The sequence below is a fragment of the Carcharhinus amblyrhynchos genome, chromosome 22 (genome assembly GCF_965287045.1).
Source record: "Carcharhinus amblyrhynchos chromosome 22, sCarAmb.v2.hapA, whole genome shotgun sequence".
In the NCBI taxonomy this organism is placed as follows: domain Eukaryota; kingdom Metazoa; phylum Chordata; class Chondrichthyes; order Carcharhiniformes; family Carcharhinidae; genus Carcharhinus; species Carcharhinus amblyrhynchos.
In genome coordinates this window covers 35,127,071-35,199,159 of record NC_137345.1, presented here as the reverse complement: position 1 = coordinate 35,199,159, position 72,089 = coordinate 35,127,071, and the positions used below count along the sequence as shown (strand labels likewise).

General features: G+C 45.0%; 1 protein-coding gene across 2 annotated transcripts; it reads left to right on the top strand.

Moving 5' to 3' along the window:
• Positions 1–16,582: 16,582 nt before the first annotated feature.
• LOC145356848 (potassium voltage-gated channel subfamily A member 2-like) lies at positions 16,583–70,080 on the top strand. Of its 2 annotated transcripts, none has more exons than XM_080209781.1 (3): positions 16,583–16,651; positions 30,618–30,883; positions 67,734–70,080. In XM_080209781.1, exon 3 carries the CDS (start codon positions 68,245–68,247, stop codon positions 69,739–69,741), a length of 1,497 nt encoding a protein of 498 aa, XP_080065907.1. In that variant the 5' UTR covers positions 16,583–16,651; positions 30,618–30,883; positions 67,734–68,244; the 3' UTR covers positions 69,742–70,080. The 2 variants fall into 2 exon arrangements, with proteins under 2 accessions (XP_080065907.1, XP_080065906.1); XM_080209780.1 differs by lacking the exon at positions 16,583–16,651 and adding an exon at positions 30,301–30,457.
• Positions 70,081–72,089: the final 2,009 nt, after the last annotated feature.

Sequence of the window (72,089 nt, the reverse complement as noted above, 5' to 3'; positions counted from 1 at the left end):
CATCCTCCCAAAATAAAAGAGATGGACAGTGCGATAGATGGGCAAAGTGCGGTGCCATCATTCTCACTAATCAACCTGACGCCCATCTTCATATCTTGCCAAACTTGGTGGGGGAGGGGGCTGCACTACAGGCCATCAGCTGATAGAACCCCCATATAACCAGCAGAACAACTCCTATATAACCAGCAGAACAACTTCCATATAACCAGCAGAACAACTCCCATATAACCAGCAGAACAACTCCCATATAACCAGCAGAACAACTCCCATATAACCAGCAGAATAACTCCCATATAACCAGCAGAACAACTCCCATATAACCAGCAGAATAACTCCCATATAACCAGCAGAACAACTCCCATATAACCAGCAGAACAACTCCCATGTAACCAGCAGAACAACTCCCATGTAACCAGCAGAACAACTCCCATATAACCAGCAGAACAACTCCCATATAACCAGCAGAACAACTTCCATATAACCAGCAGAACAACTCCCATATAACCAGCAGAACAACCCCCATATAACCAGCAGAACAACTCCCATATAACCAGCAGAACAACTCCCATATAACCAGCAGAACAACTCCCATATAACCAGCAGAACAACTCCCATATAACCAGCAGAACAACTCCCATGTAACCAGCAGAATAACTCCCATATAACCAGCAGAACAACTCCCATATAACCAGCAGAACAACTTCCATATAACCAGCAGAACAACTCCCATATAACCAGCAGAACAAATCCCATATAACCAGCAGAACAACTCCCATATAACCAGCAGAACAACTTCCATATAACCAGCAGAACAACTCCCATGTAACCAGCAGAATAACTCCCATATAACCAGCAGAACAATGTCCATATAACCAGCAGAACAACTCCCATATAACCAGCAGAACAACTTCCATATAATCAGCAGAACTACTCCCATATAACCAGCAGAACAACTCCCATATAACCAGCAGAACAACTCCCATATAACCAGCAGAACAACTCCCATATAATCAGCAGAACTACTCCCATATAACCAGCAGAACAACTCCCATATAACCAGCAGAGCAGCTCCAGGATAGTGGGCAGGCTGAGCTTTCTGAGATTCCATCCACTCTGCACCAACACATGCTGAGGTTTAAGTATAACAAAAACAGAAAATGCTGGAAAATCTCAACAAGTCTGACAGCAAGTACAGATGCTGTGTTTTTATTTCAGGTTCCAGCCTCCACAGTATTTTGCTTTTAATCCAGGTTTAAGTATATCTCCATGATACAACCGGAAGTGGCCAGTTGTCATGTCTTTGTGGTGATTACTGATCTAAACAATCACTCCCCTTGAAGGACAATTACAGCAGATACATGGGAACACCACCACCTGCACGTTCCTCTCTAAGCCACTCACCATCCTGGTTTGGAAAGATATTGGATGCTCCTTCAGCATCGCTGGGTCGATGTCCTGAAACTCCCTCCCTAACAGCATTGTGGGTGTACCTACACCTCAGGGACTGCAGCGGTTCAAGCTCACCTACTCAAGCCAGGAATAAAGACTCTACAATCTAGGTTTATATTCTCTGGGGTTTAGAAGTTTACAGGATGCTTTGATGAATAATTTTGAGATATAAATATAATTGAGAAGGAAGATTGGGATAAACTGCTTCCAATGGTTAGGAGTCTAAAATTCCGAGCTAAACCATTATTTCGCAATAAATTTCAGAAACTTCTGAATCTAATCTGTGGGAGCAGTTTGGAAAGTCTCATTTGCAAATGGCAATAGATTCTGAATCCAATGATAATTTTAAAATGGATTTTCAGATTTTTGTTTAAGGGATTAAGGGGTATGGAGTAAGGTTCCAAATCAGACATGCGCATGTTTTATTGTACCATTTAGGTGCCATTTAGAGCAACACCACGACAACACAGGATGTACCATTTAGGTGGATTGGCCATGCTAAATTGCCCCTTAGAGTCCCAAGATGTGTAGGTTAGGGGGATTAGTGGGGTAAATACGTGGAATTACAGGCATAGGACCTGAGTAAAATGTTCTGTTGGAGGGTTGATGCAGACTCGAAGGGTTGAATGGCCTCCTGCAGAGTAGGGATTCTTTGATTCTATGTTCTCATTGATTAGTGGTACAGGCCTGAGGCAGTGAATGGTCTCCTGTTCCTATATTTTGTTAGAGATATTGGGCTAAATGCTGGCCTTATCTTCAATCCTGAAACCCTGAATTTTTAAAATAATTTACAGTAGAGATTGCTGGGAATTCTCCCCCACTCCATGTTGACAGGGCCCCTACAATGTCTGACCCATTTCCCACACTTTTGATCTCACTCTTTTCCCCTCCCTTCCAGAACTACGAGAAGATTCCCCTTGGCCTCAATTTCCACCCCACCATCCTCCACATTGAGAGGATCACCCTCCACCATTCCTGCCACCTCCAAAACGATGCCGCTATTAAACCCTTTCAACAATCCCATGGGGCTGTAACTTCCATAACGTCCTGGTCCACTCCGCTACCACCCCTAACACCTCAACTCCTTCCCAATCCAGTGGTAGGAGGGGTAATACCTGTCCTTTTCCCCTCTTCCCCCCTCAACCTCCATTGCCCCAAGTGAGGCAGTGATTCATTGTACATCTTTCACTTTAGTCTACTCTATTCCCTCTTCTCTACCGGGGAGACCAAATGCTATTGGGTGACTGTTTTGTGAAACATCTTCACTCAGTCCACATGACTCCAACATTCCGGTTCTTGCTATTTCAATTCACCATCTTGCCCTTGTGCACAGATTTCTGTTATCAGCCTGCTACACAATTCCAGTGAAACCCAACTCAAACTGCAGTTATAGCACCTCATCTTCCAGTGACGGATTTTGTAGCCTTTGGGATTTAGCATCAATTTTAACAACTTTTTACTTTTTTACGCTATCCATAAGCCAATGTTCAGAATGAATCGAGCAGACCCAAGTCCATATCCTTGCTAACTCCAAAAAACAAATTCAAATTGAATCCAATTCATGGTGCCCACAAGTGAGACAAACTCGATCCAAGCTGACAAGAAAAGGTATTGCTTCCCGTCTTGGGCTTGAGCTGAAGCTTAATCTTAGCCCAAAGGCCGAGAAGCCGTGGGTTTAATAACTTCAGGCCATGAACTCTGACCCCAGTTTGATTCTGTTTTCTACCATATGCCGGTCGGAATCTAGTTTATCTTGTTTTTGGCTTTTGTACAGAGCTGTCCATTCACACACCGTCTGGATAAATAATTCTTTACAGCAACCATTCCACACCTCCTGCCTTTTGTTCCATGTTATTTAATCGCTCCTACTCTTGACCCCCCATCCCAGAGTTTCTCTTTTGTTCTTCCAACCCCTTCCCCTTTCCAATGTTATAAAACACATCACATTTCTCGCTTCCTTCAATATTAAAGAAGATTCATATTTAACTCTGTTATTCTCTCTGCAGATGCTGCCAGATGATTTCCAACACTTTTGGTTTTTATTTCCTCACCATTTGTTGTCTTCACTCTCAGGCTATGTGAAGGGAACTGGTCATTCTCTCATGCCAGCCTGGCAGAGGGTCCTCATTCCTTCACCTTGCTGCCTGTTCATTAAACTGGGGACGAGAAATGGTTCGCTTACCTCAGTGATAACTCTATCTGAGCTGGTAGAGATGGTTATGAGAATCCATGTTAGAAATGCTACCTCTATTTTCCTGCTGCCCTATCCTTTTCCACTCGCACCACCATTATTCACACCATTATTACAAAACTCATCTCTAAACTGTTCAGCTCATCCCACTGCACTGGATCCTAAACTTCCTAGCCCTCAGACTGCAATCAACACCTTCTCCGTGATTATCCTCAATACCGATGCCACACAAGGCTGTGTCCACAGTCCCCCACGATACTCCTTATATACCTATGACTGCGTGGCCAAATTCCCTTCCAACTCCATTTTCAAGTTTGCTGATGACACCACCATAGTGGATCAGATCTCAAACAGTGATGAGACGGAGTACGGGAATGAGAGAGAGAATCTAGTGAACGGGTGTGACAACAATAATCTCTCCCTCAATGTCAACAAAATAGAGGATATAGTCATCGACTTCAGGAAGCCCACTTAAAGGACGTGCTCCTGTCTATATCAATGGGGATGAAATGGAAATGGTCGAAAGCTTCAAGTTTTTAGGTGTCTAGATCACCAAAAACCTGGCCCGGTCCCTTTACACCAATACTATAGTTAAGAAAGCCCAGCAACAACTCTATTTTCTCAGGAGGCTAAGGAAATTCAGCATATTCTCTACAACTCTCACCAACTTTTACAGGTCCACCACAGAAAGAATTCTCCCTGGTTGTACACAGCTTTGGATAGCTCCTGCTCTGACCAAGACCGCAAGAAACTACAAAGGGTTATGAACGAAACCCAGTCCATCACTCAAACCAGCCTCCAATCTTCTGACTCTGTGTACACTTCTTGCTGCCTCGGAAAAGCAGCTAGCATAACCAAGGACCTCATACACCCAGGATATTCTCTCTTCCACTTTCCTCCGCCGGGAAAACATATAAGATCAGGTACCAGCCGACTCAAGAACAGCTTCTTCTCTGCTGTAATCAGACTTTTGAATAGACCTACCATGCATTAAGTTGATTTTTTCTACGCTCTAACTATGATTGTAACACTACATTCTGCACTCTCTCGTTTCATTCTCTATGAACGGTTTGCTTTGTCTGTGTAGTGTGCAAGAAACAATACTTTTCATACTAATACATGTGACAATAATAAATCAAATCAAATCACACAAAGTGTGGGCTGAAGAGTCAGAGCAGATCGCGATGATTTTTGCAAGTGAAGGCCATGGTTGGCGGTGTGGGCCCTCAAAAGGGTGAATGTTCTTGAGGCTACCACACAGAGGATGATCCTGCCCTTAGTCTGTGTAAAGCACCCCTCCCCCACTTTCACCACTGCGGATAGGAGGGGGTGATGTGGGGGCCAAGCATGTTTTCAATCCCGCTGGGCTTCAGGGAGTCAGCTGGCAACAAGGCTCTCACAGCAGCTCCAGGTTGAAATGGCACAGCAGGAGAATGTTGCTGGAGGACAACCTGTGTGTCCATCATGAACCCTGTACCACATTTCACTGTCAAAAGCTGTAGGCAGTGGATGTTGGGATGATCCATTATCTAACCTGTATCTTCAGAGGATAGGAGTGCCCCATGCCTGCTCAAGTGAGTGCCCACTCAGACTGGCAGAGTCACTTGTAGGTAGTCCAAAGTTCCTGAGGCTGAGGCCCAGGGAATGGCCTGGCCTAGTGAGAACAGTCAGTATGTTAAGATCCACTTTCAGAAACTCCATAAATAAACACAAAAAGGGTTTATTAATTAAAATGATACAGCAACTTCATGGCTATAGATAGCTCCCAAAATGTCTCTGACTAAGAGGATTCCACCCCTTGTGATGAATCCCCATTGGTCACCCAGGTCTTACTCTACTATCCTTTTAAAGGGACAATCACCACATCCCTCCTCCTTTAACTCCTTTGTACAATCTTCAGAAACTAATTTACTTAGTCCTAAATTCTAATGATAGACATCAGTTGGGGAATAGGATTAGTAAGTTTGTTGATAACAGATTGATTGGATGGTTAACAGTTTTCAACTACAAGATGATATAGATGGGGTGGTCTAATAGACAGATAAGTGGCAGATGGAATTTAACCCTGAAAATTGTGAAGTGAAACATGTTGGAAGGAGTAATTTTACAGGCAAGTATTCAATGAATGGCATAACACTCGGAAATTCTGTGGAACAAAGGGACTTTGGCATGTTTGTCCATAGATCGCTGAAGGCAGAAAGGCATGTTAATAGGGTGATGAAAAAGGCATTTGGGACACTTGCCTCTATCAATCCAAGCAAAGATTATAAAAGCAGGGAAGTCATGTTAGAGTGAGCTTTTGTGAGCCCACAACTGGAGTACTGTGTTCAGATCTGATCGCCACATTATTGGAAGGGTGTGATTGCTCTGGAGGGGATGCAGAGAAGATTGATCAGGATGCTGTCTGGGATGAAACATTTAAGTTATGAAAAGAGGTTGGATAGACTTGGGTTGTTTCTGTTGGTGCAGAGAAGACTGATCAAGGTGTACAAGATTCTGAGGGGCATGAACAGAGTGGATAAGGAGCAGCTGTTCCCCCAAGTTGAAGGGTCAGTCACATGGGGAAATAGGTTCAAGGTGAGGGGCAGGAGGCTTAGGGGGGATTTGAGGAAACACTTTTTTACAAAGAGGGTGGTGATGGTCTGGAATGTGCTCCCTGGAGGGTGGTGGAGGCGGGTTGCCTCACACCCTTTAAAAAGTATCTGGATAAGCACCTGGCACATCATAATATTCAGGGCTAAGGGCCAAGTGTTGGTAAATGAGGCTAGGTGGGAGGTCAGATGTTCCTCACATGTCAGTGCTGACCTGATAGGCTGAAGGGCCTCTTTAGCACTGTGTTACTGTGTGATTCTGAGTTTTTGAGGGGTTTTTCTGTAATTCTCTAGTCTGAGATTATCATCACTAACAGGAACTGCAATAACGGGTACCTCTTCTGGGCACGGCTACTTCATTACTATTTGCTTCCATGGAGCCATCAGTCATATGGATAACAGATTGATCAGTACTTTAATGTTTATGGGTTTGAAAGCATTTCTGACTGACTGCTGGAGTCTCTCTCTACCCCTCCAGTGGTCCACATGTTTATGAATGATCTATCCCTCTATGTATACTTGGTACAGTCTCAGAGGCGATAATTCTGGGATTAGACTGGAAAATACTGGAATTTTATATTATGAAGTTAATTTTTTTTATTGCTACAGTGGTAATTACTAATTGTTGAGATCTTGAGGCTTGTGTGTTCAAACAAAACATTTTTATTAGTAGGCTTCAACTATGTATGGTCCCAAACATGGTCTTACATGGCGCTTCCATGCAGGCTTGCTGCTTACCAAGTTCTGTCCCAGGATGTTCTCCCACCATGTGACTACATACATCACTCTGTGGATGATGCCACTCTCCAGTCTCACGTTGACTCTTGCTCTGTCAATCATCATACATTATAACACATTTTGCCGGGGCGGGGTGGGGGTCTTTCAGGTGTATAACGCGTGTAGGCATCACAGTGCAGCCCTGGCCAGAATTTTACCATCCTGCCAGCGACAGGAGTCGGAGCGGGCAAGATGCAGAAAGTCCATTGACCTCAGGCGGGACTTTAGGAAGAGCGATGCCTTAAATTCCCACCCATTATGTCTTGACAGTCCTTTCCCAACTTGGTGTGTCACGTGTAGAGAAATGGTCCCTGGTTTCTGTTACTAGATCGTGCCAAAGGCGGACTTACAATGAAACACACCATGCCTGGGCACAGGGCCCCAACAGTGTGGGTGACCCATGCTGGCTGGTGTCTGTGGGAATTAATTCCAGTTCACTTAGTGACAACATTCAGGATAGAGGCAGAGAGAGCTGATCTGTGTGACTGGGGCCTTTCCCCGTCAGGCTGCGCAGAGTCTGAGTGCCATCAGCTTTTTACAGTCTGATCTCCTGGTCCAGGTAAACCTTTCAGCCCACATCACTGAATATACTGAAGCTGGATATTTTCAAAGGGCTGTTTCTGGGAACCTGTTGCTTCAATTCCCTGTAGCGTTTGGAATGTAGCAATAAACATGTTTGTAAAAAACGCTCAGAAGTAAAGCTTTTTTTGGGCATTGTGATACACAAGCTGATTAAATGAGACACATGTTTTCCATGTTAGTGTAACATTATGGAGTTTTGAGTATTTTCAAGTTGGATCCCTGGAATTATTGCCTTTGAGACCAGGCTGCTTTCACACCAAGTATATTTGAAGAGATGGATCACTGATTACTGGATTTCCTGGAAATAGCTTGCTCTTTCTGACAGTTATCCTATCCACATTTCCTTTTATTATTCAATGTGCCCATTATCCAACCACCTTTTAACTCAGTGCATTTTAACTGATTGGTTTACTGTAGTTTTCAGTTTTAATCAGAGTTAAACTGCTTCTCTGGATTTATTTGGGCGAGAGTTATTGACAAATCTTCCCCAGCAATCAGATTGGAGATGCCATTTGTTTCGGTCGGGTCCAGAATTAACTGTGTCCAACGCGTGAACAATGATTTGTTTCATGCGCTTCACAAATTTAGTGACAAGAAGGGAAGTATGGTTTGGCTGGGCCAGTGCATGTAACAGCCCCTCAAAGCTGCTGTGTTGTAGGAGCATCGAGTTAACCCAGACTGGATCTGTTTCTTTTTTGCCTAAAGCTGTTTTGACAAATTGTACTTCTGTTGTTGACAGTAGGTAGCACCACATTGCACACAACATTGATTTTAATGATTTTAAAATACACTCTGAAAAGACTCAGAAACAAATGTGTCCAATCGTAAAATAAAGGATTCCGTTTTATAAATTAGTTCAGATTGGGAACTACCCAGGAATTCGTAACTACAGACCTCTCTAACTGAATATTCAGTATTCTCTGCTGTGAATTACACAGAGTCCAGCATGAACTGGGGATACAATACACTGCAGACACACCAACAGCACCAATCGCAGTGTGAATTGTACAGAGCCTGGCATGAACTGGGATACAGTACACTGCAGATACACCTACAGCACCAATCGCAGTGTGAATTATATAGCACCTGGCATGAACTGGGGGTACAATACACTGCAGATACACCTACAGCACCAATCGCAGTGTGAATTATATAGCACCTGGCATGAACTGGGGGTACAATACACTGCAGATATATCAACAGCACTAATCACAGCATGAATTATGCAGCACCTGGCATGAACTGGGAGCACCATACACTGCAGATACATCTACAGCACCAATCGCAGTGTGAATTATATAGCACCTGGCATGAACTGGGGGTACAATACACTGCAGGTACATCTACAGCACCAATCACAGTGTTATGAGCATTGAAGCTTCCAGCCCTCGCCAATAGATCAGTGCAGAGCATTCCAATGAAATAGTGCAAGCTGCAATGTATGTTTAGCATATTAGCATACATATCATTGTCAGGAAATGGGCCCCTTCAGTGTATATTGATACTGGTGATCATCATAGTGAATGGCACCATTACTCACACGTAATTTGAAATATCCACTCAAACAAAAGCATTTTTGCCAATCCTTGTTTTACAGATGGTGTTATATTTTAGAATAGCAATTGCAGCTGTAAAATGGAAAAACTGCATTAAAATGCCAGTTTCAAAGCATTACCATGAATATATAACAGATGTAACAATGTTTTATTCCATTGGCTTGTAGCCTTGAATAACATCTGATATAAACTGAATCTTACAGCACAGGAGGTCATTCGGTCCACTGTGCCTGCATTGCCTCTTTGAAAGAAGAGGCAATCCATACTTTCCCTCTAAATCTGGAAATATTTCCGAGACTATATTTTGTGAGCGGATATTGATTGAACAATGAAAAATCTGTCTCTCTCACTTCAGATTCTGACTCACTTCTGTCTTCCATTTCTGTCTCTCCACCGTTTTATTCCTTTCCAACTTTCAGATTCACTATTTGTTTCTGCATTTAATGGTTTAATTTAAAATAAGGTGACAAACAGTATTTAAAAAGGCTGATAGAGTGATAAAGGTTTACAGCATGGAAACAGGCTCTTCAGCCCAACTTGTCCATGCCACTTAGTTTTAACCACAAAGCTAGTCCCAATTGCCTGTATTTGGCCCTTATCCCTCTATACCCATCTTACCCATGTAACTGTCTAAATGCTTTATAAAAGACAAGATTGTACCTACCTCTACTACTGCCTCTGGCAGCTCATTCCAGATACTCATCACCCTCTGTGTGAAAAAAATTGCCCCTCTGGGCCCTTTTGTATCTCTCTCCTCTCACCTTAAACTTATGCCCTCTAGTTTTACACTTCCCTGCCTTTGATAAAAGATATTGACTATCTAACTGACTATCCACCTTCAACAAGATGTCCCAATTCCTATATTCAATGTTCTGACCCTGTACAATTGCAACAAAACTTCCCTGTTTTTAAACAACCCTTTTGCAATGAAGGCCAAAATGCCATTTGCCTTCTTAACTACTTGTTTGACCTGCCTGCTAGCTTTTTGTGATTTGTGGTGGAGGAGGCACAGATCACTTTAACAGTCATGGCCAAGTCCAAGAATCACACCAACCACAATCAATCCAGCAAGTGGCACTGAACAGGGATCAAAATGCCCAAGTCATATTGCTTTGAGCCCCTGAAAGGAGCTGATCCCAAATTCCTGAAAAACATGCGGTTTGCCAAAAAAAGAGGCAGGAAGGTTGGAAACAAAAAATAAAGTGGCTGTCACTAAAAAAAGGACTAGCAGTCTTACAATTTCACGTTTACTGTCTTTGCAGGTGACAGCCATGTGATACCTTGTATTCCAAATTGTTTATTTTGAATAAAATTGAAGTTGGGATTTCAAAAAAAAACTTACATCCCTCTATACTTCATTCACCTGCAGTCTCTATTAGAGACAAAACATCTTTAGTTTAAAAAGGCATCTTGTGTTGGGACCTGCTTGGTGGGCTGTTGCTATGCTGTACTGTTCTTTGTTCTTTGATTCATAGCTGACCAAGCATGCTGAATTCCTTCTTCACCATTTTGTCCACCTGTGACTCAACTTTCAATGAACTTTCAACCTGCACCCCTTGATCTCTTTGTTCTATAACTCTCCCCAGTGCCCTACCATTAACTGAGTAAGTCCTTTTGATCTACCAAAATGCATCACCTCGCATTTATCCAAATTAAACTCCATCTGCCATTCATCGGCCCACTGACCCAATTGATCAAGATCCCGTTGCAATCCTAGATAATCTTCTTCACTGTCCACAATGCCACCAATCTTGGTGTCATCTGCAAACTTTCTAACCATGCCTCCTAAATTCTCATCCAAATTTAAGTGGTCGATGATGGGTGAAGGTTTGGACCCCATCTCCCTCTTGCTGTTTCCAATGCTCTGTGTCCACATTGTTGTGAGCTGTGAAACAAAAAATAAAAAAAAGTACAGCACAGGAAAAAGTCCTTTGGCTCAACAAGCCTGTGCAGACACATGATGCCTTTCTACACTAAAGACCTTTTGCCTCTAATAATTCTACATTCCTCTATTCCCAGCCTATTCATGTATCTGTCAAGATACCTCTTAAACATTGCTATTGTATCTGCTTCTACCACCTCCTCTGGCAGTACATTCCAGGCACTTACTCCCTCTGTATAAAAGAAATTGCCACTCACATCTCCTTTAAACTTTTCTCCTTTTACCTTATACCTATGTCCCCTCGTGATTGACATTTCTGGGAAAAAGACTCTGACTATCCATTCTATCCATGTCACTCATAATTTTGTAAACATCTATCAGGTGGCCCTTCAGCCTCCGATGTTCAAGTGAAAACAAACCAAGTTTGTCCAATCTCTCCTTATAGCTAATGCCCTCCAAACGAGGCAACAGAAGCCTTTTTTGTACCCTCTCCAAAGCCTCCACTTGGAGGGGATACTGTGAACTATTCTTGTCAGTGAGTGCATGTGTCAAGCCTGTGTGTTCTCTGTGCTTTGAGATATTAATACTGCAGTAATGCTCATCTCTCTGGTATTCTGATCAATGAATACACACAGATAATATCTCTGAAACAATTTGATCTGAAGATATAATCATGGTTATCTGTAGAAGGTTATCTGTGTGCAATTTGCCTGTGAAATGTGCTACATAGCTAGGGTGATAATGGGTTAAATATAAGCTAAGTAGTTAAGCTGAATTTGGACAGTGGTATAAATTCGTGGACGAACAATTTCAATTTTGCTTCAATATTGTGTGATCCCTGGGGTTACGAGTGGGAGGAGGGGATAAGGGGAATGTGCTGTCACAAGAACACAAGAAATAGAAGCAGGAATGGCCACTAGGCCCTTCAAGCCTGCCCCGCCATTCAATACATTTATGGCTGACCTATGCCTGCCTCAGCTCCTTTTCTTTGCCATTTCCCCCTTGCCCTCAATTTCCCGATCTATCAAATATTTATCCACCTCCACTTTGAATACTTCTAATGATCCAGCCTCCACCACTCTTTGGGGCAGAGAATTCCAGAGATTCACCAGCCTCTGTGAGAAGAAATTTCTACACACCTCAATTTTAAATGACTGGCCCTTTATCTTGTAGCTGTGTCCCCTTGTTCAAGACTCTCCCACTAATGAAAACATCTCATCATCTACTCTGCCAAACTCCCTCAGGATTTTATATGTTTGAATAAGGTCACCCCTCACTCTTCGAAACTCCAAGGAATACAGGCTGAGACTATTTAGTCTCTCTTGATAGGACAACCCTCTCATCTCAGGAATTACCCTGGTGAATCTCCTTTGGACTGCCTCCAATGTTACTACACTCTTTTTTGGGTAAAGGGACCAAAACTGTATGCAGTATTCCAGGTGAGGCCTCATCAACACCCTGTACAATTGCAATAAAACCTCTTTGTTTTTAAATCCAACCCCTTTGCAATAAAGGTCAAAATGCCGTTTGCCTTCTTAACTACTTGGACTTGTCTGCTAATTTTTTGTGATTCATGCATTAGAATGCCTAAATCCCTCTGTACTTCACTCACCTGCAGTCTCTCTCCCATTTAAATAATAATCTGCCTTTTCATATAATCCCTACCATGCAGAAAGAGGCCATTCAGCTCATCGGATCTGCACCAACAACAATCCCACCCAGGTCCTACCCCTGTAACCCCGCATACCCACCTTGCTAACCTCCCTGACACTAAGGGGGAATTGAGTATGGCCAATCAACCTAACCCACACATCTTTGGGAGGAAACTGGAGCACCTGGGGGAAACCCATGCAGACACGGGGAGAACATGCAAACCCCACACAGACACCCATGGCCAGAATCAAACCTGGGTCCCTGCCGTTGTGAGGCAGCAGTGCTAACCACGGTGCCAACATGCCGCCCTTTTGATTTTGATTCCTTCTTTCAAAGTGCAGCGGCTTACACTTCCCCACATTAAGCTTCAGTTGCCAGGTTTTCGCCCAATCATTCAATCTATTGCAGAATCGCAATTACATTATATTCTGACTGCCATCAGCTGTTCAAATGTTACAAACTCAGCACCAAAATAAAATTTAGGAGGCTGGTTAAAACAGGAAGCTTTTATTCAATTTCATAGCAAACTCCAGAAACTGTCCCTGAGACTGTAAAAAAAGCTAAAAGTAATCTCCATGTTGTTCACATTTTGAAAAATCACATTTGAAAAATATGATTTTTAGTTGTTCAACCTATATAGTTTATTTTCGGTAATATATTTTTATGTGTTTCTCTGACGACAGGGTGGATAATTGCTGCATGGTAATACTTTAAATTCCAGCCACACTCTGCAAGACATTTGCACAAAACCAGCCACTAGTTCAGTGCCTCATTAGCTGGGTGTTCCAGATGGATCTATTTAAACCACCTATTCCATCCATTTCTCTCTCTCTCCTTTCCTCTCTTGTTCTATTATTCCTACTCTCTGCCTTTCATTGTTTCATTTTTATGATTTAAAAGTTTAATTTAGAAATGTGACACAGAGGAATGTAACGCGTTGTTATTTTAAGACAGAGGGTGGGTGGAGAATTGGATCCCATTTTCCTCTTGCTCCTTCCAGCTCTGTGTGTCCACATGTTGTTGACCGGTGGAGGGAAATCACCTGTTTGACTGGGACCTGTGTCAGCCGGCCCCTGTGTATAGTCTATGAGCGTCAGCAGGCTGTGATCTTAATGCTGCAGTAATATTCATCTATCTGATACCCTGATCAATGAATACCCCTCAGATAACATTCCCAAAATGATTTTCCCAGAATATCTTCTCGAGGCTGTTTGTGGGAACCTGTCATGTGCATTTTCTCTGCTCAGATTGCTACATAATAACGGCAAGTTTGGTGAGATGTATGATGGAACGGTGCTTTGGGAGGATGTGGTGGGACGGTGTGGGTTTGAGGTGTGGCGAGGGGGTGCGGGGTTTGGGGGTGTGTTGGGACTGTGAGGGGTTTGGGGTGTGTGTGGTGGGATGGTGCAGGGTTTGGGGGTATGGTGCAGTGTTTGTGGGGGGTGTGTTGGGACGGTGTGGGGTTTAGGGAGACAGTGCGGGGTTTAGGGATGTGGGTTCAGGATATCTGTTAGCTACGTCCATCTCTCTCCCACTTCCAATCTTTTTAAATGAACATTTTAGTAGACAAACGTCAAAAGTAAAATGTGATATATTAATTTACTAGAGGAAAATGAGGTAAAGGATGAAACCAATTGCCATTGGGATCCTTGCAACTCTGCGGGGGGAGATAGCGGAGGGGAAAAGTTTGCAGAGGGTTGAAGATCGTGGGCTGTGGAGATCGCAGGGTGGGGAGATTGTGGGGGGAGATCGCGGGGGGAAAATAGCAGGGGGGAAATTGCGGGGGGAATCGCAGGGGGATGATCGTGGGGAGGAGATCACGGGGGTGTTCAGGGGGGCAGGCTGCGAGGGGGGAGATCGTGGGGGGGTGGAGATCGCGGAAGGGGCGGACATCACTGGGGAGGGAAGGGAAATTGCAGGGGGGGCGCGGCGGGGTGGAGATCGTGGGTGGGGAGGGGTGGAGATTGCAGGGGGGATGGAGATTGTGGGGAGAGGAGATTGGGTGGGGGATATCACGCAGGGCGAGATCGCAGGGGGGGAATCGGGGGGTGGGGGGGGAGATCGGGGGGCGGGGGGAGATCACGGGGCGCTGGCAGCCTGGGTGATTGGGGTCTGTTCCGAATAGTGAGTTCTGTGTAGAGCCTGTGGCTGTTGTCAGCTTGTTAGAATGCAGTACTGCAGTAATATCTCTCTCTGTCTGATCTCCTGGGTAAGGTATCGATCTCAGACAACAATCACTGTATAACTCTAAACTGAAAATCTAAGTTACAGTGAGTTGCAAATTCTATAGACACATAAAATGTTTATTTCCCATGAAATAAACTCCATCCCATCCCATGGTACAACTGACTAATGAAAAGAAACAGTCACCCTTGTGGGGGGGAGAGGTGGGTGGGAGGGGCTGGAAATGAGGGTGAATGCGAGGCCGTACAACATGCAAGTCCACCACTTGGTCATGTGATAAAGCTTCTTCTCTTTCCAGTATTTCTATTCAGCATGTTGTTCACTGACCATCCATAGAATCCCTGCAGTGCAGAAAGGGGCCATTCAGCCCATCGAATCTGCACTAACTCTTTGAAAGAGCATCCCACCCAGACCCTTCCCTCTGCACCATCCCCCTAACCCCACACACTTACCATGGTCAATCCACCTAACCTGCACATTTTTTTGGTTCTTGCTGCTTTTCCAGTCATATGACCAATTCAGCAATCTTGTTCTGCCACGTAATGTCAGTTCCTTTCTCTGCCGGATTGCTAATTCTGCTGTCAATTTCAATATTTTTTTACCTCAAGTTAATTTCTCCTTGCCAACTTCCTTTAAATGTATCACTTGTTTGAGGTATTGGCTGTTCAAGACTGTGCAGTAATCTTTTCCCCCATGCAAGTTGTTCGTATACTGTTGGCCTTCCCTTGCAGATGGATTTTATGACAAATGTTTCAACGCAGAGACAGTGTTCCAAGCTGTTTTTCTTACTGTTAAAGCTGCAGCATCGCTTTCTACTGCCAGACATTCTTTTATAAATCTTTTGAACTGTTTTTAGCTGCAGCAATTCTTTGTCTTTTTATTCAAGTCCCTCATTTTATTAATGGCTGAGAATTTCTCTGCTTAAGATCACCAGTGTAGAGATTATTGCCAAGGAACCCCACATGTTTTCTCCCAACCCTGCACATCCAGAGCCCATCACACAGCTTCAGCCTCCCTGATCTTCCCATGTTTTGGGAAACCTTGCTGCAGCTCACATCATCCATTCCCTTTACTTAAATTACTGTTTTCTGTCCTTTTTTTAAGAAGAAGTTCCTTATTTTTAAACTTAAATTATACCCCCTTGAAATAATTATTAATAAGGGCTAGTCAGCATGGTTTTTTTCAGAGGGAGGTCATGCCTAACAAACTTGTTAGAATTTTTCAAAAATATGATCGAGTGTGTGGATGAAGAAAGTTCAGTTAATATAGATTTTTGCAAAGCTTTTGACAAGATCCCACAAGGGAAATGGATGGAGAAATTTAAAGCACATGGAATTCAGGGAAACTTGGCGAGACGGATCAGAAATTGGCTAAGTAACAGGACAGAAAGGGGAGTTGTTAGAGGGCTGTTTGAGTGACTGGAGGCCGGTGTCCAGTGGCATCACCACAGGATCAGCACTGGGGCCCTTATTGTTTGTTACGTACATAAATGATGTAAATGAAAATGTGGGGGGAATGACAAGCAGGTTTCTGGTTACACGTAACCTCATGGTCCTGATTTCTGTCCAGACAGGAGGGAGGAGGCTGGGAAAATCCGAGCAAGGCTCTGCCTTCAGCCTGGCCAAGGGGAGTATTCAAGCAGCAGACTGTGAAGGGAGCTCTTTACCCTGACTCTCTGCCCCTCTTCCATGGTCACACGTTCAAATTTGGGTGTTCCTGGAGGTGAAGCACGCTCTGTCTACTTTGAGGCCTTCCACAGCCATTGCCAGAATCGGAAGTTTGTCAGGTACTTGGGAAATGACATTTTAGCTTTAAGGATCTTTACATTTTTAGTTTTGTATCAAAGTGGGGTAGAAGTGCCCCTTTTACATGGGGCATTCCATTGGTTAAAAGCTCAACAAAATGGGTATAAATGGGGCAATTATTGATACTGGGGTTGGGTTGTAAATGGGGGAGTGAAACATTTGGGATGTATGTTTGTTAATGTGCTTCTCTGCATCAACTGAGTCACAGAATCATTGGAAGTTTAGGGCACAAAAAGAGGCCACTTAGCCCATCATGTCTGCACCGACTGAAAAGCTATTCCCACTTTCTGACATTTAGTCTGTAGCAAGCACTTGAAGTCCGCATCCAGACACCTATTAAATGAGTTGAGGGTTCCTATCCCTACTACCCTTTCAGGCAGTGAATCCAGACCCAGCCTCTGGGTGAAAATGTTATTCCTCATTTCCCCTGTAACATTTCTACCTCAAATCTTTTTAAATCTATGCCCCTAGTCACTGACCTCTCTGGAAAGTCAACAGGGCCTTCCCATCCTCTCTATCCAAGTCCCTCACAATTTTGTACATCCCAATCAAATCTCCCCTCAGCCTCCTCTCTTCCAAGGAGAACAACTTCAGCCTATGAAATCTGTCCTCATAGCTACAATTTTCCAATCCTGGCAAAATCCATGTCAATCTCCTCTAAATCCTCTCTAATGCAGTAACATCCTTTATGTAATGAGGTGACCAGAACTGCTCTCAGTACTGTAGCCTAACTTCTGTTTTATACCATCCTAGCATTACCTCTCCGCGTTCGTATTCGATGCCTGGACTAACAAAGGAAAGGATTCCATCTGGCTTCTCAACCACCTTATCAACCTGCCCTGCTACCTTCAGGGAACTGTGTACAACCACTCCAAGGTTGCTCACTTCTTCTCCATCTCTCAGTATTGTCCCATCTACTGGCCTTGTTTCACCTCCCTAAGTGCATCACTTCATACTTCTCTGGGTTGAATTCCATTTGCAAAGTGCTCATTTAAAAACTACTGATTACTGTGGGGGGGGCAGATTTATGGGACTCCGAGTTCTCCTTCAGCCAATGTCAGCCTTCCAATCGCGGAAGGCTAGGCCACAGCCTCACTGTTGATTCTGCCTGGGAGCTAGGCCTGCAAGGGAGGGAGAAAGAGGGAGGGTGAGAGATTGCTGCAAGAGGAGATTGCTGAGGGGCTGATTCCATACATTGAGGAGCGGAGGCAGCAACCAGCAAGATTCACATCTGCGAAAAGAGAAACAAGACAGTTCAAATTGATAGCTGGTTGCTTTGTGCACTTTGTTGCTCAGATGAACAGAGACCCAACTGCCCCACTGTGTGGCAGGACTGCGCTGGCATTTCTAAAGGGATCAGAGACACTTCCCAGGCTGGAGTTGCAGCCTGAACCCAGGTGAAGAGCCTCCGTTATAGGAGCTGTTCTGCACTCCTGCCATTGACCACAAGGTGGTGGTGAAGGCCACAAGCAGGTTTGAATCCGATTTCCCTTTGGAATTCTGTGGATTTTGGCTAAATCTCCGTGGCTCCTGCCCACCGCCAAGGCTGCCCCCGCACGGCTGGTATAATTCCGTCCTTTGTAGTGAGAGCAAACATTGAAAGGGAGCAGTGAGGAAACAGCCAGACCGTACTGAGTGCACAATGTGAGTGGGAGAGGGAATGATATTCCACCAGGGGCCTGAGTAGATGCACAGTGATAACATTAACAGCTATTAGCCCAAATCTTCCAGGTAGCATTAAACTCTCATTTCACATCCTGATTATCCAGAAAAATACCCACTGACCCTCCTCTGACCTTGTAGAAGAATGTGACCTTGTAGGAGAAGTCAGCGTGAGGACCTTCTGGACATATTACATCTGGACCATTTGCATCACGATAATCCAGAACAAAATTCTGCAGATAATAAAATGGATTGTGCCAAACTCTTTACCTTCATCCCCAACTAATTACCTACAGGCTGTGGGTGGCACCGTGGTTAGTGATGCTGCCTCACTGTACTAGGGACCCGGGTTTGATTTCCAGCTTGGGTCACTGTCTGTGCGGAGTCTGCACATTCTTCCGTGTCTGCATGGGTTTCCTCCAGGTACTCTGGTTTCCTCCCACAGTCCAAAAGACGTGCTGGTTAGGTAAATTGGCAATGCTAAATTTTCACTCAGTGTACCCGAACTGAGTCGCCGGAGTGTGCGACTAGAGGAATTTCACAATAACTTAATTGCCGTGTTAACGTAATCCTACTTAAGACTAATAAATAAATAAACTTTCTCCTCATTGATGTGACGGGTATCTGACACAGTTCAGCAACATTGGGTTTGCTTGCTGTCTGCTGCACAACCTCACCCTTCAGGACTTCAACAGTTAAACATATTCAATTGGACACCCAGTCTAGATTTACATTTAAAATAACTTCCTTCCCACCCCCACATCCCACCATTTGGACTCTGAATCCTATATCACAGCCAGTATTATTCTTAGTAAGGTTTATTTAAAACTTAATCAGCAAGCAAGTGAATGTTAGATCTTCAACCATATCCCCTCATTTATCCCTGGTTTTGTATTTATGTTTGAGTCAGTAAGTTGTCAACCCTGGTATGTGACTTTGACTACATTCTAAATTTCATCATTGCTGAACTTTACAGTTGGAAAAGGTCGCTACTTCTAATTAATAACACATACAGTCACACACACTCGGTCATACACACACACACACACGCAGTCACACACACAGACACACACAGGCACAAAGACTCATAGGTAGACACACAGACACTGACACACACATGCCGGCACATACAGGCACATAGACGTGCAGGCAGAAACACACACCTAAATCTAATTTTTAAAATACAGCCTCCATAACTTGAACTAAATAATGGCTTCGCTGCAGATGTTACTAATCAGCTACAAAAATAACAGAAAATTATAAAAATACTGAACTGAAGGATTGACATGCAGCAGCCCTCCTTCTCTACACTGTTCATCGCACCTCCCTCCCCAACCCCTCCATCCTCCCACCCAAATATTTGCTACTGCGGGGAAGAGAGTGCGAAGGGGAAATGGCACAGAAAAGGAGTTGAGGCCTGTATAGATCAGCCATGATTGTATTGAAGGACGGGGCAGGCTTGAAGGGCCTGGTGGCCATTCCAGCTTCTACTTCTTATGTTCTTGTGTGATGTGCCACCGCATCCCCTTCCCCTCATGTCACTCGCTGCCACACCCACATACTTCCATCAGTATACACTCATTGTTAAGTCACTGATGTCCATGTTGGCTCAGCAACGGTTTTTTAACCAATGATCTCCTGAATGGTGAATTGGACACCAGGTCAAGATCTCCCGGGCGTCCATACTTGCCAGCAAGATATGAAGGTGGTGGACATTGATGCTGATATTGATGAAAGACTTCCCATTGCCATTTGCCAGAGATTTAATGTGAAATGCATTCAGTGCAGATAATTACGCTCCTGTCAGCTCTCACTTATCTGTCATGGACACAACATTGAGTAGAATTTAGAACTGAAGAAACCACAACTGTGTGTTCAGCTGCCTCAGCCCTGAGCTCTGGAATACCCTCCCTGGGGTCTTCCTATCTCTTCAACTCCGTCTCTCCTCCTCATTTAAGATGCCCGTTACCTTTTTCATTAAGCAATTGGTCACTTTCAAGTATTTATGTATGTAGATTCTCAGTGTGGAATTGTGTTTGACGTAGATTGAAGGTAATTGTCAGAAGATTCAGTGGCGACATAAAGATAAATGTTTTTTACACAGCGAGTTGTGATCTGAAAAATGACAGGTCCAGATTCAGCAATGACTTTCAAAAGGGACTGAGATAAAATACCTGAAAGGGAAACTTCATTCTGAGTTGTAACATTCTACAATTTAACAGTAATACAATATGAAAAAAAGGAAAGGGGGAGGCCATTTGTCTCCTGCAGCATGCTCTGCCATTCAATAAGACCATGTCTGATCTGATCACTATTAAGACTCCACTTTCCTCCCCACCATTGCCCCTCCCCACTTCACCCCATAGCCATTAACCCTAACCCTAACACCCCCCACCTCAGAATCTATGGGTGGGATTTTATGGTCTCTCTCATCACAAAACCGTAAAGTCCCACTCGAGGTCAAAGGACCTTCCCATTGTCAGCTCCTTGCCCGCTCAAATTCCCATGGCGAGTGGGGAGGTAGAATTCTGGTCTATGTGTCAAAAGGATCATCTTTCAAGAGTTAAAATTGAGAGACTGGAAGATGACCGCAAAGCTGATGAGAGTTGGAATTGTGATGGGTTTTATGCTGTTGAAAAAGGGAGGGGATGGAGAAAAATAGGAGGTCAGGGATAGGTCAGAGGTCAGGTGAGTTTACATGACAAAGATGTCATGGACACAAGACAAAGTGAGTGTGATGATAGTATTAAAGACTGAAGCAGGTGTTAATAGTGGCAGAAATTCCACTCATGTTTCAGAAAACACTTTCATTCTGCTGTTTTGCTTTCAGACATGGCTGACCTTTATGAAAGAGCATGCAGACTTTGGTAATTCATCTTCCATGTGGGTAACAGCCAGTGCAGGCAAGCCTCATAAACAATGTAGGCCGATTAGTCTCATAGGTGCACTCAGAAATTGTACAGCTTTTAACACTGTATCCAAGACACGTGGAACCAGATGAGAGGGTGGCACAGTGATTAGCACTGCTGCCTCACAGAGCCAGGAACCTGGGTTCAATTCCCATCTTGGGTGACTTTCTGTATGAAAATTGCAAATTCTTCCCTTGTTGGTGTGGGTTTCCTCCGGGTACTCCAGTTTACTCCCATACCCCAAAGACGTGCAGGTCAGGTGGATTAGCAATGGTAATTTGCGCAAGGCTATGGGGATAGGATGGGTGTGTGGATATGGGTAAGATGCTCTGTCGGAGAGTCAGTGCAAACTTAATGGCTGAATGGCCTCTTTCTGCATGGTACAGATTCTATTCTGTGGTTCTATGGAGACTGGGGGGACCAATGCAAAAACAAAGGTAGAAAAAGTTGTCTACTTTCATGAGAAGCCAGACAAGCTCAGATTCGAAATGACCAAGAACACACACTAAGCACAATAAGAGTAAAATCCCTGAAATGCTTAACCAAGCTACATGGTCAGCTGATGGGGATAAGCAGAATGTTGATAGACAAAGTGAAAACACATTTATCATGGTGAACATCGAAGAACACAAAGGCACAGTGGCTCTGACAGAGTCTTTGCCACCATTTAAATTGTATACCCAGAAATACTGTGACAATACAAATGATCTGTAACAGTACCAGTGTAGGTGCAAACACTCTTCCATTTTGCACATCTAAATGTACGCATCCACGGATGTAATACCAATGAAGCTTCACGCTGCCACTGCCAAACACACTGAGCACAATGGCTCAGAGATTCCAGCCCTGAGATCCATTACACTCCAAAAACTCACCCGGGTCACCCCAGAAATCTATGGCCTTAATCTAATAATCCCACTCACTGAGAGAATCATCGTGGGTGGGATGGATAATTTGATGGACAAGCTAAAGGTCCTTTGAGTTGGTTGGGAATTTCTGGTGTGGGGGCAGGTGAGGCCGAGAACATTGCCCAGTGGATCCAGTGGGCAGAGACCTCCTGGTTTGCAGGGACATCTCCATATCGTCAAGACAGTGGTGAGGTTCACAGCCCTCAGGGGCACCATTGGAAAGCCTTACACTGGGAGAAGATCACCTAACTCTACATCAGCGGCTGACAGGCTATGCTGTACAGTTAGAACCAAATATATACCCAATCTGAACTTGCAAACTCCACCTCCTGTTCTGCAGAAGCAAGGTGGAGTTAGTATTTGGAAAACAAATGTGGACAACTCTCCGCAGTCACCACTTGTTGATCCTCCCAGGAGTATGAGATATATTAATCAAAAAACAGTGAAAGGTGAAAGATCCCATAGCCAAGATGAGGTTAAAGAATTACCCAGCCTGAATATCAGACAGAAAGTTCATGAACAACATTCAACTGGCATCTGGAATCCAGCAGTACCACCAGAATCTGCCCAGAACCAAGATCACATCAAGTACAAACGCCCAGTTGCATTGGGTTGTGATGATGTCAAATCAAACTTTGATTTCAGTAAGATCAGGGAAGATAGTAAAAGAGGGGGAGGTGTGGCATTGTTAGTCAGGGACAGTATTACAGTGGCAGAAAGGACGTTTGATGAAGACTTGTCTACTGAGGTAGTATGGGCTGAGGTTAGAAACGGGAAAGGAGAGATCACCCTGTTGACACCCTCTATAGGCCTCTGAAAAGTTCCAGAGATGTAGAGGAAAGGATTGCAAAGATGATTCTGGATAGGAGCGAAAGTAACAGGGTAGTTGTTATGGGGGATTTTAACTTTACAGATATTGACTGAAAAAGCTATAGTTCGAGTACTTTAGATGGGTCAGTTTTTGTCTAATGTTTGCAGTAGGGTTTCCTGACACAGTATGTAGATAGGCCAACAAGAGGCAAGGGCACATTGGATTTGGTACTGGGTAATGAACTAGGCCAGTTGTTACTATTGGAGGTAGGTGAACACTTTGGTGATAGTGACCACAATTTGGTTACGTTTACATTAGCCATGGGAAGGGATAGGTCTATACCGCAAGACAAGAGTTATAGCTGGGGGAAAGGAAATTATGATGCGATTAGGAAAGATTTAAGATACATAGGATGTGGAAGGAAACTGCAGGGGATGGGCACAATTGAAATGTGGAGCTTGTTCAAGAAACAGCTACTGCGTGTCCTTGGTAAGTATGTATCTGTCAGGCAAGGAAGAGGTGGTCGAGCGAGGGAACCGTGGTTTACTAAAGAAGTTGAATCATTCGTGAAGAGGAAGAAGGAGGCTTATATCAAGATGAGACGTGAAGGCTCAGTTAGGGTACTTGAGAGTTACAAGTTAGCCAGGAAAGACCTAAAGAGAGAGCTAAGAAGAGCCAGGAGGGGACAAGAGAAGTCTTTGGCAGATAGGATCCAAGGAAAATCCTAAAGCTTTCTATAGGTATGTCAGGAATAAAGGAATGACTAGAGTAAGATTAGGACCAGTCAAGGACAGTAGTGGGAAGTTGTGTGTGGAGTCGGAAGAGTTAGGAGAGGCGCTAAATGAATACTTTTCGTCAGTATTCACACAGGAAAAAGACAATGTTGTCGAGGAGAATACTGAGATACAGTCTATTAGACTAGACAGGATTGAGGTTCATAAGGAGGAGGTGTTAGCAATTCTGGAAAGTGTGAAAATAGATAATTCTCTTGGGCCAGATGGTATTTATCCTAGGATTCTCTGGGAGGATATGGAGGAGATTGCAGAGCCTTTGGCTTTGATCTTTAGGTCGTCATGGGGTGTGTTAGTCTGCAACACTCATTCAAGGACAGACCAAAGTGCGTCCTTCACCAAGTTGATGACCCTCCAACACCAGCTAATATTTGTCTCGGTGTGCGTCCCCGGAAATAGCTTGTAGAGCACGAGTCCTGCATCACCAAGCTGTTTGGGACAAACCTCGACAAATACCACTGCATCTCACTCCAGACCTTCTTTGCAAAGGCACATTCCACAAGGAGGTGTGCGACCATCTCATCAGTCCCGCAGCAGCTTTGAGGGCAGCGTGTGGTGGTGTTGAGACCTTGGGCGTACATGAAGGATCTGATGGGAAGTGCCCTCCTCACCACCAGCCAAGCCAAGTCTTGGTGCTCGTTAGAAAGTTCTGGTGATGAGGCGTCCTGCCAGATGACACTGACAGTCTGCTCAGGGAACCATCCGACAGGATCCACCATCTCCTTTTCCGTCAGGGCCTCGAGGACATTACGTGCTAACCACTGCTTAATCGCCATGTGGTCAAAGATGTGTTTCTGGAAAAATTTCTCCATGAAGGACAGGTGCTGTGTATGGTCCAACGACTTGGAACGTTCAGCAGCAGTGTGGCCAGACCCATCCTCCACGACACCTGGGACAGGTAGAACCTCAAATAGCAGTGGCACTTGGGGTTAGTGTACCGAGGATCTACACACAGTTTGATGAGCCGCACACAAAGATGGCTTTCAGGATGAATGATGTGGAGATGCCGGCGTTGGACTGGGGTAAACACAGTAAACCTGGTGTTGTCAGGCTTCTTTCAGGATGAAGGCAGTGTTAGGAACATTTTTCCCTCCATTCTCCAGAGATTTATGCATTTTTTTCCTCTGGACACGATCCATCTGAGATCTTCAGATAAATTTGAAGATAGCCTGGGTGACTGCTGCTGCCTGGGATTTGGGCATAGGCCATTGCACTACGTACAATAAAACAGAAAGTAACTCACACCAGATGACGAGGTTTTTGCTGGTGATAGAGAGAGAGCATTGCCCCACATGCCCAGTTTTTGCCTTACTTTGGCGATGCGCTCGTCCCAGTTTTTGATGCATTCCCCCACCGCTCCAAACCGTATCCCCAGCACCTTAAGGCAGTCTGCCCTGACAGTAAAAGGGACAAAGGGTCGGTCAGCCCAGCTCCCGAAGAACAGAGCTCTGCTCTTGCCCCGGTTGACTTTGGCTCTCGAGGCCAGCTCAAACTGCTCACAGACATGGAGGAGTCTGCAACTGACACTCCACGTCATCCATGTACAGGGAGGCTCTGACCAGCGTGCCTCCGCTGTCTGGGATGGCAAACCCTTCAATACTTGGGTCCTTTCTGATGGACTTGGCAAAGGATTCAATGCAACACACAAAAAGAATGGAGGAGAGGTGACAGCCCTGCCTGACTCCAGAGCTGGTGAAAGCTACCTGATTCTCATCCATTCATTGAGCCTGTCTGCCCTATTGATGTCTGTGTAGTGCAGTTGGATCCAATTTCAGATTCCCTCCCCAAAACCCATTTTGGAGAGCACATCCGTCATGTAGGTGTGCAATTTGTCAAACACCTCATTCACTTTTTTTTTGTTTTTATTCCAATTCAGTCCATTTGAGACATTCCCAACCCAAGCTGACAAGACAGGGCTCTCACCTCATGTCTTGGGCTTGATCTACATGATCCAAGCTGATTGGAGTAGGCATAGCTCCTCCTCCAAGGCTTGATCTCATTTGCATCCTAGCCAAAAGACCGAGATGCTGCTTTTAAAAATTGCTTCAAATGAAGCTAAAATGTAACCTAATGACTTCAACCAAACACAGCATGTCCATACTACACTTGCTGAGAAGCACTGTGTAGGCCAATCAGCATTGCCACTCAGTTGCCCTTACTAGATGCTTGCCTTCACTCAAACATGGAGGGTGTCTTCCGAAGGTGCACTTTCTGGAAGCAGTGACTGCACCTATTCAAATTTTCCTGCAACAGCCAATCAGCATCGCTGCTCTGCTATCCTTGCTGGATGACTTGCTCCTGTAAAGTAAAATCCACATACGTAACAGGTACCAGCCATTGTTTCAACAAAAATAGGTCTAGTTTCTTACAGGGTTCACACTGAAGATGAACCAGGTTGGCAGTACTGTGCTGACCAACTGTCATCTCAAAATGATTTACCTGAATCATCTCCACACTTTCCAACTTACGTCATCCCTAATGTTGTGAATACTACTTCAGAAGACTTGAACCCGAGCTGCCTGATGATTGTGTCTCTGCTACCAGGAGTAGACGTTTTTCTAATCGACTTCCTTATTGATTGTATATAATGATTAATGATGCATAGTATTGTGGCTAGAGTATTATTGATCCGATGTATAACATCGTAGTAATTTGTTGTCATGATCACAGAAGTAAGTTATAAAATCACAGAATCCCTACAGTGCAGAAGAAGGTCACTCAGCCCATCGAGTCTGCACCAACTCTCTGAAAGAGCATCTTACCCAGGCCCAGCCCTGCGTCCTATGCCTGTAATCCTGCACATTTATCATGGCTCACCCGCCTTAACCTGCATAATTTAGTGTGTCCAATCAACCTAACCTGCACATCTTTGGACTGTGGTAGGAAACTGGAGCACCCAGAGAAAACCCACACAAACACAGGGAGAATATGCAAATTCCACACAGTCAGCAAAGGCCAGAATTGAACCCAAGTCCCTGGCACTGTGACACGATGTGGAGGTGCTGGCGTTGGACTAGGGTAAACACAGTAAAAAGTCTGACAACACCAGGTTTAAGTCCAACCGATTTATTTGATAGTAAGCTGTGACACATCAGTGCTAACCGCTGTGCCACCATGCTGCCCTTGTCACTGTGCCACTGGGGAAGAGATGTCAAACCATATTTTCTTTTTGTTTAAAATCCACAGTCCCTAACATAATTAGAGTATTAAAACCTAGCTTTTGTGTTATATAATAACGCTGCATCTGAGGAGAGAGAAAAACAGGGTAAATGTTTCGAACGTGGATGATTCCTCTTCAGAGTTAAAGAGAAGGTGAGATGTATTTATTTTTATTCATTTACAGGATCTGGGTGTCGCTGGCTAGGCCAGCATTTATTGACATTCCTGATTTCCCCTTTAAAAGGTGGTGGTGAGCTTCCTTTTGAACCACTGCTGTCCATGTGGTGTGGGTACACCCACAGTGCTGTTAGGGAGGGCTAACCCAGTGACTGTGAAGGAACAGTGTTATATTCCCAGGACAGGATGGTGAGTGACTTGGAGGGGAACCTCCAGGTGGTGGTGTTTCCATGTAACTGCTGCCCTTGTCCTTCTAGATGTTAGTGGTTGTAGGTTTGTCTGAGGAACCTTGCTGACCTACTGTGGTAACCACAGTATTTATATTGTTAGTCCAGTTCCATTTCTGGTCAATGGTATCCCCTGGGATGTTGATAATGAGGGATTTAGTGATGGCAACACCATTGAGTGTCAAGGAGTGATGACCATCTCCTGTTGGAGATGGTCATTGTCTGGCACTTGTGTGGCGTGAATGTGCTTGCCTTTTGCGAGAACTCTTTGATGCCACGCTTGGACAAACGTGGCTTTGATGTCAAAGGCTGTCACTTTCACCTCACCTCTGGAATTCAGCTCTATTGTCCATGTTTGAACCAAGGCTGTAATGAAGTCAGGACCTAAGTGACTCTAGTGAAACCCAAGCAGGTTGCTGCTGAGTAAGTGCCACTTTATAGCATTGTTGATGACCCCTTCCACCACTTTACTGATGATCAAGAATAGACTGATGGGGCAGTAATTGGCCAGGTTGGATTTATCCTGCTTTTTGCGTACAGGAAATACCTGGGCAATTTTCCACATTGCTGGACAGATGTTGTAGCTGTACTTCAACAGCTTGGCTAAGGGAGCAGCAAGTTGCTGACAGGGTGGCACAGTGGTTAGCACTGCTGCCTCACAGCACCAGGGACCCGGCTTCGATTCTGGCCTTGGGTGACTGTGTAGAGTTTGCACGTTCTCCCCATGTGTGCGTGGTTTTCCTCTTGGTGCCCCAGTTTCCTTCCACACTCCAAAGATGTGCAGGTTGGTTGGATTAGTCATGGTAAATGCATGGGATCACAGGGATAGGGGACAGGAGCCTGAGTGGGATGCTGTTTTGGAGATTCGGTACAGACACATTGAGCTGAATGGCCTCTTTCTGCATTGTAGCGATCCTATTTCAATAATAGAGCAAGAGTAGGCCATTCAGCCCACTGAGTTTGCTCTACCATTCAATAAGATCATGGCTGATTTAATAGTATCCTCAACCCCACATTCCTGCCCACCTCCCATAACCCTTGATCTGCTGTACAATCTATCTAACTCTGCCTTGAATATGCTCAATAACCCACATTCCAACACTCTCCGGGAAGAGAATTCCACACACTCTGCGGAGAAATTCCTCTCATCTCTATCTTAAATTGAAAATATGCCCCCAGTTACAGATTCCCCTGAGATGTGAATCTGTGACTGGATAGGACTTCCTGAACAATCCTGACTGCTGAGAATTGACTAACAACCAAGTTAACATTATCCCTTAAGCTTGCAATGTGGTTCACTTACAGGAAGGTAGCTATATTCATATTGAGGGTGCTGTCCTCCGCAGGCTAAAGGAATATGTCCAGACATTGCACATCTTGAATAAACACAAGCATGGAGGTCAATAGCTTCCTGGTGCGCTCACTATGGCAATGTCTTGACCATGATGTGGGTATGCCGGCATTGGACTGGTGTAAACACAGTAAAAAGTCTGACAACACCAGGTTTTAGGTTGGACTAAAACCTGGTGTTGTCAGACTTTTGACAATGTCTTGACCAGTCAGAGCCACCTTTCCAATTAATCAGCACCCTTTTCTCATGCTGTATAAATAATTGTCTTTGAAATTTGGCATCCTTGTCTCTTTCTGGATGAATGCAAGGGGAAAATCTTTGGCAGCATGTGTCTAATACTCAAGTTCTGTACTACCAAGCAACTGTCAATTGTAAATAGTTGAGGCACCAGGATGACCCCTGCAGCACTCCATTAGTTACAGTCTGTCAACCAGAAAATGATCCCGTTATCACAAGGTTTTGTTTCCTATTTGTTAGCCAATCTTCTGTCCATGTTAGTATATCATCCACAATACCATGATCTCTTAATCTGTGCTGGAACCTTTCATGTGACATCTTGTTTGGATTTCCAAATACGCTACATCTACTAGTCCTCCTTTATCAATGCTGCTTGTTAAATTTGTCAAACATGATTTCCCTTTCACAAAACCATGTTGACTCTGCCTGATTGCAGTCTGATTTTCTAAATGCCCTGCTATTATCTTCTTAAGAACAGATTCTAGTATTGTCTCAAAGACAGATATTGGACTAACTGGCCTATAGTTTTACATTTCCTGTCTCCTCCTTTCTTGAACAGATGTGTTACATTCGCTATTTTCCAATCCACTGGGACCTCTCCAGAATTGAGGGATTTTTGAAAGATTATTACCAATGCCTTCATTCTCTCTCTGCAGCCACTTCCTGGGATGCAGGTCATCAGGTCCTGGGGGCTGGTCAGCCTCCTTTTTTGCCACTTGATTTCCAATTTCCTGAGATGTTTTCAGTGTCTTCTGTTGTAGAACATAGAACATAGAACACTACAGCACAAACAGGCCCTTCGGCCCACGAGTTGCGCCGATCACAAGAAGACAAATGCAAAATACTTCCTCAAATAAATCAGTGCCTGTGGTGTAAAGACGGGCAGCCAAGTTGTTTATTTACAGTTTGAATTCTGGGTTGTTTGTCAAGCCGGGTAACACTGTCAGACTGCCTCGCTGCCAGGGGTGGGGACCACCAGCTCCAGCTGAGGTTCCCTCCGAGCGACAGAGCTGGAAGGGGGGAGCTGCCTGCAGCCCAACTGATTGACAGGAGGGATTTCTGCTCTGTTCCACATGACCAACTGGTCTGGTCCTTGGACAGAGCCCCCTCTGCTGACGGGGGGAAGGGGGGGCTCTTGGGTCTCTGACCTCCCCGCAACAGTGCCCACATCTTCCACATCTGAGGGTCCAGAGCTTCTGGGCCTCTGATTGGACCATTGTGCTGAATCTGCCCAATCGGGGAGCTGTATCTGGGACCATCCCTCCAATAGTCTGGCTCCTGGTGGATGTGGGCTTGAGACCACCCTTTGGTGTTGGCATAAGGGGGTCTCTGAGGAACACTTTGATTAAATCCTGCCCATTGACTCTGTTTCCTGCACAGTTATTGCCAGAGCTGCTGAGATTTTGCAGCATCCTGCTTCTACTGCAGCCTGCTGTTGTTTGTGTCAGGGAATGAGGAAGGAGTTGCATCAACAGGAGGACTAGATTGTCAGGGGGCTTGTGTAATGCAGGTGTGAACAGCAGCTAAAGAGAGAGAGGAAGAAACCGAGTTCCAGGTATGGAGACTGACACAGAAAGAGGATGGGGGTGTGGGAGAGAGACTGAGACTGCATCAAGTCAGTGACAGGGAGAGGAGGGAGAGACAGATGGGGATTACCAGAGAGTGAGCTGTCTGTGGAGTTAACATTCTGCATCTTTGCTCTTGTCTCATTGCAGAGGCCACACATTGAGCAGCGCTTGTGACGGGAGGCGGTGCCAGCTGGAAGCTGCAGTTGGTACCCAGGTAAAGGCTGTGCCCTCACCAGCCTGATGCTGAGGGTAGATGGTGCAGCCCCGGCCAGCCAGAGGATTGAAGAGGGCACATTGCTGGGTAACATCCGCCAGCTCTCGGCCTCAGCAACATCCAGCAGCAATCTGCAAAGGGCGGATCCTCATCCCGGGAAGCTGCGATCGCTCGCCAAGGTCACTCTGCACTAACCGAGGTAAACAAGAGCTCTGCATTCCCCTGATAGGGAGAAAGAGATAGAGAGAGGCAGGCTGGCAGAGAGAGATAGATCGAGGAAGGCAAGCAGAGAGAGAGAGATGTAGAGGCAGACAGACAGAGAGAGAGACAAACGGACAGAGAGAAACAGAGACAGACATATAGATAGAGGGAGGCAGACAGGGAGGCAGACAGAGAGGGATATACAGAGAGATAGACAGTCACAGAGAGAGACAGAGGCAGAGAGACAGAGTGGCAAAGAGATGGACAGACAGAGACATGGGCAATCAGAGGGATAGACAGAGAGATAGACAGTCACAGAGAGAGACAGGCAGAGAGGTGCACAGAGAGGCAGAGGATTAGACAGAGAGATGGGCAGACAGACAGAGGGATAGACAGAAGGATAGACAGACTAGCAGACAGATAGATAGACAGAGAGGCAGACAAACAGAGAGGCAGATAGACAGAGAGACAGACAGACAGAGGCAGACAGATAGAGAGATAAACAGACAGACAGAGACAACTGCTATTCACGGAGACTCGGATCTCAAACAAGGCAACATTTCCAAAGCAAACTCCCCATCAAAATAGAAAGAAACGGGGATGCCTTAATCACCTTCAACCTCTCTCAATCCCTCTTTCCATCCCTCTCCCCTTCAGGCTCTCTCCATCCTTCTCCCCTTCACCCTTCCTCTATCCATCCTTCTCCCTTCACCCTCCCTCTATCCCTCCCTCCATCCCCACTCTATCACTCCCTCCATCCCTCCCTCCACCTCTACTGTACCCCTCCCTCCATCCCTCCCTCCATCCCTCTCCCCATCCCTCGCCCCTTTGTCCTCCCTCCATCCCTCTCTCTATCCGTCTCCCCTTCACCCTCTCTATTCCAGACTCCTCACTCTTTTTCATTCCTCTCTCTCCTCCACCCTCCCCATTTCCCTCCTATGTCTCTGCTTTCTCTGACTGTTGTGTCCCCCCCTCCACTATCTGTTCTCCAATCTCTCTCTCTTCTTCATTCCCCTCTCTGTTCTTTTCCAGAAAGCCAGTTGGTGAAGAATAGAACTGGAAAAAAATCTCTACACCTTATATTCTTCACAGAGTTACACATAGCAAACATACACCTTCTCACCCAGAAAGCAGAGTGTAAGTTAGTATCTGTTTATAGGGCAGAGAATTCACACTTAATGCCCAGCACCAGTGTAATTAAACACAAAGAACAGATTCCTTTCTCTCTCTTTAGATGAAGATTTAAGTTAACACGCACAACCAAAATTGCAAAACAAATTCAACCCAAAGCTTCTGTATTCTGAACAAAGATTTACATTGTGAGACCCCTGTTCCCTGGGATCCTGAACAGTTTCTTCATTCAGGCATTGTGTTTATAAATCCAGCAGATTTACATCACCCACTTGGTTTTAGACATTCCTTTCCTCTCAGCATTTGACAGCAAGGTCGACCCATAACCTTTCCTCATTCACACTTTAGTTGAGTACATTATCTTACAATGAGCCTCTCTTGGTATAACAGTCCAAGGAAATGCTAACTTCAGAACCCCCATTATACAATATCTTACTTGAAATATTTGACAATTAAAATGCCACATCCACAGCCTCCTGAACAGCTGCCGTTTCAGCTATAACACTCTGTATTTCACAGCTTCTCAAATGAAAGGACAGTATTTCTCATTCTCACCCATCAGAAACATATTTCTAATTTTTTAATTCTTTTTTTACGGGATGTGGGTGTCGCTGGCTAGACCAGCGTTAATTGCTCATCCCTAATTACCCCTTGAGAAGGTGATGCTGAGCTGCCTTATTGAATCACTGCAGTCCCCATGTGTAGGTACACCCACAGTGCCGTTAGGAAGCAAGTTGCAGGAATGGTGATGGTGAGTGGCTTGTGGTGGGGGTGGGGGGGAGAACCTTCAGGTGGTAGTGTTCCCAGTTATCAGCTGCTCTTGACCTTCTAGAGGGCAGCACCCCTGGGTTTGGAAGATGTTTGGTGATGTCCTGCAGTGCATCTTGTAGATGGTACATGCACTGCTGATACTGTGCATCGGTGGTGGAGGGAGGGAATGTTGGTGGATGGGGTGTCAATCAAGTGGGGCTGCTTTGTCCTGGATGGTGTCAAGGTTCTTGGAGCTGCAGCCATCCAGGCAAGTGGAGAGTATTCCATTACACTCCTCACTTGTGCCTGACACACGATGGATATGCTTTGGCAAGTCAGGAATGAGCTACTTGAGCAGGATTATGAGCCTTTCACCTATTCTGGTAGCCACAGTATTTAAATCATAGAATCATATAATGCAGAAGAAGCCCTTTGGCCCATCAAGTCTGCACTGACATATGGAAAACACCTGACCTCCTGCCTAATCCCATTTGCCAGTACTTGGCCCATAGCCCTGAATGTTATGGTGTGCCAAGTGTTCATCCAGGTACTTTTAAAAGGATGTGAGGCATTTAAAAGCACATTCCAGACCATCACCACCCTCTGGTAAAAAAAATTTCCTCATATCCCCTCCCTTAACCCTCACCTTGAACCTATGGCCCTTCGTGACTAACTCTTCAACTAAGGAGAACAGCTGCTCCTTATCCACTCAGTCCATGTCTCTCATAATCTTGTACATCTCGACCAGGTTGCTCCTCAGTCTTCTCTGCTCATACAAAAACAACCCAAGTCTATCCAATCTCTCTTCATAGCTTAAATATTCCATACTAGGCAGCACTCTGGTGAATCTTCTCTGCACCTGCTCTAGTGCAATCCTTCCAATAACGTGGTGACCAGAACAACACACAGTACTATAGCTGTGGCCTCATCAAAGTTCTATACAACTCCAACATGACTTTCCTGCTTTTGTAATCTGTGCCTCGATTGATAAAGACCAGCATCCCACATGCCTTTTCCCCATACTATTAACATGCTCTTCCGTCTTCAGAGATCTGTGGACAAACATCCCAAAGTCCCTTTGTTCCACAGAACTTCCCAGTGTCATGCAGGGTACTGAATACTTTCTTGTCAAATTACTCCTTCCAAAGTGTATCACTTCACAATTGCTGAAGAGTGCAGGAGGGCATGCCAGGAGCACCACTGCTTTCTCATGTGTTTAAATGGGCTCTTTAGGGCTTTTCTATTCTCCCAAAGTAAGCTGCAGATGACTGTAATTAGTTAAAACCATCACTCCTTAGTAACCTGATGGAACCTGAGCGGAGAAACAAAAGAGAGGGAAATAAAGATCGAAATGAAAGACAGAAAAGTAGAAAGTGAAAGGAAACAAGGCTAGCAGCAAATAGCGGCATTGTATAAAAGACCATGTGTAAAAATGTTAAAAAGACAAGTCTTAAAGAATTGTATCAGAATGCATAGAGCATTCACAATAATATTGATGGATTAACAGTGTGAATTGGTACACGGATGTGATATGATTGGGATTACAGAGACATGACTGCAAGGTGACCAGGGCTGAGTATTTGATATTCAGGAAGGACATGCAAAAAGGGAAAGGAGATGGGGTGGTGAGTCAGTTCAGGACAAAATCAGTGCAATTGTGAGAGAGGATATTGGAGGATAATGTTTTCTGCCCCTTGTTGCTTATTAACTCCATGCAGACTGATTCTATATCTTGAGTCTCTGAGCCAATATCCTTTCTCACTATAGCACTGATTTCATCCTGAACTAGCCCTGGGTGATTTCAATCTACATGAGGACAGCAGTGTGGCACAGTCAGCACTGCTGCCTCATAGCGCCAGGGTCCCAGGTTCAATTCCAACCTTGGGTGACTATCTGTGTGGAGTCTGCATGTTCTCCCTGTGACTGCGTGAGTTTTCTCCAGGTGCTCCACTTTCCTCCCACATTCCAAAGATGTACAGGTTAAGTGGGCCTGGGTAAGAGCCGGTGCAGATTTGGTGAGCTGAATGGCTTGCTTCTGCACTGTTATGATTCTATATAGACTGAGCAAATTGAATTAGCAACAATATGTGGCAAATGAATTTCAGGAGTGTGCACAAGATAGATTTTTAGACCAGCATGTCGAGGAACTGACTCACAAACATGTAGCCTAGATTTGGTATTATGCAATGAGAAGGAGATAATTAATAACCTTGTTGTGCAATAATTAATAATTAATGTACAGAACCATCGAATCCCTGCAGTGCAGAAAGATACCATCCAGCCCATCAAGTCTGAACCAACTCTTCAAAAGACATTTTACACACTGAACTGCAGATGCTGGAATCTAAAACAAAAATAGAAAGTGCTGAAAAATCTCAGCAGGCCTGACAGCACCTGTCGAGGGAGAATAGAGCCAACATTTCGGGTCTGGGTGACCCTTCGTTAGGGCTGAAGACCAAGAAAATCAGACAAGATTTATACTTTAGGGTTGGGAAGAGAGGTTAGGGGGCTGTAATTGATTGGTCTGGCATTGACAAAAAGACAAAGGAAATGTAAATGGTAATGATAAAGGCTGAGAATGGTGCTAAGAGTGTCCATTAGAAGTTCAGAATGTGTGCATGGTAGAACAAAGGTGTCAAAGGACAACCTGAGAAATGTGGCAGTTGACCCAGGACAGAGACAGGGGGTGGGGGGTGGAGGGTGGGGGGGGGCGGTAGTTGGAAAACAAGATGGGAACTGAGATCTGAGAAGTAGAAAAATAAACATAAGAATATAAATTAATGAAAATGGATGAATGAGATGAAAAGAAGAAGTGAAACAAAATAAACGGAAATGGGGTGGAGGGGAGAGTTGATGCTCAGAGACTCAATGTTCAGTCCGGAAGGCTGTAAAGTGCCCAATCAGAGGGTGAGGTGCTCTCCTCCAGTTTGCATTGGCGTTCGCTGGAGCATTGCAAAAGGCCAAGGACAGACATGTGGATAGGAGAGCAGGGTAGTGTGTTGAAATGGCAAACAACAGGAAGATTTGGGTCCTGTTGCAGACAGACTGAAGATGTTATTCAAAGCGGTCACCCAGTCTGCATTTGGTCTCTCCGATGTAAGTAGACCACATTGGGAGCAGCTTTTACATTTTACATATACCAACTGCCTATCCCTGTAACCCACACATTTACCATGGCTAATCCACCTAACCTACTCTTCACCTAATCTTCCCTTTAAGGGACAGTGACTTCAACATGATAGAATTCTTCATTAGGATAGAAGGTGAAGTAGCCTGACCTGCAACTAATGCTCCTAAATCTCAACAAAGGAAACAGAGCTATGAGGTGGAAATTGGCTAAGATAGATTGGGGAAGAGGTATGATGGATTGGCAATAGTTAAAGAATGAATATATGCATTGCAACAATTGTACATTCCTTTCTGGTGCCAAAACACAAAAAACACAGCCCAACCATGGCTCAGAAAAGAAATGAAGAATAGATGAGTCCTATAATGTTTCTCGAAAAAGTAACAAGACCAAAGATTGGGAAAAGTTCAGAATTCAGCAAAAGAGGACCAAGAGATTAGTAACAAGGGAAAAATAGACTATGAGTAAATCTGTAGGTGAGATAAAAGCAGGTTGTAAAAATATATTAAAAAATAGTGAAGACAAAAAGACAAAAATAAAAACCCGAGGCTGGAGAGTGTTAGCTATGAAGAGAGATTGGATAGACGAGGGTAGATTTTCTTGGAACAGAGGTGACTGAGGTGGGGGGGATATGATTGAGAAGTATAAAATTACGAGGGGCATTTATAGAATAGACTGGAACAAGTCTTTTTTTTAAGAGATAGACTGGGACCTTTTTCCTTGGAGCATAGGAAGCTTAGAGATGATCTTATAGAGGTCTATAAAATAATGAGGGGCATGGATAAGGTAGATAGTTAATATCTTTTGCCAAAGGTAGGGGAGTCTAAAACTAGAGGACATAGGTTTAAGATGAGAGGGGAGAGATACGAAAGAGTCCGGAGGGGTAATTTCTTCACACAGAGGGTGATGATGTCTGGAACAAGCTTCAGAGGTAATAGTAGAGGCGGGTGCAATTTTGTCTTTTAAAAAGCATTTAGATAGTTACATGGGTAAGATGGATGTAGAGGGACATGGGCAAAACACAGGCAATTGAGACTAGCTTAGTAGTAACAATTGGGCGGCATGGACGTTTTGGGCCAAAGGGCCTGTTTCCATGCTGTAAACCTCTATGACTCTATGGTGGAGGGATCAATGGCCAGAGGGCACAGATTTAAGGTAAGGGGCTGGTGGTTACGAGGGGATTTGAGGAAAAACCTTTTAATTGAAAGGGTGCTGGGAGTCTGTAACTCGATACCTGAAAGGGTGATGGAGGCAGAGAACCTCATAACATGTAAGAAGTATTTAGATAGGCACTTGTGATGCCAAGGCCTACAAGGCTATGGACCAAGTACTGGAAGATGGGATTAGAATAATTAGGTGGTTTGTCTTTGACCAGCACAGGCATGATGGACCAAAGGGCCTTTGTTCTGTTCTGTATGCCTCGGTGACTCTAAATTTAAGTCCCTTACAGTCTGAAATGGGAGAATTTATAATGAGAAACAAGGAAATGGCAGAGCAATTAAACAACTACTTTAGTTCTGTCTTCACAGAGGAAGGCATAAATAACTTCCCAGAAATGCCAATGAATCTAAGGCTGAGTGAGAAGGAGGAATTGAAGGAAATTAGCACTACTAAAAAAATGGTATTGGAGAAATTAATGGGACTGAAAGTCAATAAATCCCCAGGACCTGATAATCTACATCATAGGGTACTAAAAGAGGTGGCCGTTGGCAATTGTGGATACATCAATCTTCATCTTCAAAACTTCAGTGGATTTTGGAACAGTCCTGAATGATTGGAGAGTGGCAAATGTAACCCCACTATTTAAAAAAGGAGGAAGAAAACGGAAATACAGACAAGTTAGCCTAATGTCAATAGTAGCACAAGGCTAGAATATGACATGAAGGATGTGAAAATAGGACATTTAGAAAATATCAGTGAAATTAGACAATGTCAACCTGGATTTATGAAAGGGAAATCATGTTTGACAAACCTACTGGAGTTTTTTGAGGATGTACCTGCAGAATAGATAAGGGTGAACTGGTGGATGTGGTGTATTTGGTTTTTCAAAAAGCTCCTGATAAAGTCTCACATAAACAAAAGTAAAGCCTCGCTAACTGGGGGTAACATATTGGCATGGATTGAGAATTGGTTATAAGACACGAAGCAGAGAGTGGGAATAAATGGGTCTTTTTTCGAGTGGTTGGCAGTGACTAGTGGGGTCCCACAGGGTTCAGTGCTGGGACCCCAGCTATTCAGAATATATATTAATGATTTGGATGATCAAACCAAATGTAATATTTTAAAGTTTGCTGATAACTCTGTGGGAATGCGAATGTGAGAAGGATGTTAAGAGGCTTCAAGGTGATTTAGAAATTTGATTGCGTGGACAAACACATGGTAGATGCAGTATAACATGGGTAAGTGTGAAGTTATCCACTTTGGATGGAGAAACAGACATGGCAAAATAAGAGTTAAATAGTGAGAGATTGGGAAATGTTGACTTACAAGGGTATTTGTGTAGACCAGCTGAAAGCAAGCATGCAGCTATGGCAAGAAGTTAGAAAGGCAAATGATATGTTAATCTTCATTGCAAGAGGACATGAGTACAGGAACAAGGATGTCTCACTGCAGCTGTACAGGGTCTTGGTGAGATCATTTCTGGAGTACTGTGTACAGTTTTGGTCTCCTTGTCCAGGAAAGGATATACTTGTCACAGAGGGTGTGTAACAAGGGTTCACCAGACTGATTCCTGGGGTGACGGGATTGTGATATGAGGAGAGATTGGGTCAACTGAACCTTTATTGACTGGAATTTAGAAGAATGAGAGGGGATCTCATTGAAGTGTATGAAATTTGGACAGGGGTGGACAAACTGGATGCAGGGATGTTGTTTCCTTTGCTGGGAGGGAGTCGAAAACAAGGGCTCACAATCTCAGAATACAGGGTAGGCCATAGAGGACTGAGATGAGAAATGGTGATGAAGCTGTGGAAGTTTTCTACCACAGAAAGCTTTGGAGGCCAAGTCACTGAATATACTTAAGATGGAAATAGATTTCTTGACACATAGATATGAGGAGAGAGTGGGAATGTGGCATTGAGATACAAGATCAACTATGATGATGTTGAATCAACTGTGATGATCAGCCAAATGGCCTATTCCTGCTCCTATTTTGCATGTTCTAGGTTCTCTTTATTTACAGCTACCATGTATATATTGGGAACTCTGCAGGAGATTGTAACTCCTCCCTCCAGATCTCAGATAATATCACACGATTGAGTTAATCGTTATTAAATCAGCAGCAAGTATGCTTCTAATGTGAACCTTTTACATCCCCCTTATCATTATCTCAAACACATTTACATCCTGTTCTATATATCCTCCCCAGGGTTAGAACATAGAACATAGAACATTACAGCGCAGAACAGGCCCTTCGGCCCACGATGTTGCGCCGACCAGTTACAAAACAATGACCCACTAACCTAAACCAATCCCTTTTCGTCCATAAACATATCCACGGATCTCTTAAACGCCCCCAAACTAGGCGCATTTACAACTGCAGCAGGCAGGGCATTCCAATCCCTCACCACCCTCTGGGTAAAGAACCTACCCCTGACATCCGTCCTATAACTACCCCCCTTTAATTTAAAGCCATGCCCCCTCGTGCTAGATTTCTCCATCAGAGGAAAAAGGCTATCACTATCCACCCTATCTAAACCTCTAATCATCTTATATGTTTCAATAAGATCCCCTCTTAGCCGCCTTCTTTCCAGCGAAAACAACCCCAAATCCCTCAGCCTCTCCTCATAGGACCTCCCCTCCATACCAGGCAACATCCTGGTAAACCTCCTCTGCACCCTGTGAGTTAGTCTGTGAGGTGCATTGACCAATCTCCTTCATCTAATTCTGATCTGTTTCTGAGGTGGTGGATTTTATGTACATTTCCTGCTATTGGTGTGTATGTCCCTCCTTCAGGAGAGCTTTGTCTTTATCCATTTTCTTTGATATCCTAGGATTGGAGTCCTGAGCCCAAGTTTCTGTTGGTTTTCTTTCCGAGGATATTTTGACACTGCGGTTTCTTCTGATGCTTCCTCTGTCTGTCTCAATATTGGCTGAGAACTCTTTTGATGATTGTTCCTTCTCTCTGATGGTCCTGTACCCACACTCTCTCCCTGGGCCTCTGCACTGGTAACCCCTGTGCTCCGGGCCTGTGGTAGAGTTACCAGCCTGTTTGCTTCTCTGTTCTTCCTCACACTGTTTACCTTCTCATGGTTGTTTGTGATGGTATTGGTTAGAAGTTTCCATGTCGGAGATGGAAGTTCTGTTTTCAATCCTTTTCCTATCAGATAGTGAGGAACCATTTTGTGGTTGTGCGGTTCAGTAAGTCAGAAGAGCTAGGATTTGTTCTTCTGCAGTGATTCTCATGTGCTTAAGGTTAATAAGGTGAACTGGTTACCTGACCAAATTTGTATTTCTTTGCAAAGTTTTATAATAACTCAGGCAAAATTGTGGCCCATTTTCTGACACTACAATGTCTGAGGTGCCATGTGTTGCATCCATTTTCCTCAGGAATTGAATGACTTTTCATTGTGATGCTCTGCAGTCTATTCACTTCAGTCCATCTTGAGTAGTAATTGATGACAATAAGGAATGTTTACCCTTAAAATCAATTCAGTGCATTCCCAGGTGGCCCCATGATCTTGATGGAAAGACAGAAGGTGATTGTGGTTCTTTTCCTCTTGGCTGTTTACTGCACACTTTCCTTTATTCGCTGGAACAAGTAACACCTGACTATCAGACTAGTTGCTGGGCTTTCACACGACATTTGCTATTCCTCAGTGACCTTGGTGAAGTCTTTGAAAAATAACAGATGAAAATGCTCTCGCTATTACTATTCTCTCAACGACAACTAATAAATCATCAGTAGCTGTGAGCTGCTTCGCTGTTCAAAGCAGAGGACAGGACTACTGGGGATGTAGCCAGTCTACTTTGCAGACAATATCCTCTGATCTGCAGACATTTGTTACCTGGGCATGTTTTATTTCCTGCAGTGTTTGGCAGTAGTTGGTAAGTGTTGAGTAGCTAGGGTTGTATGTGCGTCCTCTTCCTTGATGAATTGTAAATCCTCTTGTTAGGTTCCTTCTTTGTAGTATCTAGGACTGTGTCTGCTTTCCCTTAAACATGGGGTCATATCTCATTCATCCTAATCTGAGCAGCTCTATTCTGCATGACTGCTTTATTATTGCTTCCATTCAGAACAGCAACTAGTGAATTGTACAGTTTGAATTTGAACCACAATCCCATCATGCCATGTGAGAATTTCTCACACTCCTGTGTTTCTGCTGTGTGAGAATTTCTTACATTCCTGTGTTGCTGCCGTGTTGTTGCAGCATGAGAACTTGTCACACTGCTGTGTTGCTGCTGTGTAAGAATTTGTCACACTCCAGTGTTGCTGCCATGTTGTTGCAGTGTGAGAATTTGTCACACTCCCGTGTTGCTGTAGTGTGAGAATTTGTCACATTCCCATGTTGCTGCCGTGTTGGTCCCATGTGAGAATTTGTCACACTCCTGTGTTGCTGCTTTATGAGAATTTGTCACACTCCCATGTTGCTGCCGTGTTGTTGCAGTTGTGTGAGAATTTGTCACAAACCCGTGTTGTTGTTGTGTGAGAATTTGTCACACTCCCATGTTGTTGCTGTGTTGCTGCAGTGTGAGAAATTGTCACACTGCCATGTTGCTGCAGTGTGAGAAATTGTCACACTCCCGTGTTGCTGCCATGTGTGAATTTGTCACACTCCTGTGTTGCTGCCTTATTGCAGTGTAAAAATTTATCGCACTCCTGTGTTGCTGCCATGTGAGAATTGTCACACTCCCATGTTGCTCCCATCTTGTTTCAGTGAGAAAATTTGTCACAATTCCATGTTGTTGCAGTGTTAGAATATGTCACACTCCTGTGTTGCTGCATGTAAGAATTTGTCACACTCCTGTGGTGCTGCCATGTTATTGCAGTGTGAGAATTTGTCACACTCCCATGTTGCTGCTGTGTTGCTGCCATGTGAGAATTTATCACACTCCCGTGTTGCTGCCATGTGAAAATTTGTCACATTCCCATGTTGCTACTGTATGAGAATTTTCACATCCATGTGTTGGTGCTGTGTGAGAATTTGTTACATTCTTGTGTTGCTGCTGTGTGAGAATTCATCACGTTCCCAAGTTGCTGCCATGTTGGTCCCATGTGAGAATTTGTATTGCTGCTGTGTTGCTGCTTTATGAGAATTTGTCGCACTTCCATGTTGCTGCATTTTATTGCAGTGTGAGAATTTGTCACACTCCCGTGTTGCTGCCACGTGAGAATTTGTCACACTCCCGTGTTGCTTCCATGTTGTTGCAGTGTGAGAATTTGTCACAATCCTGTGTTGTTGTTGTGTGAGGATTTGTCACACTCCCATGTTGTTGCAGTGTGAGAATTTGTCACAATCCCATGTTGCTGCCACGTGAGAATTTGTCACACTCCCGTGTTGCTGCCACGTGAGAATTTGTCACACTCCCGTGTTGCTGCCACGTGAGAATTTGTCACACTCCCGTGTTGCTTCCATGTTGTTGCAGTGTGAGAATTTGTCACAATCCTGTGTTGTTGTTGTGTGAGGATTTGTCACACTCCCATGTTGTTGCAGTGTGAGAATTTGTCACAATCCCATGTTGCTGCCACGTGAGAATTTGTCACACTCCCGTGTTGCTGCCGTGTTATTGCAGTGTGAGAATTTGTCACATTCCCATGTTACTGCTGTGTGAGAATTTGTCACAACCCTTGTTGCTGCCGTGTGTGAATTTGTCACCCTTCTGTGTTGTTGCAGTGTGAGAATTTGTCACACTCCCGTGTTGCTAGTGTTATTGCAGTGTGAGTATTTGTCACACTTCTGTGTTGCTGCGATGTGAGAATTTGTCACACTCCTGTGTTACCTCCATGTTGTTGCAGTGTAAGAATTTATCACACTCCCATGTTGCTGCCGTGTGAGAGTTTGTCATACTCCCTTGTTACTGCCATGTTGTTGCAGTGTGAGAATTTGTCACACTCCCGTGTTGCTGCCATGTTTTTGCATTGTGACAATTTGTCACACCACTGAGTTGCTGCCATGTTATTGCAGTGTGAGAATTTGTCACACTCCTGTGTTGCTGCCATGTGAGAATTTGTCACATTCCCATGTTATTGCCATGTTGTTGCAGTGTGAGAATTTGTCACACTCCTGTGTTGCTGACATGTTGGATGCAACATGAGAGTTTGTCACATTCCTATGTTGCTGCCATGTGAGAATTTGTCACACTCCCGTATTGTTGCAGTGTGAGAATTTGTCACACTCTTGTGTTGCTGCCTGTGAGAATTTGTTGCACACTCCCATGTTGCTGCTGTGTGAGAATTTGTCACATTCCCGTGTTGTTGCTGTGTGAGAATTTGTCAAATTCCCGTGTTGTTGTAGTGTGAGAATTTGTCACATTCCCGTGTTGCTGCACATGTTTCTTTCAGAATTGTGGCATCTCTTTTCCTGTTTCTGTGAATGACCTTGAGGCAGTGCAAACCTATCAGCAATCACTGATACTCCTGTAGACAGCGGGTATGCTGCCACCATGGCTAATCGTTCTGTGTCGAAATGTGCCAAAATTTGAGAGAGGTTTAAAAGTTGTTTCATCTTTTCATTTTGCTGCTCCACATTCTGGCTCCACAGCTGTCTGAAAGGCTGACTGGCCTCTGCTGAATTTAATAGGAATTCACATTCTTGATTAGCCATCCTGAGGAATCTCTCACTCACTTATGTTACAGGTGCAATTCTAAACAGGAGTCTATTGTCACAATAATGCTGGAGTGAGATTATAAATGTGGTCAGCAATCTGTATTCATTGTCTGGAGGTAACTGCTAAATTCACTTGACTGAAGTCATGTTTGGTAAATGATATCCTCTTGGAGAGTTTGGCCAGGTTTTCATCCACTGAGATCATTGGTTAGATTTCACGTTCCACTGATTTTTTTTTTAGTTAAATTCGCACAGATTCTCATGGAGCTGTTTGGCTCTGGGATCGTTCGTAACCTTTCCTGAACACCATCCTGTTGTCATGGTGATGATGAGAGAATCCCTAGCATCTTTTCAATTTCACCCTTGCCTTTGTCCAAGAGTGAGTGAGGTATTTACCTTGGTGTAAAGAGGCAAGTCAAGTTAGCAATGGCTGGTAGAGGGGTGTGGTCCTCCATCCTCATTTTCTATAAGGCTTATAAATGATTTTATAAATTCAGCCCATCGAGTCTGCGCCAACTCTCCGAAAGGGCATCTTACCCAGGCCCAACCCTATCCCTGTAATTCCATCTATTTACCATGGCCAATCCTCCTAACCTATACATCATTGGACACTTTCTCTCCAATTTGTGCGTTCTAAGGTAAGCAGTTCCTGCGTATCGATGGGGTTGTTGCAGTTATTTAGAGAGGTTTTCAGTGTCTTTGTAGCAGTTCCTCGGTTCTCCTAGTGATCGCTTACCATTGTTTCAGGCATGTGGACAATGTGGCCTGCCCCGTTGCAGCTGGTCAGACGTGACTAGTGCCAAAAACTGGGGCATTGGGCTGGGAGAGAACATTGGTGCACCTATCCTGCCAATGGATTTGCAGGATTTTGCAGAGGCAACATTGGTGATAACTCTCCAGGGATTAGGGGTGTCTGCTGTACATTGTCCATGTTCCTGAAGGGCAGGAACGACGGCTGCTCTGTAGACCACGAGGGTGGTGTTGGATTTAAGGTTCCTCAGGCATCCGAAGATGATTGCACTGGCACATTGGAGTTGATGCTGGATTTCATTGTTGATGTCTGCTCACGCTGAGAAGGGAGGAGCCTCCTGAGGTTTAGGAAACTATTCATATTGGCCAGGGTCAGGGACAGTTTTGTGTGGCAGGAGTGGACTGGTAGAGAAACTTTGCTTCCTGAATGTTTAGTCTGAAGCCCATTCTCTCATAATGCCTCAGTGAGTGTGTCAATGATTATTTGTAACTCAGCCTTTGTGTGCGCGCACGCACAGATATCTGCATACTGCAGCTTGATAAAGGAACTGGGGTGGTCTTGGTTCTAGGCCTAGAGGTATCAGAGGTTAAAACTTTCCAATTGTTCGATAGGTTAGCTCCACTCCATCAGGGAGCTTCAGGATAATGGGGTGGAATGCTGCGAGGAAGATGAAGAGCACTGTTGCGATAACGTAACCCTGTTTAACCCAGTTTGTACACATATTGGATCTGTGATGGTTCCACTGATGAAGATTATGGCTTGCATGTCATCGTCAAGCAGGTGGAGAATGGTGACTAATTTCTGTGGGCGGCCGAGAAGGATGTTCCACAATCCCTCATGGTTGACAGAGTCCAAGGCCTTTGTAAGGTCAAAAAAGGCCATGTGCAGAGGCTGATGCTGCTCTCTGCAGCATCTAAAGATCATGTCCATCGTGTCTCTCGATGGGCAGAAGCTGCACTGAGACTCAGCGAGGAACTCTTCCGCCACTGGGAGGACACGATCAAGGAGGATTCTCGCGATGACCTCTCCTCTGGTATAGAGTAATTTCCAGTCAGTCCTGTCTCCTTTCTTGAAGATGGTCACATGTAAGGTGATTTCCCAGCATGCTCTCTTCCTTCCAGACAAGGATGATGAGGCTGTGGATTCTTGTCAAGACAGCTTCTTCGCTGCATTTTAATATTTCAGCGGGGATTCCACCTGCTGCCTTGTTATTTTTCCGCTGTCGGGTGGCTTTTTCAACCTCATGGCGAGCTGGGATTGTGTTGAGATGATGGCGGGTAGCGTGCTGAGGGATGGTGTCGAGGGTATTTGCGTCGAAGGCTGCATCTTGGTTGAGGAGGTCCTCGAAGTGCTCTCTCCGGTGGGCACTGGCTGCCTGTCTTTGATGAGCGCCTCTCTGTTTTTGCTCTCAGTGGGGTACTCAGACCATACGTGGTTTTAATTGGACTTCTGTTTCTTGTTTCACGGTCTTTATCTCATCGTCTGCTTTATTCTCTAGTTGTTGTTTTCTGTCTGTCAGGATCTCTGTCTGCTATGATCAGAATCCTTCTCTGTACATCATCTCTTTCTGACACCAGTCACTTCTGGAGCCACTGTCAGCACTGACAGCTAGTGATTATCAGGAAGGAGACTGTTTAAACAAGATACAATCCAGCACTGACCCAGGAATCCAGAAACTGAATTGTGACAATATTTTACTCAATCCATTCAAGTCAATGATACCTTCCTTCATGGAATGACTATCTACATTCTGAAATCGATCAGATTCTGACCATGCCTCACAGGCATTTATAATTGATCATCTTTCCTGTAAATTTCATCCAGGAACTCTGACAGAAAGTCCAAAGTTTTATCATCATCCTAATGGCATCCACTTCACTAAATACTTCGCATCAAGTTTATTTGCTGTTTGAAGTGTAAGCCTTCTGTCCTCTTTGATGGGGAGTGGCTGGGCTGGAGTTAACACATGTTCACATCATTCCCCCATCGATCATATCATCCCGCCCGACTCCAGCAATATCAGACAGCAAATATATTTAATAAAAAAGCAAAATACTGTGGATGCTGGAATCTGAAACAAAAACAGAAAATGCTAGAGAATCTCAGCATCTGTGGAGAGAGAATAAAGCCAATATTTTCAGTCTGGGCCAAGGGTCATCAGGACTCGAAACATTGGCTCAAACAATCAATACTTACTTTCTGTCATTTTTCACAATGCCTCCTGGGATTGTTGGTCTCTGTATAATTTTTATGTTTCTTAATTGCCAGCCTCCATTTTTAGGCAATTGTTTCTCTGCTGCAGAAAGGCAATGGGTGAAGGATAGAACTAAAGCAGCATTTGGACTTGTTCACAGAGTTATATATAATCTTCACGCAATTCCAAGCCAAATCATTACGATCAAACCCCAGGAAATGGTCACAGCCTGCATTTAATGCAGCAGAATTAATATAGCATTCCATCGCTTGTCCCCTCACCCTCTATTTCTCTCTTTCATCCTCCCCATCCCTCTCTCCTTCCCTTCCCCATCCCTTTCTCCTTCCTCCTCTCAATCCCCCCCTGTCTCTCTCTCCTTACCCTTCCCCATCCCTCTCTCCTTCCCCCTCCCCATCCCTTTCTTCTTCTACCTCCCAATCCCTTTTTCTCTCTCCCTCTCCCTCTCCTAACCCCTCCCCATCCCTCTCTCCTTCCCCCTCCCCATCCCTTTCTTCTACCTCCAATCCCTCTTTCTCTCGCTCTCTCCCTCTCCTAACCCCTCCCCATCCCTCTCTCCTTCCCCTTCGCCATCCCTTTCTCCTTCCTCCTCCCAATCCCCCCTCTCTCTCTCTCCTTCCCCCTCCCCATCCCTCTCTCCTTCCCCCTCCCCATCCCTTTCTTCTTCTACCTCCCAATCCCTTTTTCTCTCTCCCTCTCCCTCTCCTAACCCCTCCCCATCCCTCTCTCCTTCCCCTTCCCCATCCCTTTCTCCTTCCTCCTCCCAATGTCCCCCCACTCTCCTTACCCTTCCCCATTCCTCACTCCTTCTCCTTCCCCCTCCCCATCCCTTTCTTCTTCTACCTCCCAATCCCTCTCTCTCTCTCCCTCTCCTAACTCCTTCCCATCCCTCTCTCCTTCCCCTTCCCCATCTCCCTCTCCTTCCCCCGTTGCATCCTCTTTCTCTCACACTCCCAGTCTTTCTCTCTGTCTCTCAGCCTCCCCATCCTTCTCTCACTCACCCTCTCCTGTGAATTGGCCATGCTAAATTGCCCCCTTAGAATCCAGAGATGTGTAGGTTAGTTGGATTGGTCATCGTAAGTGTGGGGGGGTTATGGGGATATGGCACAGGGGTGGGTCTGAGTAAGATGCCTCTTTGGAGAGTCAGTGCAGATTTGATGGGTCAAATGGCCTTTTCTGCACTGTAGGGATTCTATGGTTCTATGTCCTTTAACCTCTCAGTTGACCGTCTCTCCCATCACCCTCCCTGCTAGCTGCTTCTCTGTCTTTTTTGGTTGGTCGGACTTCTGACTTCAGTCAGAAAGTTCTGCATTCAATTTCCGCTCTCTGGAGAGCTGAGCTGGCAGGCTCACAGCATCCTCTCTTTCTTAGTAAACACCAGGATAAGGCACTCATTAACTATTCTAACCTTTCCCTGCACCTCCTTTCACAGCCAAAGATTCAAATCCCAGGAGAGCTGTTGTCTGATGAAGCAGTGCTTTGTGATATCTGAGATAGCCAAAACATATCACAAAGCTGTGTCTAAGCATCGCAATATACCTGCAAACAAACCCGATTGGAGTGACACACATTGATCCCTTGCTCCTAATACAATGTGAGTGAGAAATTAGAACCTACATTTCACTAGTTCAGTGAAAGTGTAAGTGTTTGTAGAGCTTCTTATTTGTGAGATTTGGGATCATGGGCTGGAGCTGGGATTGTCCGCTGCCAGGGCTGCCTCATATCTAATTAACCAAGCATCAGGAAAGGCAGCTTGACGCATTCCATTCTGTTTATTAAACTGTTCCGAGATGTGCTGTCTGATTTTCCGAACGATGAACAAATTTGACAGTGTAATCTCCCACTCTTTGCGATGTCCACATGACATTTCACGCCCAGGGTTTCCACCGGCTGTGACAGCTTCTCCCTTTTTCCAGTTGGTGACATTTCTGGCAGTTTTCACTGTGCTCACACGCTTTGCCTTATTCTTCACAGAGAGTTTTTAAGTTTATTTATTATTAGTCACAAGTAAAGCTTACATTAAGACTGCAATGACGTTACTGTGAAATTCCCTTGGTCGCCACACTCCCGCGTCTGTTTGGGTCAATGCACCTAACCAGCACATCCTTCAGAATGTGGGAGGAAACCGGAGCACCCGGAGGAAACCCATGCAGACAAGCAACCCCCATGTGCGGTGACAGCTGGTTCAGCACTTAGGTCTAACCATTCTGCTGTGATTGGCTGGTGTGATCGTGGTGATATGACCCCTCGTGGGAGAGGCTGGGTTGCATGCGACCCTTTGTGAAGGATTTTGGCTATTTTCTTACTGAAGCCGAGTAAAACTTTGGTTCAGCTGGATCGCCCAGTGCAGAATTTCAGCTAATCACAAGTGTCTTTCTGTGCCTTTTCCCATTGTGGATATCTCTGATACAAGTTGAATTTTGCATCATCTGAGTTTCACCAATTAAGTTTCATCACTTATGTCCCCCGCCCACCTTTGTATTTTCTGCACTCTTCCTCAACTTGCTCTGATCTAATATGGTGCAACTTTCCTCTCTTGTGTATTCCAAACTTCTCTCTCTTTTAAGCACCTCATTCCTCTTTTCCGGTACGTGCTGGCTCCATGATAAAAAGTCTCACAACACCAGGTTAAAGTCCAACTAGTTTGTTTGATAGTAAACTACTATTAAATAAACTGGTTGGACTTTAACCTGGTGTTGTGAGACTTTTTACTGTGTTTACCCCAGTCCAAAGCTGGCATCTCCACATCATCCCAGCTCCATGCCAGGATAGTTTTAACCAGGCTTGGAGACTAAATATTCTGGGGTAAGCAATACTTTGGAAAGACAGGCAGAATGGGAAAGGAAGAGGAAGGACCTGCTAACCTTGACATCAGTGAGGAAGGTTTGCTCTGAAAATCAGAAAGTAGAGTCAGTATGGGTGGAAATTAGTAATAGCCAAAGATTGAAAATACTGGTGGCTGTTGTTTATAGCTCCCCTAACAGTAATGATTTCATTGGACAGAACATCAAACAAGAAATGGTTGGAGCTTGTAAGAAAGGCAATGTAATGGTTGTGCGGCACTTCCAATTTTGTATAGACTGGACCAATCAAATTGGCAAAGGCTCTTGGGAGGATGAGTTTGTGAAATTAAGTTGGGCTAAAGTTATTTTAGGTCAAGTATTTTGAAGGGTTTGTTAGTAATGTCATAGTAAAAGAGGAGGAAAAGTAAAAAAGATTAGCTCAGTTGGCTGGACAGTTGGTTGTCAGAGCAACGTCAATAGCATGGGTTCAGTTTCTGTACTGGCTGAGTTTACTCTTGAAGGCCTGGCCTTCTCAAGCTGGCCCCTCACCTGGGCTGTGGTGATCCTCTGGTAAAATCACCACCAGTCACACAAGAACATAAGAACATAAGAAATAGGAGCAGGAGTAGGCCATCCAGCCCTTCGAGCCTGCCCCGCCATTCAATAAGATCATGGCTGATCTGTCGCTGCTCAGTTCACATCCTATGGTCACCTGGGGAAAAAATGTGAATTAATTAATGCTCAGCCACTCAATGAGAATCGAGCGCTGACAGTGGCAACTTTTTTAGTGAAAGGTCCACTGGGAAATAGTGATCATAATACCATTGAATTTTACATTAGTTTTGAAAATGACATACACCAATCTGAAACAAGAATCTTAAATTTAAACAAAGCTAATATGTAAGTATGTGAGGAGAGTTGGCTAAGGTTTATTGGGTAATTAGACTGAAAGGTATGGAAGTAGACACAGTGTGATATTTGAAGGAACAATTCAAAATGCATTCCATTGAAAAAAGGAAACTTAGTGAGAAAGATCCTTCTGTGACTTTCTTAGGAGGTGAGGGATGGTATTCCTTTTCAAGGAGACACTTATAATGTTGCAAAGAATAGCAGGAAGTCTGAGGGTTGAGATTGTTCTAAGAACCAACAAAGGGCCACCAAAAAGGAGATAAAAAGAAAAACACTGAAATATGAAAGTTAACTAGTCAGGAATATGAAAACAGATTTGAGTGTTTTTACAAGTATATATAAAAAAAGAGAGTAGCTTTAGTAAACGTTGGTCCATTAATAGTAGAGACAGGAGGAATTATCACGGGGAATCAGGAGTGGCAGAAACATTGTCCAGATGCTCGAGAGAATTTTCCATTTTGGCGACTGAGTGTGGTGGGTGAGTGGGTTTGTGACATGTTTCCTGCTGGCTGAGACGGTGGGAAATTGTGCCTGATTCCGTGCTCAAATTCAAATTAATTAAGCATCAATAAGTAGCTCTCCAAATCACATAGCAGGTCAGGAACTGACGCGTCTGCCCCACTGTTATCAATGGTGTTGAAGTTCCAGGAACCATATTTAAACCCCAATCGAGCACACACCACCTGAGTACACACATTTGAGCACGCACTTTCACTCTCCCCACCACCGCTGTGTTCAGGAAACCGATTGAAATGGCAGTTCCCAAAATGAAAGCAGCACCAAGGCTCAACAGTGACTCCTTTGAGGCCCTCGACCATGGAATCAATCACCAGTGGGATGTCCCCTACCTGAGGGATGGCTCTCACCCATCTGGGAGGCAGTTGCAAGGGAAGTCAGCTTGTCCAAAAAATGCCATGTGGTGCAGAAAGAGGATGAATGATCTCGTCCGTTCCGCCAGGGTAAGTCATCCTTCAGCTCCCCCAATCTCACACTCTCAGAGTGGCACTCAAAAGATTACACTGCCCTGGGATCTCACATGGGAGACACATTAGAACTGATGGTCTCATGGACACTTTAACATCGATGGTAGCCATGATATGGAGATGCCAGCATCAGACTGGGATAAACACAGTAAGAAGTCTCACAACAGCAGGTTAAAGTCCAACAGGTTTATTTGGTAGCATAAGCCACTAGCTTTCAGAGCCCTGCTCCTTCATTAGATGAACGGGATTATTTTGTAAATTGAGTTTGTGTCTTTATATGCTCTGTTTGTGAACTGAAATCCCACTCACCTGATGAAGGAGCAGCGCTCTGAAAGCTAGTGGCTTATGCTACCAAATAAACCTGTTGGACTTTAACCTGGACTTCTTACCCACTTTAACATCACTAGCATCTCATGCTGCACAAATTCCATTCTCGGTCCTTACTTGGGAAGGCTCAACACATATAACAGGCATGCATACTTCCCAACCTCTCCTCCATCTTTTATCATCGCATTCTAGTGAATTGTCTAGGCCAAACTTGCCAACAAAACAGTGAGATCCCAGACTGGAGGGGGAAATGGCTGACATACAGGAGCTCTCCAAATTCAGGGAGAATGCTGTCAAGTTGGCAGGAGAGGACACTCCTGTGGGGAAGGTGAGAAAGGCCTCTCCCAGTAACCAGTGTAGATGTGCCCTCCATGAGTGGGTCACATCCTGATATTCTCAGTGAGTGACATGTAATGTTGTATTGAACATGTTCATGAACTAATTCTATCTTCTTGCTCTTACAGGCAGCAGGTCCAGACGGATCAGCACAGCCACTGTAAGCCCCATTCCACCTCAAAAAGGATGATGAGGATTAATTTGAAGAATACCTATCACCACATTCACCTGCAGGCTCCACCAGCACAAGGACACATACCCCACTGGATGGTAGTTTTAGTATAAGGGCAGGGTCACATTTTTGGGGGAAACACCTCACTGTCACGTATGCAAAGCAGTTGGAGGCAGTGACAGCCCAGATCTCTGACAGTCGGAGGACTGCTGGAGATCAGGCAGCTGCTGAATCAGATGATGACCTCTGGAAATGGCCATCTCACGTGCGAGAGATGCAATGCCGGTTGGAACATCGGGTGGAGTTGTGCGAGGTAGTCAACAGACTGAGTGAAGGATGATGAGTCCATTTACATTCTGTCTGATGTGTGGCTCCAACTTGCGAGCAAGTCAGAGTTTCCAAGGGAGGTCGGTGACCACCTTAGAGACCTTTGTCTAGCAGATCCTGCCGTATTTGTGCTTGGACCTATATGCCATCACTACAGGCAGTGGCGAGATCAATCAGTGGCTAGGCAAAGAGGTGGCACCTTGACCTTGCTTCAAGGTTTCAGGTGGGGCTCCTTGAGCACCCACAGGAAAGAGGGCCAACAACTGGAGACCCCGGGGCCATCCACCTAGGTGACTCAGTGTCCAGCCGATCTCAATCCCCTCTGCCAGTGATCCTATCACCTCCAGCTGTACAGACAAGAAGGATGCACCTGCCCACAGCAGAACATTCAAGCAGGGAAGGAACCAAGAACACCCAACAAAATCAAAGATGTAGCAGTCAGCAGCTGCTTCAACCTCTGCTGTGGGTATCAAGGTTGCACTAAGATGTAGTGGGAGGGTTAGAAAACTTAAGAAACATTAACATCATTTCTGGATCGCAGGTATTCAATCATGTATCTTTCTAAATACATTTCCTGTTAATGAGAAAGCTGCAGTTATTGAAAGTATCGTGTATATGCATCTACATGCCCTCTTATTGTGAGAGTGAGTTATGCTCCCACTCAGCGATTGACTCCCTTTGTCAGCCTCACATTCATGTGATGTGTAGCTAAGTCAAGTTAGTTACTGGACCCTTGTGTTATGTCAGGGAGATGTGTCAAAACTAAAGGCCAGTCAGTCTGACTTCAGTGATGGGTAAATTAGTAGAATCATTCTGAGAACCAAGATAAAATGTCACTTAGACATGATTAATCAGGGATTGTCAGCATGGTTTTGTTAGGGAAAGATTGTGTCTTACTAACTTAATACCATTTTTTGAGGAAATAACAAAGAGAAGTGTTGAAGAGAGTGGATGTTGTCTACAGGTAAAGCATCTGATGAGGTCCCATGTAGCAGAATGGTCAGAAGAGTAAGGGACCCAAGGGAAGGTGACAAGTTGGATCCAAAATGGATTCAGTAACAGGAAGCAAAGGGTAATGATCGATGGATGTTTATGAATGGAAAGTAGGTTCCAGTGGTGTTCCAAAGGACTCAATGTTGGGGTCCTTGCTGTTTGTTGTACATATTAATGAACAAAAAGGTAAAGGCAGTGGAGTTGCACTGCTAGTTAAGAGGAAATTAATACAATAGTGAGGAAAGATATGAGCTCCGATGATATGGAATCTCTATAGGTAGAGCTGAGAAACACTCAGGGTCTGAGGAAGAGTGTCTGTCCATACTGAACGCAAAGCTATGGCATTCCGTGAGTCTCCGAACACATTCCGTGTGTGTCATGACCGGAAGAGATCTGAAACCCTCAAAGCATCAGGTTTGCAAAGGGGTTGGGAAGGTCTGCATGCCTGTTAGGGTGAGAGGGGATGGGTACAGCATGGAATGGTACTGGAAGTGGAGGGCTGAGCACTGAATGGAGCTTTGCACTGACGGGAGAAATGTAGCCATGACAACACAAAGACATCTGCCATTGGTGATGGGGAACCTGGTGATCCTTATCAGCCTTGAGCTGGGAGCTCTACAGTACTGTTGGGGAGGAAGGTACTCAGGTCACAGAGAAGCTGGCATCTCTGAGGGACAGGGTGAAGCGAGACAGGCAGAGAGTGAAGAGAATGTCTGGCTGGCTCATCCTTCATAAGGACATCAATGATGCACCAATCACTGAGCATCTGTGATGCCATTGATACCAGTCAGACTGAGCCATACATCATAGTAACTGGAGCCAAGAGTAGGCCATTTGGCCCATCGAGCCTGCTCCACCATTAAGTACAAACACAACTGAGCCTCAATGACAATGCCATATTCCTGCTTTCTCCCCATACCCCTAAATTCCATTAAAATTTCAAAAAATTACCTATTGCTTTCTTGAATATGTTCAGTGACTTGGACTGCACAACCTTCTCTGGTAGAGAATTCCACAGGTCACGACCCACTACCCTTTCAGTGAAGGAATGTTTCCTTATTTCAGTCCTAAATGGACTACCCAATGTCCTGAAACTGTGTTTCCTGGTTCTACATTCCCCAGCCAGGGAAAACATCCTCCCTGTATTTAGTCTGTCCAACCCTGTTAAATTTTATACATTTTAAAGATCTCCTCTCATCCTTCTGAACCCTGGTGAATACAAGCCCAGGCAAACCAATCTCTCCTCTTGGACATTCCCATCAACCCTGGTATCAGCCTAGTGAACCACTGCTGCACTCCTTCAATGGCAAGAATATCCTTTCTTAGGGAGGGAGACCAGAACTGCACACACTGTTCCAGGTGTGGTCTCACCAAGGCCCTGTATAACCGCAGTAAAACATCCCTACTTCTGAACTGAAATCCTCTTGCAATGAAACCAATATACTGTTTGCCTTCCTAATTGCTTGCTACAGCTGCCCCTCTCCTTCCACGGACGGGTGTAAAAGGCCTCCTAGATCCCTTTGTACGTCAACACTTTGTAATACATCGCCCTTTAAATAACGCTCTCTGTTTTTCACACTTTGTATAACTTCACATTTAGCTGCATTGTTCTGCATTTGCTATGTGTTTTCCCACTCACTCAGCTTGTCTAAAACCTTGAAGCATCCTCCCCATAACTCAAATTCCACCCAGTTTTGTATCATCAGCAAACTTGGAAATGTTGCATCCAGTTCCCTCAGCCCGGTAATTTATATATATTGTGAACAGCAGTATAGGTTCAATTCTCCTGCCATTTCTGTATTCCCATTACAATTTCCCTGGCTTCTGACTGTAAGGTAAAGACATTTGTCTTTAATCTTTTTCTCTTCACGTATTTATAGAAGCTTTTCATAGAATCATAGAACGCTTTGTGCAGAAAGAGACCATTCATCCAATGAGTCTGCACTGATTTTCCAACAAAGTGTCTTATCCAGGCCACCCTTCTGCCCCATCTCCGTAACCCCCTTCTTTATCCTGCTACTCCCCTTTCCTTACACATTCTGGATACCGAGGAGCAATTTAGCATGGCCAATGTACCTAATCCGCACATCTTTGGACTGTGGGAGGAAACCGGAGCACCTGGGGAAAACCCATGCAGACATGGGAAGAATGTGCAGATTCTGCACAGACAGTGACCCAAGGCCAGCATTGAACCAAGGCCCTGGCGCTGTGAGGCAGCAGTGCGAACTGTGCTGCCCTTTTACAGTCAATTTCTGTGTTTCCTGCAATTTTACTCTCATTGTCTATTTCCCCCTCTTGATCAGTTCTTTTGTCCTCTTTTACTGAATTCTGAAATGTTCCCAATCCTCAGGCTGACTGCTTTTTTTCTGGGGATTTTAATGTCTCCTCTATGGATTGAATATTATCGCCAATTTCTTTTGTAAGCCGTGGCTGAACCACATTTCCTCTTTTATGTTTGTGCCAGACAGGAATGAATAATCCTGGACATTGAGTATGTGTGAAATGACTAATGTGTGAAATTGACCCAATTGTTATTGCTCCCCAGATGAACCATCTTCCAGAGCCAGCCAGGAAGCTGGCGACCCACTACTGACATCGGAGCGGGTACTAATGGAACATGCACCCACACCGTTTCTCAGCTCCAAGCACCAGCTCAGATACTGGCACATCGGTAGGCAATAGTACATTGGCTCAGTTGGCACTACATTATGGTGTGCACCCATCACACTTGCTGACAGATGCAGAGAGTGCCCAGGGCAACAGTTTTCAGTGGGACTGACAGAGACCAGAACCATGCTGATCCCAAAGCAGGTGATAAGCCTCTGGTGTTGTCCAACAGCAGCAGATGCTGGATATCCAGCGGGATGCATGAGGAAATCTGCTGGAGGTCCCTGAGGGTGTGTGAGCCATGGTCTCTGTCATGGAGAAGTTCTTGTGGAATGTGAGTGCTGCATTGACCCTGAGCTCCAAGCACACAGCCTCAGCCAATGAGAGAGTGGCAGCTCTCACAGAGAGGCAGTGCCAGAGACAGAATGAGGGGCTCCTGGGGTTGTGTTCAGACCTGCAAGTCCTCATACAGGCAGGAAGGGCATTGCCATTGTGGGAGATAGATGCAGCACCCAGTCTCTTTGTGAGATGCCCGTCCATCAATGGTGAACAAAGACACCTCACAGCGGAAGATGGAAGTCCTGTCGTGTCTGTGTGCTCCTCTCATGGTGCCCCGGACAAGGACAGCAGCTTCTCTGCCATTCTGCCAGTAATTGTGCCATTCTCAGAGTCTCGATGATTACGGAGTGTCCAGCCCTATCGCTGAGCTCACCCTCTCAGCCAAAGCCTACTCAGGCCCCATCAACTAGAGGATAACTGCCGAGGTCACCACGAACAACAGGACAGCACGGTTAACACTCTGCCCCCCATGTAGCGAGGGGGCTGGGGCAGCAAAACGGAACACCTCCAAACATAAGCTTATCACACAGGAAGGGGTTTAGACTGGAGGCCTATGTTTCTTTCTTTATGTGTCACATGTAACACGTGTTTAACACAGTTCTGATTGGATGTTTCTGTTTGATTTAAATATGATAAAGACTTCTCTCTCACTCTAAGTGTCCTGTGTATTCGGTGGGTTTTTGCCTCATCGGTAGCGAGTGGAAGATGTTTGGAGCAGTAAGCGTTATTACCAAAGAGGGATATGAGCCTGGGTCCATGGCGTGGTTTTGCCTGAAATGTTTGGAGGGAGGCAGTGCTTTTGGTCTCAGACAGAAGGCAAGTCTTGTTAGCCGGAATCAAAGCCTCCCTGATGTCTCTGCCATCCTGAAGGTTCCTCATGTCTGGCTTCTTATCTTCACCATCTTCCTACCTGAGCTCTGGATCTGAGTCTTTATTGGATCTCTCCTCAGAGGTGAGTGCAGCTGCCTCAATGCTCTCTTGGTGTCCCCCCACCCCCTCGCACCAAGAGAGCATGATATTATACAGAGCACAGCAAACACTGACAATGAGTGACATTTGCTCTAGCAGAGAATGGTCTAGGCATCGTAACCCCATCTACGACAGACCTATTGCCCTCTCCACCACGTCCTTGTGGAGACAAGGCAGTGGCTGTATCTCTCCTCAGCCTCTATCCACAGCCTGAGAGGCATCATCAGCCACTTTTTTCAAAGGACACCTACACCCTGGCACTCAGCAACCATCCATCAAGGTGGGCTGGAGCTGCCAATAGTCTTGGCACTTTGAGTGCTGCAGTATATAGGCATGGTGGGAGTGTCAAGGTGCCTAGTTCCCTGGGTACGGGGGAACCCTGCCATTGTTGTGAAGCCTGTAGTTTGCCCAGCCTGACTGGATTGGTCCATCCTGAACTGGACGAGTGTTCTCGCCCTCCTGTCTCACCAGTATGACGTAGCTATGTGCAGCTAGCTGGGAGACTCTGGGAGACCCACTGAGCCTTGGAAAGATCCAAAGGTGTAAAGGTTAACTGTGATAGTGGCCATTTGGTATCCACCTTCACAGTTGGAGGCTTCTTCCGGCCAATTATCTGGGAGAAAATGTGATAGATTCACATAATTACTGGAGTCTCCTGAGTCACTGGACTGGGTCATGTCCAGGGAGGTGGATCACAGCATGTACACTCTGGCAGCTGGGTAGTGGTGTCTCCTGCAGAGACATCCCCCTTGCCCTCTATGTTGCCCCTGACCGCCCTGTGCCTACGTCTCTGCCCAAGGGGGATGCCTATGACCACCTGGCGTCCTCTCTTTGCTGAGTAGATTGTACCCCCTGCAGAGCTGGAAGTGGGTTGGCTCTGTGAATGGAAGGTAACAGAGGAGCACAGATTCTGGATGTCACAAGACAGCACTATCCTGTGAGTTCTATATTTGTTGCACAAACCTCCAGAGAAAGGAGTGAAAACACTCCCAATGCTCCAGCCCCTCACCAGCCTCCCAGTAACTGCAACAACTTGCCTTTGCTGACACGTCATTTCATCCCTCACTTGGTTGAGAAATGGGCCAGATGGATTAGCTGCCTGTCCGTGCGTGGATCAAAACATGACTCAGGCAACGTAATCTCTGAGTCAATCACAGACAGGGGCATATCCGACTCATGCTTGCTCCCACTGAGGGAAATATCGCAGGAGTGTGAGGATGTGTCTGAAACCTTCAAGCAATTTATTGTGAAGCTGGGCCAGTCATATGCTCCCTGGATGGGAAACCTCTGCTCCTTGAGTGGTTACCCCACCCCCCAGCGAGAAATACCCCCCACTCCACACAGATCCCTCCTTTCACAGACCCCCCCGCCACATGCCCCCCAAACCCCCTCACAGACCCTCCCTCACACAGACCCACCCATTGCACAGAACTTTCCCAGCACAGAGGCCCCCCCCAACACAGACTCCCCCTGCACAGACCCCCCCCCCCAACTATACAGATCCCACCCTGTGCACAGACACCCCCCCCCAACTATACAGATCCCACCCTGTGCACAGACACCCCCCCACACAGGCCGCCTCCCCTCTGCAGAGACCCCCCCACACAGACTCCCCCCACAAAGACTCCCCTGCCACACAGACCACTCCCCCTCCTCCTGCACAGAACCCCCCCCCCCCAAGGAAATCTTACAAATGCACTTTGAAAAGCATAATGCAATTAGAACGAGTAGTCATGGTTTTATAAAAGGGAAATAAATGCTGTTTGACACATTTATTTGAGAATGTTGGACCCTTGGAGGATGAGGGGGGGGGGTTTAGCGGTGGGCGATGAGGAAATGGCTGAGGCTTTAAATAAGTTTTTTGCCTCGGTCTTCACAGAGGAGGACATGAATAGTTTGCCAGATATTAAAGACAGAAGGATGGTAGGAGTTGAGGGCCTGAATGCAATTACTATCACTAGAGAGGTAATGCTTGATAGACTAATGGGACTGAAGGTGGACAAGTCCCCAGGAGTGGATGGAATGCATCCCAGGGTTCTGAAAGAAATGGCAGAGGTGATAGTGGATGCCTTAGTAATTATTTATCAAAATTCGCTGGAGTCCGGGGAAGTGCCGGAAGATTGGAAAACAGCTAATGTTATACCGCTGTTTAAAAAAGGTAGCAGACAAAAGGCAGGGAATTATAGGCTGGTTAGCTTAATGTCTGTAATTGGAAAAATCCGTCATCAAAGAAGAACTAGCAAGGCACCTGGAAAAGGATGGTTTGATTGAGCAGACGCAGCATGGATTCGTTAAGGGGAAGTCGTGTTTGACAAATTTATTGGATTTCTATGAGGATGTGACTAGTGCGGTAGACAGAGTGGAACCGGTGGATGTGGTGTTTTTAGATTTCCAAGAGGCGTTTGATAAGGTGCCTCATAAAAGGTTGCTACAGAAGGTTAGAATGCACGGAGTTGGGGGTAAGGTGTTAGCGTGGATAGAGGATTGGTTGTCTAATAGGAAGCAGAGAGTTGGTATCAATGGGTGCTATTCTGGCTGGCGGTTGGTGACTAGTGGAGTGCCGCAGGGATCGGTGCTGGGGCCTCAGCTATTTACCATTTATATAGATGATCTGGAGGAGGGTGGCGAAATTTGCTGATGACACGAAGATGAGTGGAAAAGCAAATTGCGTGGAGGGTGTGGAAAGTCTGCAGAAAGATCTGGATAAGCTGAGCGAGTGGGTGAGGACCTGGCAGATGGAGTATGATGTTAGCAAGTGTGAGGTTATCCACTTTGGCAGAAATAATAGTAGGAGGGATTATTATTTAAAAGGCAAAAAGCTGCAGCATGCTACGGTGCAGAGGGACCTGGGGGTCCTTGTGGACGAGTCGCAAAAACCCAGTCTGCAGTTGCAGCAGGTGATCAAGAAGGCAAATGGAATGTTAGCCTTTATAGCGAGGGGGATAGAATATAAAAGCAGGGAGGTCTTGCTGCAACTGTACAGGGTACTGGTGAGGCCGCAGCTGGAGTACTGTGTGCAGTTTTGGTCGCTGCACTTGCGCAAGAATATATTGGCCTTGGAGGGCGCGCAGAGCAGGTTCACTAGGTTGATACCAGAGATGAGGGGGTTGGCCTGTGAAGAGAGACTAAATAGACTGGGTCTGTACTCGTTGGAGTTTAGAAGGATGAGGGGGGATCTTATAGAGACGTATAAGATAATGAAGGGGATGGATAGGGTAGAGGTAGAGAGATTCTTCCCGCTTAGAAAGGATAGCAGGACTAGAGGGCACAGCCTGAAGATAAGGGGGGGCAGTTTAGATCAGAGTTGAGGAGGAACTTCTTCACTCAAAGGGTCTCTGGAATTCTCTGCCTGTTGAAGTGGTGGAGGCTGCCTCGCTAAATATATTTAAGACGCGGGTTGATAGGTTTCTGACAGGCAGGGGAATTAAGGGTTATGGGGAGAAAGCGGAAAAGTGGAACTGATCCACTTCAGATCAGCCATGATCTTATTGAATGGCGGGGCAGGCTCGAAGGGCTAGATGGCCTACTCCTGCTCCTATTTCTTATGTTCTTATGAGTGATTTGCGGCTGGCCAGCCCCTCAGATATAAAGGACACAATTTAAAAATTTGGAAGAGTTGTGAATCATGAGGAGGATAGAGCTCTGAAAGAATGTAGACAGGTCAATGGAATGAGCAAAGAGGTAGCAGATGAAATTCAATGAAGAGAAATATAAAGTGATTTATTTTGGTGGGAAAGATAATATGAAATAAAAGGTGTAATTCTCAAAAAAGTGCAGGAGCAGAGGGAGCTGGGGGTGTATATGTGGTAAGTATTGAGGGTGGCAGGTAGAGCAATTAGTAAAGCAAATAATATTCTAAGATTTATTAACAGGGCCATAGAGTACACTAGCAAGGAGGGTATGTTAAGCCTGCATAAAAAAACCAGATAGACCTCAGCTGGAGTATTGATTCCAGTTCTGGGCACTGTACTTCAGGAAGGGTGTGAAAGCATTGGAGAGAATGCACGAAAGTAGTTCCAGGGATGAGGAACTTCAGTTATGAGGATAGATTGGAGAGGTCAGAGGCATCTCCCGAAAATTGGCAATGATGTGCAGTCCATGGACAGTGATTCAGCCTCATTGCCAGTTATTCTGTTTGAGGTCTGATATTGACACTAATAAAGACCGTAAGTTAAGTGGCAGTAACCTAACTGAAGCTGTTTATTAAGACTTCTGTTTTCTAGCACAGTCAGTACAAAACTGCAAGGCAAGCTCCACCCAGGGTGAAGCTTGAGTCCTGGGTCGCCTGACCCATTCTCTGAAGGCGACACGGCCCAACATAACAGTTTAGGGCTCCGTATTTAAGCAAAAATAAACTTGTATTGGAGATGATAAGAGTGAAGATTCACTGGATTGGTCCCTTTCCCTTGGCGCAAATAAATCTCAGTCAAAATAAATCAACATCAGCCTCAACGATTACAATCATACAGATACACACTGACTGACACGCACGCACACACACACACACCACACACACACACAAACACATACATACACACATGCATGCGCAGAAATACACATGCTCAGACATACGCTAACACAGACGTAGGCACACACAGGTAGACACAGACATACGTGGACACAGACATATACGCACACGTAATACAGACACTATGCAGGCACACATAATACGGATACATAATATGTGGACACAGATATACATGGACTCAGACATAAACACACACAGACATACATGCACATAGACACACATACACCCACACACAGACACACACACAGACAACCATAATCACACAGCACGTATATGCACAGACATACACACACACATAGATATACATGGACACATAATATATGCACTCAGGTATATGCAAACAAACAGATATGCACACACCTAGACATGCACACGCAGCCAAACACAGATGCAGAAATGCTCACGTGCAGACATACACACACCCAGACATACGCAGACACAGACAAACGTCCACACACACAGACATAAATGCAGAAAGACAAATGTGCGCACAGATATACACGTAAATAGACATATGTACTCCCAGACATATGTGCACATACATAGCTGCACACAGGCATATATGCATGTGTGAAATTTAGAATATTTCTTTATGTAATGAGTTATGAACTCAGTGTGAAATTGTTTTGTGTAACTGGTTCAAAACCAAAATTATGACTAAAGTATCTCACAAATATCCACACTTGTACACATACTAAACAAGACATATAACTAACTGAATCAAGACTACATTTATATTCTTCTAACATTAAAGAGAAGATTACAAAGAGTTAAATGAGTTCTTGCGCGAAACACAAACGATGGTGGCTCTACAGTCAAAACATTCAATATACGTTTCAAAGTCAGACTCCAGGAGCATGCCTCATATTCATGCCAGAACAAAGGTAAAACAGGTAATAGATGGCCCTAGTGGCGTGGGGTGACACATTGCTAGGGACCCGGGTTCGATTCCCAGCTTGGGTCACTATCTATGTGGAGTTTGCATGTTTTCCCCACGTCTGCGTGGGTTTGCTCCAGGTGCTCAAGTTTCTTCCCACAGTCCAAATATGTGTAGGTGCATTGGCCAGGCTAAGTTGCTCCTTAGTGTCCCAAGATGTGTAGGTTAGATGGTTTAGCCATGGTAAATGTGCAGGGTTACAGGGATAGGGTGGAGGAGAGTGCCTGAGTAAGGTACTCTTTTGGGGCATTGGTGCAACTTGAGGGGCTAAATGGACTCCTTCTTTGCACTGTGGGGATTCTATGGAGGGATGGGAGAAGGTAATAAGGGAAAATAGATCAAAAGTGAGATAAAAATAAATCAATGGAAGAAATGAAAATAAATTGATAGAAATAAAAAAGGATGAAGATGGAGAGGAAAATCCACAGTCTGAAGTTGTTGAGCTCAGTGTTGAGTCCAGAAGGCTATCAGTGCCTAATCAGAGGAGGAAGTGCTGTGCCTCCAGTTTGCATTGGTCTTCACTGTGCATTGCAGCAGGACAAGATCAGGCATATGGACATGGAGCAATTATCTCAGGAGCCTTCAGGTATAGAACAATCATTTATTAACTGGTGCGTTGAGCAAGCACCACATCAGAGAAAGACCTCTGAAGCAGACTCTATCCCATTGGAAAACTGAGACATTTATACAGTGAAAAATCAGATGAGCAGTATGTTATCTTAAATTCTGACATTGCCTGTTTTAGATTCACATTAAACAATTTATAGGTTGTGAGGCAGGATTTCTGTTGCTCTATTTGTCTTCCTAATCTCTTGTTATTACCAGGATTGGTCATGTGCTACCAGCTTTGAGGTGGTACAGAAGTTACCAGGCATTCAAGTTCTTTATGTTGGCTGGCTGCTTAGTCACATAAACAGTCCTTGCCACGTCATCATGTTCTTTTACCCTGATTGTGGAATTTCACTTAACCTTTCTAACAAATCCCTTAGAAATCCCTTTAGGAGGTACATAGATCCCCTGATCCCTTTTGATGAGATACTTAACCTTTATGAAGAATCTTAAGAAACCAGACTCATTATTTCCATCTCACAATGTGTTGAAATGGGAAGTGACAGGAAGGTCTGGGTCCTGCTTGTGGATGGACCGAAGGTGTTTTGTAAAGCAGTCACACAGTCTGTGATGTAGAGTAAACAGTATTGAGAGCAGTGAATGCAATAGACCAGATTGAAGGAGGTGCATGTGAAGCACTGCTTTACCTGAAAGTGATGTTTAGGACCTGGGAAGGTGAGCAGATAAAAGGTAAAAGGGCAGGTGCTGCACCTTCTGCAACTGTGTGGAAGATGCTGTGGGCAGGGGTTGAGGTGTAGGGAGTAATGCAGGAGTGGACTAGGGCATCCCGGAGAGAACAGTCCCTGCGGAATGCTGGCAGCAAGATTGAGAGGAAGTTGTGTTGAGTGATGGCGTCATGCTGGAGTTAACGGAAATGGTGGAAGATGATCCTTTGAATGCAGAGGCTGATGGGGTGAAAAATGAGGACAAGGGAGGCTCTATCCTGGTTCTGGGAGGGAGGGGAGGGGTGAAAGTAGAAGTGCAGGAGATGGGTTGGACACAGTTGTGAGCTCTGTCAACCACAGTAGCTGGATAGGAAACGAGACTCTCGTAAATTTGCATATGCAGCCCTAAGTGATGAACACAATGGACAACTGAGCCTGCGTTGTGTCAAAAAGCATGCTTATCACCCTGTGACCCTAAACTGTAAGATTTTATCAAAGGTCACAGGTTATCCAAAAGTCACAAATGGTTTAGAATGATTCATTGAGACATGTAAGGCAAAATCCGGTTGTATCACAGCTTGGTATGGGTCCTGCTCTGCCCAAGACTGCAAGAAACTACAAAATGTCGTGAATGTGGCCTAATCTATCACACAAACCAGCCTCTCATCCATTAACTCTGTCTACACTTCCCACTGCCTCGGCAAAGCAGCCAGCATAATTGAGGACCCCACTACTTCCATCGGTAAAAAGAGGTAAACATCTGAGGTCACGTACCAACTGGCTCAAGAACAGCTTCTTCCATGCTGCTGTCAGACTTTTAAACAGACTTACCTTGCATTAAGTTGATCTTTCTTTACACCCTAGCTATGATTGTAACACTACATTCTGCACCCTCTTGTTTCCTTCTCTATGAATGGTATGCTTTGACTGTATTGTGCGCAAGAAACAATACTTTTCACAATATACTAATACATGTGACAGTAATAAATCAAATCAAATCATATTAAACATACAGTCGGTGACGGGCAGCTGGGTCCTGGGTCTCACACATTGTTAATACTGCTGTTTGCTACATGAACAAAAAAAGTTTATTTATTAGTTACAAGTAAGACTTACATTAACATTGCAATGAAGCTACTGTGAAATTCCCCAAGTTGCCACACTCTGGTGCCTGTTCAGGTCAATGCACCTAACCAGTGCATCTTTCAGAATGTGGGAGGAAACCGGAACATGTGGAGGAAGTCCACACAGACATGGGGAGAACATGCAAACTCCGCACAGACAGTGACCCAAGCCGGGAATCGAACTCGGCTCCCTGTCGCTGTGAAGCAACAGTGCTAACAATCTCCTCCTTGTTATCTAGTTGTCTGTCAGGCTGACCAATCAGTTAAGCTGAAACAAGTATGGATCTACCTCGCAGAGCTGGCCTGTATTCTCACACGCTTCTGCTTCTGGACTTTAGGGGCTTGTGGATATCTCACAGTCATTTGTGTGTTTAATGACTTTTACTCATTCATTGGGAACAAAGAGAGGACATGAAAAAATATTAGCAAGCAAAATTAAGGAAAACGCAAAGATGTCTTACCAGCATATAAAGAGCAAAAGGATAGTTAAGGAAAAAGTGGGAGCTATCAAAGGTGAAAAGGGGAACTTCTGTGATGATGCAGAGGATCTGGGAAGAGTTTTAAATGAATTCTTGTCTCCATATTTGCAAAGGAAAGGAATGATGTGGATATAGTAATTCAAGAGGAACAGTGTAAGATAATCATAACGAGAGAGGAAGTGCGAGAGGAGTTGGAGTCCTTGAAAGTCGAAAAGTCATTAGGGCCAGACAGATTGCTCCCTAGAAAGAGGTCAAGGAGGAAACAGCAGATGCTCTGAGGATTATTTTTCAATCTTCACTAATCACAGGGGAGGTGCTGGAGGACTGGACAAATACAAATGTGGTTCCATTGTTTAAAAGGGGTATGAAGGAACTGTCAAACAATTAGAGGACAGTTAGTCTTATTTTGGTGTGGGAAAATTGTTAGAATCAATCCTGAGATTGTCACTTAGAAAGGCATGGAATAGTCAGGGATAATCAGCTTGGCTTTGTTACGGGAAGGCCATGCCTTACAAATTTGAGTGTATTTTTTGAGGAAGAGACAAGGAAGATCGATGAAGGTAGTGCAGTGGATGTTGAGTACATGGATTGTAGCAAGGCTTTTGACAAGGCCCTACAGAATAGATTGCTCAAAAAAATAAAAGCCCATGAGATGCAGGGTAATGTAAACTGGATCAAAAGGAAACAAAGGAGAATGGTCAATGGATGCCTTGCGAATCGGAAGTTATTTCAAGCAGCGTTCCGCAGAGCTCAGTGTTTGGGACCCTTGCTGTTCGTGTTATAGATCAACAGTTTGGATGTGAATGTGGGAGCCATGATTGGAAAATTTGCAGATGTCACAAAGATTGGCCAGGTAGTGGATCGTGTAGAGGATAGCTGTGATATACAAAACAATGTCGATGGTTTGGTGGTGTGGGCTGTAAAGTGGCAGATGGATTTTAACATAGAGAAGTGTGAGGTCATGCATTTAAGGTGGCCACACAGTTATTGGGAATGCATAATAAATGGGAGTATGCTAAGAAGAGTAGATGAAGTGGGAGATCTTGGCGTACAAGTACACAGGTTCCTAAAGGCAGCAGTTCTAGTAGACAAGGTGGCAGAGAAGACATATGGAATGCTCTCCTTCAATGGCAGAGGAAAAGAATATAAAAGTAGATATAATGTTGGAATTGTATAAAACACTGGTGAGGCCACAACTGGAAAATTATGTGCAGTCACCACCTTACAGGAAGGAGCTCTGATGAAGGGTCATCTTGACTTGGAACGTTGGCTCTATTGTCTCAGACCTGCTGAGATTTTCCAGCATTTTCTGTTTCTGTTTCAGATTCCAGCATCCGCAGTAATTTGCCTTTATACAGGAAGGACCTAATTGCTCTAGAGTGCAGAGAAGATTTACGAGAATGTTGCCAGGGCTGGAGAATTGTAGCTAAGAGGATTGGAGTTGTTGGTGTTGTTTTCCTTGGAACAGAGAAGGCTGAGAGATGACATGATTGAAGTATATAAAATTGAGGGGTAGAGATAGAGATGGACAGGAGGAACCCTCAGCAGAGAGTTCCAAGCTAGGAGATATAGATTCAAGCTAAGTGACAGAAGGATTAGAGGAGACATGAGGGAGAACGTTTTTATACAGAGGGTGGTGGGTGTTTGGAATTCTGTGCCTGGAAAGGTGGTAAAGGCAGAAGACTTCAGTTCATTTTAAAGATTATTTACATATACACTTGAAATGCCATCACCTACAAAGCTACAAACCAAGGTACAGATAGTGGCAATAGGCTGGACAGCTGCTAGGGTCTTCAAGAGCCAAATGGTCTCCTTCTGTAAATTTCAGTGATATGATCCTGTTTTCTGTCTCTCTCTCTCTCTCGTTCACCCTCCCCAGTCTCTATCCCTCTAGTTAACCCTCTCAGTGCTCTATCCCTCTCTTCCCTCATTATTTATCCTTCTATCTTCATCCTCTCTGCTCTGTTTCTGCCTTTTCTGATTAGGTTAACATTAAATAATATTTTTTTCCTGTGTTACTCCAGGTTATGTCACAGCGTGTGTGAACGCAGGAACTCTGATGTCGTGCTGTTCTGCTATGTTGGACCTTCCCGGAGTTGAATACTAAGTCTGGTCAAAACACCTGTCCACCCTTCTCAAAGTTCCAAGTGATTTCACCAATTCTGGAGCGTACCATTTGCAGGATGGATTTTGAAATCTCGATCAAAACCCTTAAATGAGGAGATTGAGGGAATTCCAGTTATTGATAGCTGAGCAAACTGTGTGAGTATCTATTCTCCAAATTCCAGAATCCAATTCCTACAGGATCTACAGACATCAGGATCCATCAAGTCCAAGATTCCCCCATCAAGTCCTTGATCTACTTTTACAATCCAGGTGCTTACAGAGTCGCAGCGTTGTGAGATTCTGAAGAATTCCACTTGATTGTCCTTTATTACCCGGGCATCTCATCCAAGAGCAGCCACCTCCAAGCTGTACCCACATCCTTGATTGGAGCTCCTTCCTGAGAAACTATTTCCCTGCCTCCACAGCAAGATGACAGTGGCCCATGGAGACAATGTTGATGAGTTGGCTGCTCTCCCAGTGCAGCCTCAGGACCTGTATGAGCCCGAGCAAGATCACGAGTGCTGTGAGCGAGTGGTAATCAACATCTCAGGGCTTCGCTTTGAGACCCAGCTCAGGACCTTGTCCCAGTTCCCAGACACCCTCCTTGGGGATCCGAAGAAGAGGATGGGCTACTTTGACCCTCTGAGGAATGAATATTTCTTTGACAGGAACAGACCAAGTTTTGATGCCATCCTGTATTACTACCAGTCAGGAGGCAGGCTGCGCAGGCCTGTCAATGTGCCCCTGGATATTTTCTCTGAGGAGATACGGTTCTACGAGTTGGGGGAGGAAGCCATGGAGATGTTCAGAGAGGACGAGGGCTTCATAAAGGAGGAGGAGAGGCCTTTACCTGAGAATGAATTCCAGCGCCAGATCTGGCTACTATTTGAGTACCCCGAGAGTTCAGGCCCAGCCCGAGTTATCGCCATTGTGTCTGTTATGGTCATCCTCATCTCCATCGTCAGCTTTTGCCTGGAAACTTTGCCTGTCTTTCGAGATGACAAAGAGAATGGAGCTGGAGGCAGGCCTCATTATAACAATGCCACAGCTCTTTACCACTCTTCTACGTTTGCTGACCCTTTCTTCATCGTGGAGACTCTCTGCATCATCTGGTTTTCTTTTGAGTTTCTGGTCAGGCTGTTTGCCTCTCCGAGTAAACCCGTCTTCTTCAGAAATATCATGAACATTATTGATATTGTGGCCATCACTCCTTATTTCATCACCCTGGGCACTGAGCTGGCAGAGCAGCAGCAGCAAGCGGGTAACGGGCAGCAGCAAGGGCAGCAGGCCATGTCTCTAGCCATCCTGAGGGTCATCCGCTTGGTCAGGGTCTTTCGGATCTTCAAGCTGTCCAGACACTCCAAAGGGCTGCAAATCCTGGGTCAGACCCTGAAGGCCAGTATGAGGGAACTGGGTCTCCTTATCTTCTTCCTCTTCATCGGAGTTATCCTCTTCTCCAGCGCCGTCTACTTTGCTGAGGCAGATGAAGCAGCTTCATACTTTGATAGCATTCCCGATGCTTTCTGGTGGGCAGTAGTTTCCATGACAACGGTTGGGTATGGAGACATGTACCCCATAACCATCGGAGGTAAAATGGTGGGCTCTCTGTGTGCCATTGCGGGGGTGTTGACCATTGCACTCCCGGTGCCCGTTATTGTCTCCAACTTTAACTATTTCTATCACCGGGAAACGGAGAACGAGGAACAGGCCCAATACCTGCATGTGAAGAGCTGCCCAAACATCCCGTCCACCACTGATCTGAAGAAGAGTAACAGCACCTCCAGCATCTGCAAGTCGGAGTATACGGAGGCCCAGGAGGGCATTGGCACCGTTCGAGACCCCCCTGATCACAACCTTCACACTGACAATTGCACTTTACCAAACCCCAACTATGTGAACATCACCAAATTGAGGAGTGATGTGTGAGTGTGTCCTGGTTACACACTCAGGACACAATCTTACGGCTCTCGTGTCTGCTTGATGTGTCTGTTAGCTTTTAGTGTTCTATATCAGAGCGTAAAATATTCACACAGTAACTGTGTCCTATTGAATCATCCCGATACATTCCAACCACACCTCAGTGCTGTGTTTAATCACATAAGGTGCTGCCAACGTTAGATTAAACCAAATTAAATGGGACAGTCCTGTTCCTGCATCTGACAGCCACATGTGTAGCAGGTGTTAGATAGAAGCCATGGAATCTTCACAAGTGTAACCCAGTTAAGCTTGTTTACCTTAAACAGCCAATCTTTACCATAGATAATTGATCCCTCTACCTGTATTTATTATACTCTATTACTAAAATTATACATGAATCACAAATGTTTGCTGTTGTCCCAGTCACTTATTTCCTTACTCAGGCATTTTCTGCTATATGTTAGGAATACTTGGGCTCCTGGGCCAGTTGTAGTTCTCCAGCTCAGTGCAATGAATAACTCTAACATGTTCAACACTGCGCTCCTCTCTCGCTGCTCCCTCACTGCTGCCAGGGTTCCTATTTACAGGATTATCTACAGCAATCATTTCTCAGCATCATTCACAGCCAACAGGTCCATCAGTGTGTGGATGTGGGGAATGAGAGACAGGCAGCTGACATTTCATGCTCCAATTGGAAAAGATGTCACAGCATTTGGGATCATTTTGGACAAACGTTTGATGCTCTAAAGAAACTCCAAGGTGAGGAATTTCAGCTGTGATTTTGTATAAGGCACCAGATTAGTAAAAAAGCAGGAGTTAGTGATGACAGTCTGGAGAATTGTTAAGAGCCAGATTAATAACAGCATCACCTCTCTGTGTTTGATAAACATGCCGCGCACCATCTTGGTGGCAAACACTTCATTTACTGAACTCCCTGACAACATTTTGGTTCTGAGGATTCGAAAGACTGTGATCAGCTTTCAATGTTGACTCTGATTGAAATCAGTCTAGGTGAAACTTTAACTCGTCAATCTGGAGGCAGTGATAGTTAGGATCTGGAGGCATTCATTAAAATTAATAGGTACGCATGATTTGAGCCAGATTCTAAAAGAGGAAATAAAATCCTGTTGCTTGCAGTTCCTGCATCATGTGGAATCTTCAAGATAATTGATGGTGAGCAGATGTGTAGGGAGTGTGTCCAGCTGTTTGATCTTGAGCCCAGTAGCAGGAGTCAGAGTCAGCACGGTGACACAATGGTTAGCACTGCGGCCTCACAGTGCCAGGGACCCGGGTTCAGTTCCGTCTTGGGTGACTGTGTGGAGTGTATATGTCCTCCATCTGTCTGTGTGGATTTCCGGTTTCCTCCCACAGTCCAAGATGTGCAGGTTAGGTGGATTGGCCATGCTGAATTTCCCCTAGTGTCAGGGAGATTAGCAGGATAGATGCGTGGGGCTATGGGGATAGGGCCGTCTTGATGGGCCAAATAGCTTCTTTTTGCACTGTGGGATTCTATGATTCTAATATCAGAAAATGATGAGAGTTTCCTAGATGGTATGTTCCAGGAGGTAGCCACCCCACAGGCACAGAGTTCAAAACCACAAGTGGCCATGTGGGAGAGTGAGAGTGGGGAAGAGGCAGGAGTGTAGGAGTCTTTGGTATGCATGCCACTTTCAGGACTTTCAGGAGTTAGGGAAGAAATAAAAAATTAGAAACTCAAAGGCTTAGATTACTCCCAACAGGCACATGAGAGAGAATGTAAATAGGAAGCTAGAATGTTGCAGGAGAGGTTTCTAATTCTTGGGGCAATGGGACCTGTTACAGGGCATCTACTCATAAGGGATGGGTATAACTGGGGTCAGTCTCATCACAGAAAGTGTAGTAATGTGGTTTAAACTATAGTGCCTGAGGGACAGGCACCAACATAGCGAAGCAGGGAAGAGGAATAATGTGCGTACAGGAGTGAGAGTGTTTGATCGTTCTCGGGTCCCCTATCAGATAGGAATAGAGTAGGAAGGAGCACATCCAGGGTTAGAATGCATGTATGTAAATGTACAAAAGGTGGTGAATAAGGTTGGAGAGCTACAAGCACAAGTAGCCATGTGGGAATAGTGGCAACAACAGACACATGGCTTGAAAATGGTAAGGCTGGGTGCGGAATAAAAAAAGAAAATCACTGGATGCACACAAAATATTGTCTCTGACTAATTGCCCCTTGAGAAGGCAATGGTAAGGTGCTGCAATCCCTGAGGTGTAGGTACACCCATAGTGCTGTTAGGGAGGGAGTTCCAGGATTTTGACCCAGCGACAATAAGGAACGGCGATATATTTCCAAGTCAGGTTGGTGACTGGTTTGGAGG

Excerpts from the sequence above, each read along its gene's own strand:
- LOC145356848 (XM_080209781.1), top strand. The coding sequence starts at position 68,245 with ATGACAGTGGCCCATGGAGACAATGTTGATGAGTTGGCTGCTCTCCCA.